Raw genomic sequence first — 70,286 nt, forward strand, 5'->3', positions numbered from 1 at the left:
ACATGAACAGTGCATGAACAGTTGTATCAAAATTGGAATGGGGGAGCAAAACTGTTTAAAAAGAAAATAGGGGGACCAAAATCGTAGAAAACCCAAAACAGAGGGACCAAAACTGTAATTTAGCCTAAATAATTTTATAATTTTCGTGTATATAGAATTTGTTAAATAATTATATAGTAAGAACATGGTATAATATAAAATTAGGGGAGTTTTTCATAACTCTTATTATATTATTTTTAATGAAATATTATATCATTTATTAACTTATATAATTGAATTTTTCGATTTATGTATATTTAACTTATTATTAGTGTTAAAGACAAACATAATGTTATTTAAAGTAAAACATCTAAATTCAACATATTCAAAAACAATAATTAATAGTAGAATAATATATAAAAGTAATTTTTTTTTAAGATAATGCACAGTAATAAAACAATAGACTAATATTACTTTTTAGTATTCCATTTTCTAATTTTCATTTATGAAAATAATAAATAATAGTAAAATATGGGCCCTTTTAATTAGGAGGCCATGTGCTATTGCACAGTTTGCACTCCTTATTCACCGGCCCTGATTAAAGGGTGAGGATTTAAAACTTTGGTCCGATCCGCCTTAATTTGCGGGCAAAACGAGCATGCCTAACGAGCCGGGCCCATTTTGCCACTCATGGTATTATCATATAGATAAAGCCTACCAAATTTAACATCAATCGAAAATCATTTGACATGTCACCAAGATGCATAAAAACTAACGTCTTAGTAAATTTCATGAAAACCGTTAATTTTTATCATTCTCTTAAACATATCAAATGATTTTTTATTGTTGTCAAATTTTATAGGCGTGATCTATATGATAATATTTTTCAAACCAACGGTTAATTTTGTTATACATACATGGGGTGAAGAGTTATTGAATGTGTCATGTTAATAGGTTTGACACCTTGGATCAAATGACACCAAGGTGTCAAACTTAATAACATAACATCTCATATAACTCTTTACTGCATATTCGTAAAATTCACTGTTGAATTGAAAGTTATTATCATATAGATCATGTATATAAAATTTAACATCAATTAAAAATCATTAAACATGTCAACGAGATGCATGAAAGTTAACGTCTTACAAAACTTCATGAAAATCGTTAATTTTTATCATTCTCTTTAACATATAAAATAATTTTTTATTGATATGTAATTTTATAGGCGTGATCTATATGATAATAATTCTCAATCCAATAGTGGATTTTGTTATACGTACATGGAGTGAAGAGTTATCGAATGTGTCATGTTATTAAGTTTGACACGCTGGTTTCATTTGATCCTATATATATATATATATATATATATATATATATATATATATATATATATATATATATATATATATATATATATACTCCATATATATATATATATATATAGGATCAAATGACATCAAGGTGTCAAAGTTTAATTTGACACCAAATCTCAACCGTTAATAGTACTCGATCAAACGATCATATAAATAGCTTATTTTTAGGAGAAAATTAGAGTACATATATTTTTTTATTTTTTTATTTTATTTAGCATCACCGTTTGATCAATTCTTTTAAGGGATATTCTTACTCCAAGAGTAAGTTTAAAACACTTACTCCAAATCTTAACCCTTGATTTTTATAAATTTAACTGCTTTAATTGATCATTGAATCTAATTATTTTGAAAATATATTTTTATATAAATAATTAATTAAAATTGTTAGATTAATAAAAATCAAGGGTTAAGATTTGGAGTAAATGTTTTAAATTTACTCGTGGAGTAAGAATATCTCTCCTTTTTATATATATATATATATATATATATATATATATATATATATATATATATATATATATATATATATATATATATATATATATATATATATATATATATATATATATATATATATATATATATATATATATATATATACAGGGACGGATCTAGACATGATAAATTGGTGAGGCTAAACATAAAAGAAAGTATAAACTAAATTATATTGAAAATAAAAAATAATATTGTTAATACAGTACATTTACAATGAAGATCATCTATTATCCATTTCTACGGCTGACCCGATCAATTCAGAGACTCTGTTCAAATTTAAAAAGTCGGCTATTAATACCGTTAATCACTAGATAAATCGGATTTAGTATAACTTCAAAATGAGTTCATTCTCATGCTTCATATAGCGATTTTCTAAAAAAAACATAAAAATAACACTAATTACTTTTTTAACACTTAATTCATTTTTAAATATTTTATTAAAGAAATAATATTTTAAAATTTAATAATTTGCTTAATAAATATAATAACACATAATATTTGTTTAATAAATAAAATATTATTTATGTATTTATAATTATGTGGATCCATTAGCACTAATAAAATATAAATAATCACAAGCCCTACTTGTTATTATATAAAATAATTTGTGTTTAAGAAATTAAAAGTTAAAATAGCATTTAATATAAGAATTTACAATGACAAAAATACATGATCATAAAATAATACATAATACTTTCATAAAATAATATTAAACTAGACAACTACGTGATGTTGTCATTTCATGAGTATAACATTGTCATTCCTTTTTTTTACCCACAACAATGAATATAGTAGTAATATTTATAATGCAAGAACCATATATCATTCCTTTTTTTACCCACAACAATGAATATAGTAGTAATATTTATAATGCAAGAACCATATATCATTCCTTTTTTTACCCACAACAATGAATATAGTAGTAATATTTATAATGCAAGAACCATATATATATGATAAAAAAAATATTAAAATAACTGGTGTGGCTATAGCCACACTCAGCCTTAACGTGGGTCCGCCCATATATATATATATATATATATATATATATATATATATATATATTATATATATATATATATATATATATATATATATATATATATATATATATAAAAGGGATATTCTTACACCAATAGTAAGTTATCAATATTTACTACACATCTTGACCATTAATTCGTCTCAATCTAATGGCTAAAAATAATAAGTATTAGTTTTCTCTCCATATTTAATTATTTATTATTTTTAGCCATTAGATTGAGAAGGATTAATGGTCAAGATGTGGAGTAAGTGTTGATAACTTACTCTTGGATCAGGATCAGGATCAAATGACACTAAGATGTCAAACTTAGTAACATGACACATCAGATAACTTTTTACCACATATTTGTATAACAAAATTCACCATTGGATTGAAAACTATTATCATATAGATCATATAAAACTTCATAAAACTATTATCATATAGTTTTCTTATCACTAAGTCTTTGTAATGTAGTGATGAAAATGGTGTCGAAGACAATTGCAAACAGAGTAAAAAGGATTTTACCGGATATCATAGATGAAGAATAAAGTGGTTTTGTTAGTAGCATATTGATTACGGATAATGCCTTAGTGGCCATGGAATGCTTTTATTGGCTTAAAAAGAAGAATAAAGAAAAGCGAGGGATGATGGCGCTTAAGCTCGACATGTCTAAGGCTTACGATAGACTGGAGTGGTCCTTTGTGATTTAGGTGCTCTCTTTGATGGGTTTTCCCTAAAATATTGTGAATGTGATCAAGAGCTGCATCTCTACTGTGTCATACAAAATTTTCATAAATGGGCAGCCTAGCAAGGGTTTTTTTCTAGAGAGGGGCCTTCAACAAGGAGACCCGCTCTCTCCTTATCTATTCATAATTTGTGCTGATGTGCTTTCAGGTTTGCTAAAGAAGAGGCATGAAAGATGATTCATGGTCTACAGGTGGAGAGACAAGCTCCAATTATTACTCACTTATTTTTTGCAGATGACAGTCTTTTGTTCGCCAGAGCAACGGGGAAGGAAGCAGACAGAATTATGGCAACTTTGAAAACTTATGAGTTAGCTTCTGGGCAAGTGGTCAATCTTGACAAATCGGAGGTTTCTTTCATTCAAAATGTGCGTGAAGAAGACAAATCTATGATCCGAGACAGGATGGGAGTAAAGATTGTGTCAAACCATTCAAAGTACCTTGGATTGCCTATGATATTTGGTAGATCAAAGAAATAGATTTTTGCAATGGTTGCGGAGAGAGTTTGGAAGAAAATAAAAGGATGGAAAGAGAAATTTCTGTCCAGGACAGGTAAAGAAGTTCTTATCAAAGATGTTGCGCAGGCGATCCCAACATATATAATGAGTTGTTATAAACTGCCAGAGACCATATGCCATGAGATTGAAGCTATGCTAGCCAAGTTCTGGTGGGGATCCAAGAATGGGGAGAGGAAAGTGCATTGGTTGAGTTGGGAGTGTCTGGCTCGATCAAAAAGCATAGGTGGTATGGGCTTCTGGGGGATTAGTGAATTTAACAAAAGGCTTCTAGGAAAGCAGTATTGGCGTTTGATGAATAACGAAAACTCCCTAGTTGGTAAGGTGTTCAAAAGAAGATATTTTCCTAGGGTCTCAATTGACAAAAGCAATAGAGGTTTTGCTCCAAGCTATGTGTGGCGTAGTATCTTAGGCTCAAGGGAACTCATACAACTTGGATCACGCTGGAGGATTGGTAATGGACATACAATGGAGATTTTCAATGACATATGGTTGCCTCTGAATTCTGGTTTTAAAGTCAAAAGTCAGTCCAGGAATCTTGATGTGGAAAGCAAGTTCGTTGAACTTATCGATGGTGAGCTGGGCATATGGAAGCGGGAATTTATCTTCTCCTCTTTTGATCATGATGAAGCGAAACTTGCATGACAAATGGATTTGGCATTTTGAGAAGAGTGGTGTTTATTCTGTTAGATCGGCTTATCATCTTTGTATGCAAGAGAGAGCCTCAAAACTTCCAGGACCCTTAAGACCTCCTTGCAAAAGACTTTGGCAGAAAATTTGGAGTTGTCCAGTCAACAATCGGATTAGAAACTTTTTGTGGAGGACTGCCGGAAACATTTTGCCTACAAAGACAAACCTCCTTTGTATTTGCTACTATAAAGCCCCTGAAACTGTGAACCATCTATTGCTGGATTGTGAGTTTGCGAGACAAACCTTCTTTTCTTCTATGTTAAGCTATCGGATTCCTAGTGGCTTGGATTTTAAGGATTGGCTGTTAAAGACTCTTACTTGTGGTGATGTGTTCAGCACTCAAATGCTTAGTACCTTGGCCTATAAGGTTTGGTTAGCTAGGAATGCAAAGTTGTATCAATCAAAAGACTAATTGGCGGTGAGGATTGCGGAGGAAGCATGTGATTCTGTAGTGGAATTTAATAAATGGCACACTGTTAAAGGTTTGGATCAGGTTGACACTGGAAAGGATGTCCCGAGCTTTCGTGATGTTCATTTTCTACAGGTCGACGCTAGTGTTTTGGAGGGAGGGATCACAGTCCTGGGATGCGTTTTTAAGGATCATAACCAGGTGGTCATTTATGCTGCGTGCAGGAAGGAGATTGTTTCTCTGGATGTTGTTGATGCAGAAATAATGGCTATCCGTTGGGGATTAATGCTAGCTAAAGAACTAAAGATTGAGAGGATTGTGGTTCAGTCGGATGCCAAGACAGTGGTGGACTGTGTTAACCTGAAGCGATACTTTGCAGTGTTGGAACCAATTGTTGTTGATGTTAGATTTCTGCTTAGTAGTTTTAATTTTCTTCTCTTTTGTTTCTCAGCAGAACCTGTAATTTAGATGCTCGTAATTTAGCTAGGCTAGCTTGTTTTGTGAGATCTAGGTCTTGGATAGATGGTTCTCCAAGCTTGGAGGCTCCTATTGAATAAAATTATGTTTCTAAAAAAAATGTAATTTTCAGGGCCGGCCCTGGCCCGGACAAGTAGGCCCACAGCCCAGGGCCTCAAAAAGATAGGGGCCTCAATTGGGAGGTGTATTAAAGAATTTATAATACAGAAATCATAAATTATATATTTCTTAGTGAAATTATTAGGCAATTCTTTACTTGTAGCCCAGCGGCTGTGTCATGTCTTTTGGAGCTTTGTGTTAGTGGTTCGATTCTTTGTGGCCATCAAATTTTTAATAATTAGTTTTCTTACAATTTCTCTTAAAATTTTTAATATTTAGTTTTCTTACAATTTCTCTTAAAATGACAAACTGAGTTAATTAATACCTTATTGCTAAGTTATTCCATGCAATGAATTGGCCATCAAATTTTTAATAATTAGTTTTCTTACAATTTCTCTTAAAATTTTTAATAATTAATTTTCTTACAATTACTCTTAAAATGACAAACTGAGTTAATTAATAGTACCTTAGTGCTAAGTTATTCCATGCAATGAATTCCTATATAATTTTTTGTGACAATTATCAAGTATTAAAGTTTAATTATTTTTAATGAGATTTTAAATTAAAATTTATTTTCGATAATTATTTGTGGTAACTCTTGTAATTTTATTTTTATTTATTTCAGTATAACTTTCAGAAACTATATATGTTAGAATTAAATATTTAAAAGTTTGTCATACAATTAGCTCATTTATTATCGTATTTTTTATGATGAAATCAAATTTATTATCAATTGTATTTTGATTTATTATTTATCTGATCATAGAAATAAAGTTTTTACTAATTAAGCTTAGAAATTAGAGAAATTAAGGCACCTACAAGATTCTCATTCTAAATTCAATTAATTATATTTCGATTTTGAATTCTTTAATGATTGGAGGATGTTAAACACAACCTTATTCGATTTTGAATTCTTTAATTAATTATATTTGCGGTGAAATTCTTTTTATGGTTAAAAACAACTAAGACTTTATATTTTAGATAATGTTTTCGAGATTCTTTTCATTTTGGAGGCGAGTATAACATCATTTTTTTTATAAGGGTCCATTTTTAGGTTTGTCCTGGGCCTCTAAAAAGTCGGGACCGGCCCTGGTAATTTTTAATAGACAATCTCGATATTAAGATAAATGGTATTGATAAATCTGTCATCTGCTGTTGTGCAGGTTATTTTAAATTGTCCTATCTCTCACTACACATTCCTAAATCTTTGTTATTGCGGAGATTAAATTCACTTTTGTTCTACTGATTTTCTTGTAACACACACATAATTCAAATATGAGAAGTGCTAGCAACACTCTCTTTTCAACACTCTCTCCAACACTCACTTTCTTATTGGTTAAAACATGTGTGGGTCCCTCAATTTGGAAATGGATCCCACATAAAGTGGTAGGACCCACATATGTTCCAACCAATAAAAAAGCGAATGCTAGAGAGAGTGTTGAAAAGAGAGTGTTCCTAGCATTTCTCTTCAAATATTTGTACTACTATAATGTAATACTACCATTTCAGTTGGGTATTTGTACTTCTGGAGTATTCAATGTCATTTCTATTAGAGAAATGTATAGTAATTTCAATATGAGGTTACTACTGGTCAAAATCATATATTCTTTATATTCACTTGTTTAAATTTATCTAGCATCCTATTTTGTTAAAGAATGATATACACTTGATAATTACGTATGGATTTTTATTAGTATTTGTTCAATTTTATGATTTTTTTTTTACATAGAATTACTACCTCCTTTCTTTTTTTTTTATAAGAGACAAGTTATTTTTTAGATTCATTTAATTACTAATATAATTGGTTTGTTTATAGACTAGATACATTGATTATTCAATAAATTTAAAAAGTGACTTGTCTCTTATAAAAAAGAACGGAGGTAGTATATTTTTTAGACTTAATGAAAACAGTGGGAGTTAATTTCATGTGCGGGATTACAAAATTAGAAGGACTTTCAAGAACTAATACAATGTGGAAATTAAGAGCTTATAAGAAGAGCAACTAAGGCAGTGTCTTGGGAGGATGAATTCAGTGGAACATGGTTTGAATTAGTTTGGATTTTAGAATGAAATTTGGACATGGTTTTTTCATATACTTTGTTAATTTCATTTGTGAGAAAAGTGCAAAATGTTTATTGACTTGTACCTGTTGTAGAAGAAATTCTACCTTTTTAGTTATTATGTGTTAATTATTGTGTTTGATATCCACATCATAGTTGGCATTTTCATCTATTCTTGTTAGTATTTTTAATTCACTTATGTTCCCTTGGCTCGATCGAGTAAATCTGTTAGCAATATGGCTCTAAAAGGACTACCTACGAATGTCTTAGATGGAAAAGGGGACTTCTTTCATCTATCTATATTGTGTTGATACCATAATCAGAAATTCAAACTTAATGCCAACGTATGTTTGAGATTATCTTTTCTCTATACGTGCTTGTGTAAAGCCTTATTGTAGGAAATTAATATTCTGAATGATATTTAGATGATATGGTTTTTCATACACTTAGGGAGATAGGTTTAATACATTCAAATTTTTTTATTTAGAAGAATACTGATATGGTGTTGTATGCTATACCATTAGTTCAAGCAAGTAAATTTAAGATGGATAAAAGAATGACAAAATCACATTTACTTAGAAGAGAAGTTAAAAATCCAAATCTTAATTCATTTTCTATGCTTCTTCTTCAAATGGTGAGATATACTTGTAAGGCCACTCTAATGTAAAAGTGAGACAAGGTGTGAGTAGTAAATAAATAAAGTGAATTGAATGATGATATTTATGGGAAAAGATAAATAAATAAATAAATAAATAAATAAATAAAGTGAATTGAATGATCATATTTACTGGAAAAAGATATCTCTACACCCATTTTAACAACTACACCTTATAAATATTCATAAAATATACTACTTTCATTTTTTTTTATTAATTTATATTATCTTGTTTTTGTGCAAAACAACAATTTGCTTTGTTGTTAGCTACAGTGTATGAAAAGGGACATTGTAAGAATAGCATAGCTCCATATTTATCTACTGAATCCTTTATTTATAGAATGACTAAACTTGCTCTATAGAGACTATAAGAGGTGTTTTATATAATTATTTTATAATTATATGGAACTAAAAGAGCTTTCTATGTAATAAATAAATGGATAATTATGAAACCATATTATAATTAGAGTTTGAGTTAAGTAATTCATGTAAAATTAACTTGTAAAATGAGAGTATCATTTTATATAAAAAAAATTCAAATTCTATTTATGCTGTTCTTGCTAAAACATTAAAAAATTAGCTTCCCTGTTGTAGGTAAGGGAGAGCCGCAAATGTATAATGCAGAGGGATATTTGAGAGGTGGCAGCCATTGTTGCTATCTCTCCGTCCAGGTCGCCCTTCTCCTTGGTCCCCAGACCCTTTTATAGCTATTAGTTCCATGGTTTTATGATTAACAGCATTTTTGTTAAAACATGGTTCAGTGATAGATGTTGAGTAAGATGTCATGACATCTTGACCAACTGTACAGTAGGTGCTTCTATTATTTTCTTGACAGAGTTGATTTGGTTTTGTGAGATATCTTATGGATATATCTCACCTATTTGCACATGTCAAGAAGTTTTCAAGTCCTAACATGTTAGTCAGACTTCACTGAAGATAGATGTTGTGACAGATGTTGTGACATGTTATACCAGAACTTTATTACAGTTAGGGGTGGTAAACGGGCATGCCCGTCCCGTTTAGGCCCGCCTCGCAAAAGCCCGTCAAAAAACGGGGCGGGGTGGGGTGGGCTTTTCCAGGAGTGCGGGTCTAAAACCTTGCCCCGCCCCGCAAAAAACTGAGGGCGGGGCGGGGAAAGCTCGCGGACATTCGGCTTTTTAGGCCTAAAAATAGTAAAATTCTATGAAAAAACAAATGCCCGCAAAAGCCCACAAAAAAACGGGGCGGGGCGGGGCGGACACATTAAAGAGAGCGGGCCTAAAATCTTGCCCCGCCCTGCGAAAAAGTGCGGGTAAAACGGGCTTTTCCGCGGGCCGGGCCCGTTTTGCCACCCCTAATTACAGTTCAGGTTTCTAAATCCTTGAAGTTTTTTTTTAAAATATGAGATTCTAGATTATTCTAGTTCTCATATGATCGCAACTGAGCAAGGATTTTATTAGGAACGGTGCATATTTGATTGTGTTTCATAAAAAGGATCTTTGAGACTTTTTATGAAACTTTGAAGATTTGTTCCTATTTTTGCAGAGAAGATTCTGCAGGTGATTTATAACTGGAAGATTTTGATTGAAGACTCCAAACTCATACTGCAAGAGTATATATAAATGGACTTACTAAACCTAAAAAACACATGAATTATCATTGAAGGAATTGTGTGTTTAAAATAAGGGTTTAGGGTTTGAGAGTTCTTTTAGTGTGTTATGTTTTTGTATGTCACTCATAAGCTTTTAAGCAAAGAATTGAGTATTGTTTTTGAAGTGTAATATTCTATTTGTTGCTCATAAGCTTTGACCTAATACTATGGTTATTGTCATTGGTTTTATCACTGAGGTGATTGTGGGAAGTGAGGGGTGCATCTCATATCTAAAAGGTTTCTAGGTAAAATTGCATAAGGTAGTGATCAGGTGATAATTTGTAAACAGAGATTGTTTAGGCTTTGACCTAATACTATTATAGTGGATTTTCTTCATGGTTTGGTAGCCCCCAGATGTAAGTGAGTTACACCAAACTGAGTTAACAATTTATTGTGTTCTTTCAACTCTCTCGTTAATAATTAGTAGTTGCATATTGAAGTATAGTTCTCCATATCAAATCAAAGTCAATCTCAATTATATCAATTGATGATTGATTTTTAAAAATTTCTTATCAATGTTTTTGAGAGGACACCGTTTACAATTAATACTTTACCTTTTTATATAAAATGTTATAAAATTCTATAGCGTACACTATTTACCATTTTTATTTTCATTTTTAAAATATCATAAAATTTTTGAAGATATTATTTATCATTTTTAAGACTTTTACTTTTTTTTTTAATTAAAATACTATGTAATTTGGACACTAGTTTTTGTTTGCTTCCTTACGTCTTCAATCATTGTCGCACATTGAAATTTTGTAATATGTTGAGAACTTCTTGAGGAAGTGTGTGTGATGATGATATTGTCTAACTAGTTAGAGACGTATACTGTCGCTCAGGTGCATTATGTGTAGTATTTTTTGAACGAAACGAAAAATTTGAAGTAAAGAAATTTGACCAAATTACATATATAAAATGGAAATTAACCATTTAAAAAACAGTTTTACTAATAAGATATTAGTAGTATGAAAGTTAGATTCTAAAATAAAATAATGATCCACAAAAGGTTTAAGTGTATTAAATAATCTTACTGAAGTAAAAAGTATTTAAAAATAAGAATTTTGTCTCTCAAATTAAGATAATTATTAATTAAATTAAAATAAATATTATGTTAATAGTGACCCGTAAAATAAATAAATTATTTAAACTAAAAACAATGATGTTTTTGACTTTTTTACGAGGCTAATAACAATTTACAGCTTTAGCAATGCAAAAGACACGATAAGTTATACATATAAGTGATATAAATATCCCTTTTTCAAATATTAGCTAAATAGTACATTGACTAATTTAGTTAGAACTACATCAAATTGCGACAATATGTTATACTCTTTACTAATCGACCGTTAAAAAGTTAATTATATAAGCCAGAATTTGTAAATTAATATTCTTTTAATTCTTACAGGTTTTATCTATAAGTGGATTAAAGTGTAGTTTATTGTCCAACCCAGACTTAAATGTTAGCATATATTCAACACCCATTGCCAAATTCTTACAAAAAATAGGGTGTTTGTTTGGTATTTGTTTTATGTTTTCAATAATTTAATACTCCCTTCGTTTTTTATTATAAGTCGTTTTAGACTTTTCACACAGATTAAGAAAAATAATAATTGTTGTATGAAAATGAGAAATTATGAAGGTTTTTACAAAATTATCCTTCATTAATGACAAGTGGAAGATAAATTTATATAATTGAAAGAAGAGAGAACAATAAATATTTAAGGATATAATAGGAAAAACAACATTAATTATTCATTGGAATTGTAAAACGACTTATATTTAAATACAAAATATTTTTCCAAAACGACTTATAATAAAAAACGGAGGGAGTACCTTTTATTCGCAAGAAATGGTTTGAAAACAAAACCAGAAACTAAAAAATGAAAAATATTCATTACAACTACATTATTTTGGAAAACAATCTCAAATTGTGATAATAAATTTGGTACCTGTCACATACAAATAAACATTCAGCTCTATCACACACAAACCTGTTGAATTCACTACTCAGAAAAATGAAAGATATATATGACAAATGACTCAAGCAACCGGTTACGCTTCATGCAGAAAAAATCAGACTACTAAAGAACATCAAATTGAAGTTGAAATTAACACAAGCTAATATAGATGGTTAAGCATACAAGACCTTCAAGAAATATATGAATAAGCAATACTCCAAAAAAGCTCAAGCTTTTATTTTAAAGGATAATGAATGATTTCATAGCATTTAACAGCAACGCCAACTGCAGAAGTTTATTAAAGGATAACTTACTCTGTTGCTTAATAAAATTCAGCCCCACTATGCAATATATAAAGTGACCATGTTGCAGAAAATGTGATATATCAACACATGTACAAAGTGTTGACAACTAACATAAAGTAACTCCAAAGAATCAACTTTATATTCAACATGAATTGCAAACTACTCTTTAATGATACATAGCAGACTTAGTTAAAATAAACAATCAAAGCACTACTTTATCTTCAAAATTCACCAAAAACAAAACAAATCACGATGCAAACTTTATTAACAGTATACATAAGCTAGCATCCATATCTAAGAGAGTTCGAAAGCCAAACACATATCTAAAACATACACTACAGCACAAAACAAAAACTACAGTATTCTCTATAATAACCAATCTAAACACTTCTAGCTTACAAATGAAAATTCCATCAGATACAAAAATTATGGAAGGGAAAAACAAAAGAGTATCACCTTCAGAGCGAGCAAAATCAGAAGCATCTCGACGAAATAAAACCATCTACCAACAAAATAGGTTTCAGTTGATTCAAAATTGAAATGCTAACCCTAAAAATTCAAAATTGAAACACTAACCCTAAAATCAACTATTGATTATTACAGTGTGCCATGGATAAATTGATACTTATTATTAACCTAAGATATTATATATAAAAAAATTGAAAGAGAAAAAGTGACTAACAGTGGCAAGAGCGTCGACCCTTTGCACATTGCTTTCTTTGACATGGATTTCAATGGCTGTGAGGCAGAGAGCTTTCACTTTAGATTATTTCAGAGGCTTCACTTCAAATTCAAATAGAATAAATGAATAAATAGGTTTCAATTTATTTTGATAGCTAGTTAAAGATGAAAACTGAACAATGTAGAGAAAAGCCAAATGGATCAAGATACCTTGTATAAATAGACATGAGAAAGGCAAAAAATGGAGATGATTTAGATGGTGAACAATGTTGAGTGAAGAGAAGGACGGAGCAGAAAATTTTGGGGATTGAGAAGAGTGGAGAGAGAGAGAGAGAGAGAGAGAGAGAGGGGGGAACAGTTGTCGCTTGAAATGAGAAAAGTAGTTCTTTTGGAACACTTATTTTGTTAATTACGTTTTTATCCATCGAGCAGTGCAAATGAAAATGAAGGGAATGGCATTTTGGGATGTTTGATCAATTGATTAGTAAAGGCTTGATAGTAGATAATAGATAGATAGTAGAATAGTAGATAGATAGTAGATAGTAGATAGATAGAATAGTAGAATAGTAGATAGATAGTAGAAGTTCTTATCAGTTTGCTTAACTGATTTCCAACAATAGTCCAGTGAGACGTAGACATTGTGGCACATGCATAATGCAAACACACCTTATTTGCTGCATAGGCAATATATCTTAGTTATGAAAGCATAAGATTTATTACTATTCACTAGGCCATTGTAGACAGAAAAAATAATCACGACGCAGTGGTGACACTCCTTATTATCGCTATGTTACTATCATTATCAAATAGTGCAAGCAATCTGTTAAACCTTTAGGCTTTGTTTGCGAGTTTGGAGAGAAAGAGAGGGGAGGGATCTGAAAAGTAAAAAGGATTTGATGAAAAGAATATAAATATTTTGGCTTAGAGAGTTTGGAGGGTCTGTGTTTCTTCGTAACACAAAAACTCCCCTAATTTGGGAGAAATTAAAATTTGTATTGATGAAGGATTTTGGAGGACTTACATAAATTTTCCAAATATCTTTTACGTTGTTATAGTATTATGAAAATTAAAAATACATGAATAATAAGCATTATTTTATAGTTCTATACAAAATCATTTTTTAAAAAAGATCTTAATGGTAGGGCGCTGTCAGTGTAAAATATTTTAACATCAAAACCCTTTACAAGAAATACTACTTTATATGTAATTTTAAAATAAAAAATCAAATTTCTATAAAAATTAACGGTTATGATTTCAATGACAATGTAAAAATGATTTATATTGTCGGTGTATATCCATTAAATTCTTTAAAAATATATCAAATATTTTTCTCTATTTTTCTAGAGATAGTTATTATATTATGAGGAGCAGTTATGTTAATTAATCGTGACATTTATGGAAGATTTTTTTTAATAACCAAGTTTTTCAAAAAAAATATAAAACAAACTAATATTTCAAAAGAATTGCCCTACTAACCATGTTTGGGGGTGGATTAAACGTAGGCGCCAACCCATATGGAGCCTCTTTTTTTTTTAAAGATTTTCAATTACTTGTGGATTTACCTGCGGATTTACCTGTGAATTTACCTGCAGATCAAACATTAAATATTTTCACAAGTAAATCCGCAGGTAACTGGGAAAATTTTACGTGGAAACATCCCAAACATGATTAGTGGGGTAGTTTTTTTGAAATATATGTTTGTTTTGTAGTATTTTTTTAAAAGAACTTGGTTATTAAAAAAATCTTACATTTATGTTTCACTAGGTGTATGCATTAGTTTGTTATTTGAGTTAAGGCTGAAATATAATAGTAGTATGTAACTCTCAATTTTTTCTGTCGTTGTATCTTGTCAGTCTCTTGTCTATTAATGTCTTTATTCCTCCAAACAAGTTTAGAAAACCAAGGGAACGCTGAACAACATGAGATGTTAGAACTTATAATTGTTTGGGCGAAGAACCAATTTAAAAAAGCTTGATATTGGTAGTATGACTTATTTTTCTGTTGGCAGCAAGGACTCTATAGTTTAGAATGTTTGATTTCTCGGTATTTGTTTAGTGGAATAAGATGGTATAAGGAGAAAGTTAAACAAATATGTTGAAAAATAAGATGATGAAAAGAAGAAAAAAAATCTCAATCCAACCAACAAAATAAGTACAACAAAAACAAACCATGTTGATGATAACACTAAAACACATAGTTCGTTTTAACTTGATTTCCATATGTTTTAGTGTTATATTATCATATTTTGTAGTGTTATACTAGTAGTTACAGAAGAAAGAAAAGAAAAGGTGATTTACAGTTTGATCGAGGAATCATTCTCGAGAGAACCACCATGAATGATTACACTTCTGAGTCGTCGAGCTACCGACGTTAAAAGAAGTGTGGTGTGGGAGGCAAGTCACGACTTTATTTTTCTTTTTTTCCCCTAATAAAATAAAAGCGGTAAATATTGATTAGTACTAACTTAACTTATGTTTGTAAGAATGAGATCTGGTTCTGCATATGGCATTTAGTTTTGATGATAACATTATATGATATCTTAGAGAACAATTTAGTACTCTAACGGTTTTTGTCTAGTGTGTAGTTTTTACTAAACAGATTCTGACTCTGAAGATAAGGCGTGTGACTTCATCAGGTTCTAAACACAACACACTGTGACTCTAGACGAAACCATCAGTGTTTTCATCGTTCAAGTCAAGCTCCATTGTGCTTCTATAAAGATGGTTCTGATGAACGTTAGTAATGGAGCTTCTAAGAAAGACTTCGCGAGAAGAGCTTCTGAAGACTTCATAAGCTATGAGGTTCTGATTGTCTTAGTTCTAAAGATTCTAAGATAAGCTTCTTATGAACGAGTTCTGAAGATTCTGAAGTCAAAGCTTCTGAAGACCAAGTGCTGAAGAATCTGATGACAAGGTTTTGGATGTACAAGTTTTGAAGAATCTGATGACTTAGATTCTGAAGATTCAAAGACCAAGTGCTTTTATTAATATTCCTTTAGTACCTTTCTCATAAAAATTTGTTTGATTAGCCTTAGATTTACATAGCATCAATAAATAACGTTAAGTTTGGTTATTGGTCCATGTGGGTTCAATATCTTTTAAAACTACGGCAGATTTTGTCAATATCGTAACTTCATTGTTGCACCGTATAGACTAAGGCTCTCTTGTTTTAATTACTTCTACAAATACCACTCCTAGTATTTTTAGGAACCATAAGATTCCCATAAATCCAACCTCGAAATGTTATTAGAGAATTCCATTGAGACGCAAACTCTCTCTAGGCTATAATCTATGATGGAGAGATTTGTGGCAACACAAAATCTCGTGAATGAAGAATTTAGAAAGCAAAATCTCAATAACAATAAAACTCATAGGCAGTTGAACATTATGGTCGAGTCCTACAAGACTAGAAACAAGGCAATGGAAACTCAAATCTCCGTGCTTGCACAGACACCTCTATGCCCCTTCCCTGAGAGACATGAGGATGTTGTAGCGGCCAGCAGAGAAAAAGAAATCGAAAATCCTAAGGAGAGTGATAATGAGGTTGAGGAGAGTTCTTGTGAGACAAGAGTAGAGATTGAGAAAAATTCACTGACACCACCCGAAAGGGAGATTATCAAAGACGTAGAGAAGGAAGCACCTTATGTTATTCCACCTCCCTAAAATCCACTAATTCCTTCCCCGTAAATATTTTTGAAAGATAAGGTAGACTCCCAATCCAAAAAAAAAATAGAGGTATTGAAAAATATTCATACAAATGCACCTTTGTCTGAGATCCTGCAAAAAAAGAGAAAATTAGAGGACCATGAAACCAGTGAAATCATTTGTATTAAGAGGGGAAGGATAGTCTTTGAGATGGTGGATTAAATAATCAAACCAAAACTTAAAAAGCTGATACTCAAAATAGAGCCAGAACCACCCCCATAAGTTTAGAAGAATGAATTACCCAATAGAAGGAAGAAAAGAAAAGGTGAGGGATATGAGAGATGGCTCGAGGGCATTTGGCCATGTGTCCTTAGAGGGGAACGGGGGTGAGAAGCTCTACAACGGATATGGAAGTTTGGGCCATTTCGCTGGGCCTTCCCCGTAGTAGCATCGGACTAGGCCCTGCCCGACAGTTGGCCAGCCACAGGCCCAGTCCAAAACAGGAGCCCCCTCAATTCGTTGCTCCTAGTGGAAGGAGCTATGACTTAAAAGTCAGCTCGTGTTTCATGGTGGAAGGATTTTTCATGTGGTCGACTATCACCGGTCGTGCAGTCACGTGAACATGCTTTTCCCGAGTTCAATTCAAATTTCCTTGGGTGTATGCTCGTAGGAAATTCGCGTTGAGGCAGTGATCTTTGTCCAACAATCGGACAAGGTACTACATGTCATTCCTGCCCGACACGGTCAATTTTCCACCAACACCTCAAGACTGTGCTCGCCGGAGAGGTTACTTAAGTTTTTGCAAGTGTGATCGACGACAGGGAGCTGTTGTAACCTGTCGCTTATGCACGACAGTGGGTACATGTAATTTTGGAGTCTCTGGGTTTATGTCTGCACTGGAATGCGGGAAGTCGATGCGTGAGCTCGACATGGGGATATGAAACATTGTCTCAGGATTGCGAAAGTTAGATCCTTTAGTGTGACAGGCGTGATGGCTAATAAATGCATCATTATGGCCTGTGGTAGCCTAGGGGTCTAGGCAGTGATGACCTACCGCGTGTTTCCCCGTATGGTGGGGTTGGCTATAAAAAAGAGTGAGGAGGATCATTTGAATATCTTGTTGCTCCACTTTGCTCTCTTGTCGCTCTTCTTTCGCTCGCGTTCTCTGCGCTAATCTTCTGCCTCTCCCATCGCCTCTAGTTCTCATATGGTTGCAGCTGAGCAAGGATTTTTTTTAGGAACAATGCAGATTTTATTGTGTTTCATAAAAAGGATCTTTGAAACTTTTTAGGAAACTTTAAAAATTTCTTCCTATTTTTGTGGAGAAGATTCTGCAGGTGATTTACAACTGTAATATTGGATTTAATTGAAGAGTCTAAGCCCATATTGCAAGAGTCCAAGCCCATATTGCAAGAGTCTATATAAACGGAGTTACTAAACCTAAAAAGCATGTGAATTATAATTGAAGAAATCGTGTGTTTAAAATAAGGGTTTATAGTTTGAGAGTTCTTTTAGTGTGTTGTATTTTTGCATGTCACTCATGTATCTTCTAATACATTGAGGCAAACTGATTGTTACTTGATTGTATATCAAGTTATTGTTCTCACTCATGAGATTTTAAGCAAAGAGTTGAGTATTGTATTTGAAGTGTAATATTCTATTCGCTGCTTTTGGTTAATATCATGGTTTGTGACTGGTTTTTATCATTGAGGTGATTGTGGGAAGTGAGAGGGGCATCTCATATCTAGAAAGTTTTTAGGTAGAAATTGCATAGGGTAGTGATTAGGTGATAATTTGTAAACTGGGATTGTTTAGGCTTTGAACTAATATTATTATAGTGGATTTCCTTCCTGGATTGGTAGCCCCCATATGTAGGTGAGTTGCACCGAAATGGGTTAACAATTTATTGTGTTATTTTACCTTCTGCAATTTATTTCTGTATTGTTTCTATTTTGGAAAAGTTTCTGTCAGTAGATGATGTTATAACATTTGTCCTGACATTGTGTTCTGGTGTTGAGACATCAGTTTTGACATCTAGAATGCCAGAATTTTAATTTGCATCAGAGTAGGCACCATGTTCTATTTATTGGGTGAGAGCCAGGAAAATAATTTTTGGTACTATGAACACCGAAGGAGGATACAACAACATACCACATTTGTTAGATGATTCAAATTATGACTGGTGGAATGTTAAAATGGTGGCTTTTCTGAAGTCTAAAAGACTAAGTTTTTTAACATGTTATAAAGTTTATTTAAAAAAAAAAACAAGAAAAAAATGAAAAGAGAATGATTAAAAATAGTGAAATTCTTAAAATAAAATGACAATTATGATTTTTTTTTAAATTAGGTTTTTTTTATAAGATTTCTCTTTAGTAAATCCGTCTTTGAACGATTTGGTTATATTTTAGTCGCTAATGTGACAAAAAGGACTAAAATGACACCTTTTGAAGAGTTAAGGGACCAATGTGACACTTTTTGAAGTTAAAGGACCAAAATGAACTTCGAGGTTAACATAAGGGACCAAAAAGGGTATTTTGCCTATTTTTTTATATTTTTTGTTTTCACCATTAATATAGTTCGTTCGGAAATTATTTATGATATCAAGTAGTTTCAACCCCCTCCCATTAGTAATTAGTAGTTGCATTAATATAGTTCGTTCAGAAATTATTTATGATATCAAGTAGTTTCAACCTCCTCCCATTAGTAATTAGTAGTTGCATATCGTGGAATTGTAGTTCTCTTTATCAAATCAATCACAATTGTATCAAGTAACGATTACTTTTTAATTTGTTTTTATCATTTTTATTTTTTGTAAAATATCATAAAATTTTTGAAAAATTATTTACCATTTTTAAGACTTTTACTTTTTTTTAAATTAAAATACTATAAAATTCTTGACTGGACACTGTTTACCATTTTTAGAACTTTTACTTTTTTAAAAAAATACCATAAAATTCTTGACCAAACACTATCTATTATTTTTAGTACTTTTACTTTTTCTTTTAAATAACATAAAATTCTTGAAAAGACACTATTTATCAATTTTTAATACTTTAATTTTTATTTCTTTTCTTATTATAAAAAAACACTTTTTAATACTTTTGACCGGATACTATTTACCATTTTTAATACTTTTTCGTTTTTTTTAATATCATAAAAATTTACATAATCACAAGCTTGTATATATTACCGTATAAAAATAATTTATATTATCACAAAATTGAAGAGGATAGTAGAATATACAGTTATGTCTTCATCATCTGCCCTGTTCATCTCTAACGATCTGATTGCTGAGGTATTATCTCTTCTTAAAGTGAAATTTGTTGTTCGATTCAGATGTGTTAGCAAGAATTGGGATACTCTCATTTCCGATCCCACTTTTGTGAAATTGCATCTCAAGAAATCAGCAAAACTAAATCCTCACTTCTTACTCATCACTAAACATGCGTTGATGTAGGGTTTTGCCACCCGTTTGCTGGATTGTTGTACGCACTCTCGATGGCAGCATGTCTGTCTGAAATCAAGCAAAGTCCAGGTTGGGGGGCAACGTGTGTCCGAAGATTTCTGAGAAAGAAACCCCAACCTCCAGCAGTTTCTCCTTCCACAAGAGCGAAAGCAACAGGAAAGATGTTACTATTTCCGTCTTGAGCCACAGCCATCAACATGGTGCCTTTATATTTTCCGTACAACCAAGTTCCATCTATTTGAAGAATTGGTTTGCAATATGAAAATCCTTGTACACATGGGCGGAAAGCCCAGAAGAGCCTGTGGAATATCACATTTCCTTGAAGTGATGTTCCGTCTGGAGATTGCGCCGGAAGGGTCTCTAAAATAGTAACAGTTCCAGGAGCATAAATTTGAAGCGCATATAAGAAATGTGGGAGTCGTTTATACGAATCCTCCCAATTTCCATACACAACTTCGATCGCCTTGGTCTTCGCCAGCCACGCCTTTCTATAAGACGGAGTGTAGTTGTACGTTGCAACGATATGAGAGATTATCGTTTTCACCTTTAACGATGGATCTTTTTCAACTAGAGGCAAGATTTCTTGACAAATGATGTCATAACTGAGCTTACGGTGATCTTGTGAAACATTTGTGTTAATACATGTGTGATCTTGGGAAATATATCCTATAACCCATGAGTCACTTCTCTTCCTGTATGATGCATGCAACCTAAATCCACAATCAGTGTTACTACAGTAAATTTTGTACCTTTCGACATTGGCGCGATCAACTCTAAAATCAACATTGTTTGCCATATGAAATCTTTTTATGGCCATGATACATGCCTCCTTAGAACGAAATCTGTCTCCTACTTTTAACCGTTGATCTGTTTGGGTGTATGGATCATAGAAAATATCAGTCGATGGTTCGTCATCCCCATCAAAATTCAGGTTCCTCATGTGCACTTGAGGCATATGCACTTGATCTCGTGGTACAACAACTTCCGGTTCATCTTCACTTTCCTCGTTTACCAGGTTATCAACTTCTATTTCCGGTGCTTCTTCTTCTTCATCTACAACGTCGACCTCTGCTTGCTCGTCTCCAAGTGCATCAATGACTTGTGACTCAACCATTTGTGTGGTTTGAACTTCTGGTAGAGTAACATACAGTTCTATGCATTCGTAACCAGAATACTCATGATTGGCAAACATATTCTGCATGTCTTCATCGTCTTTGATCTCAACTTGGATAAACTTGACCGGGTTGTCTCCACGAAGAAATCGATATTGGTAAAAAATCTGGGATACACCATCCATTGCAAGCTTCGTCTCTAATCTCCCTTTGAAGTAACTGAAATTTGCTTTTCTGCTTAAACAAAATCGTTTAACCTCAGTGTTTCTAAACAGAAAACCAACTTCTTCGTCGTCATAGGTCTCGCCAAAAATATGAGCGTTGATAATGTATTGCGGAGGGGCCATTGTTGAGTGGGTAGAGAGTTTTATTTCAAATATGTAATCAGATGTGTAATGTGTTGTGTTAGTTTACACGTTATAGGTTTCCTTTATGTAGACGAACATTGAGTGATGACAATTATGAAGGCGAATACTATACAATCACATGCGTACTGAGTTGATTTGATGAATAAATGACACTGCTGCACACCAGACTGTTTCACAATTGATTTGAGGTGTGCATGACACTGCTGAACTGTTGCACAGTCGACTTGACCAGACACAACCATACTGTACAATCACATGCGAATAAAGTTGACGGAAAATGAATGCCTGAGTTGATTTGAGGTGTGCTTGACACTGGTGAACTACAGTCGACTTGACCAGACACAACCATACTGAACAGTGTACACTGTACAATCACATGCGAAGACTGTATGCTAATTATTTTCGGTGACACAGAAAACCCTAACCAAACCCTAACCCTAAATTTTCAAAAAAAAAACATAGAAAACCCTAACCAAACCCTAACCCTAAATTTTCAAAAAAAAAAAATATCAGTAGCATGTAGGCGCCACCTGGGGTGGCGCATTAGACCAACTTTTTCCAGCATGGCGCCACCTGGGGTGGCGCATTAGTGTACTTTCTTTTTTTTTTTGTTTTTTTTTGCCCTAATTTTGTCTAGTGGTCCCCACTGCCAAAACCCTAATCTGATCCGCCAGCATGTGATCTACCTGCATCGAAATACTGTATGCATGCATGCCTAGACAATTCAGCACCGAACACGGGATGCAGGCCTAGTCTATTCTGCCAGAAACAATTAATGCATGCATGCTTAGACAAAGTCAGCACAAAACACGGGAATGCATGGTCATTTCAACACAGAATGCATGTGAACCCATCTTTATCACTTTGATATCTGTATCACATGCATGCTCACCACTTGGCCCTCATGCACTTAACATCAGCAACCACCAACCCTCTATAAATACTCTCATATACTTGCTTTCTTTTCACCAACATATATTCTTCTTCTTCAAAAAACCACTTTGCATTTTCAATTCCGCAGAAAACTTAAAGAGTTCTTGAAAATGGCTCAACAACTTCTTACCATGGGTGAAACACACAGAGGAACTAGAGCGAATTTGGCGACCTTTGTAAGTTTATACTTATTTATTTCTAAACATCTATGCGTATATGATATCCAGTTTAATCTATTTATTTGTGGTTCTTAGGCTGTTGACCGATTCCGTACACGTTCTCACGCTTACGTTGAACCCGACGAGAGGATTATTCCGAATCTCCAAGCATGTGGCTTCAGACATATCATAAAAGTTAACAACAACACCATAGACAGAAAATTCATCCTTGCCTTACAAGAGCGATGGAGGCCTGAAACCCACACGTTTCATCTTCCAATAGGTGAGTGTACTATTACTCTAGAGGATGTTTATATGTTACTTGGTCTGCCCATTGATGGCAAGGCTGTTAATGGATCTGTTCAACATGCTAATTCAATGTGTGAGAGAGTGTTGGGAAGAGATCTAGTTGTGCCTACTCAAGGTTCAAGAGGCCAGGGTATCAGTCTGGTCTCCCTTAGAGATTACTATGATGAACTCGTCTTGATGGACAACTTTACTGAGGAGCATGTTTGGTTAATGACTAAGGTCTATATAATGTTGATGTTTGGTAAACTTTTATTCCCGGAGTCGACAGGTAACACTGTCAACTTTTTCTATTTAAGTAAATTTGACAGTATTAGCAAGATTAGGAAATATAGTTGGGGGTCCGCCGTTTTGGCGATGTTATACCAGTCTCTTTGTAAGAACGCGGTTGCCGAGAAGTGCACCTTCTATGGATGTGCGTTCCTCCTACAAGTATGGGGTTGGTGGAGAATGCCGACGCTGTCCCCTGTAGGCAGGAACAACTACACGTTCCCTTATGCAACAAGGTACGTCTTTTTCTCTTTTTCAACGCTATTCCTTGAATGCTAACTATCTTTTTCATAAAAATCTGAAATAACATTTTTGCTCTTTTTTTTTAGGTTCTGTGGTCCTAAATTGGATTACAGTAAGAATCCGAGGGGGAGTGTTGTTTTATATCGGGACCTAATTGATCACCTCCGAGCTGAAGATGTATTATCCCTAAACTTTTATATGATCATATAGATGTATTACAATTCATCATGCTTTTTAATAATATGTTATTTTTTCTCCCACGCAGTTTAATTGGAGACCATACTTGTTGCTAGACCATGAGCCAAATGAGAGTGACCGGGAAGTTTGGACTGCAGTAGTACCGATAATAAGGTTCAACATCATTGAGATGCACCAATCTGACCGTGTGAGACTGCAGTTTGGCATGCATCAACCGATCCCGGATCCCCCCACTGATTTGGGTCGCTGGCATATTAAAAGAGTTAACAATCAATGGGACCACGCAGATTATCGTACATTCGCACCTGAATTTTGTGAGATGTGGAGGCAGCGTCGCAGCCGTCTGTTACAATTCCCTGTTGCCCAACTCCCCATGTTTCCAACCGCGGGATACCTTGCTTGGTATAGAACAGTCACAACCCCCGATATGTATGTGTCAGACCCCTACTACCTACACGACCCCCGCCAACAACAACACGCACAACAACCACCCCAACAATACGCACAACAACCACCCCAACAATACGCACAACAACCACCCCAACAACCACCCCAACAACGACAACAACGCCAACAACGCCGACAACGCCAAACATCCGAACAACCTGACCATGAGGAATTTGAAACAACACCAACAACGTCCTACCAAAGTCAACCCTTCCAACAACAATCATGGGGCTTCACCCAACAACTCCGTGACGCCGACCCCTCCACTAGGCTACCCGTCCAACAACAATCGTGGGGCTTCACCCAACAACACTACGACGCCGGCCCCTCCTCCTCCACTAGGCAACCCATCCAGCAACAATCATGGGCCTTCACCCAACAACACGGCGACGCCGGCCCCTCCAGCTACAATAGGCAACCCAGCCCCGACATGGGTCTAGATGACAATTACGACCCAAACGAGCAAATGACCACTCAATCGTCACAGTACGAATTTCCACAACACCAACAATATGGGTACACCACACCCCAGCAAACAATGCCATTTTTTCAAGGTCAATCAAGCGCTGGGTTTTACCGACCATGTGACGCAACTCCACCGCCAAGACAAATCTTTGAGGGCATGGGGACCCGACTATTTGACAGCAACATACAAGAATACATGTCCAATGAGCGCATGGAGGGGCTAATCCGAGGACCGCCTACCCAGACACAACAAGAACAACCAAGGAATAGGGGGGGTCGTGGAGAAGTCGGTCATCGAGATCCTTCCAACCGGATTCGAGTAGTTCCAGATTGCGGAACTGGCGGTGAGAGGGGTCATGGTCCGGCGCCGGGTCGGAGGGGTCATGGTCGGAGGGGTCGTGAATAGCATAATATCCATGTTTTATTATTTATCTTTTTTGTACCGTATTTGTAATGTTTGAACTGTATGACCGTATTTCTAATGTTGTTTCTGCATTTCTTGTATTTGTAATGTTTGGAATGAATGACATGTGGTGTTTCATTATTTATTTAATTGTTAAAACAATTTTGTTAATAAATAAAAAAAATTTAAAAAAAAAATAGTATATAAACAATTAAAAAAAAAACAAAAAAAAAAATATATATATATATATATATATATATATATATATATATATACACATAGGCGCCACCCTAGGTTGCTAAAAAGGGAAAAATATGCATTGATGCCACCCTGGGTGGCGCATAGGTTAAGGAGAATTGCTCAATGGCGCCACCAGAGGTGGCTCCTATGTGGAGACCACCTCTGAAACCTGGTCATATGCGTAATTTTGCCGAAAACATGGTTTTTGGTGTAAATAAATTATTAAACATGGTTATTTGGATTTTTTTTTCCTATTTACCATTTTTAATACTTTAATTTTTATTTCTTTTCTTATTATAAAAAAACACTTTTTAATACTTTTGACCGGATACTATTTACCATTTTTAATACTTTTTCGTTTTTTTTAATATCATAAAAATTTACATAATCACAAGCTTGTATATATTACCGTATAAAAATAATTTATATTATCACAAAATTGAAGAGGATAGTAGAATATACAGTTATGTCTTCATCATCTGCCCTGTTCATCTCTAACGATCTGATTGCTGAGGTATTATCTCTTCTTAAAGTGAAATCTGTTGTTCGATTCAGATGTGTTAGCAAGAATTGGGATACTCTCATTTCCGATCCCACTTTTGTGAAATTGCATCTCAAGAAATCAGCAAAACTAAATCCTCACTTCTTACTCATCACTGAACATAGAACATTTATCCCAGGTGAGTCCCCCTATGGCAGTGATGATGAATGTGAGTATGAATGCTGTGTCATTCCCTACTCTATAAGCAGCCTACTCGAGAATCCCTCGTTCGCACTTTCTGTCGACTCTTACGACATGGTGCAACACAAAGAATGCTCTAAAACGATTGGTTCCTGCAATGGGTTGGTCTGTTTAAGTGGTGAATCTATCATCCGTGCGGATAAAGAGTGCTGGTTCCGGTTATGGAACCCAGCCACTAGGACGACATCGCCAAAATTTGGATTCTTACGCTACTACCCTGCTAATGGCCGTTTCGATTTTACCTTTGGTTATGATAAATCTACAGGCAATTATAAGATATTTGCCTCACGTTACATTATGCGTGAAAGGAGAAGCGAGGTCAGAATTCTATGTTTGGGTGATGATGTTTGGAGAGATATTCAAACTTTCCCTGTTGAGCCCTTGTACTATTCTCACACTGGGGTGTCTTTCAAAAGCACTTTTAACTGGTTAGCCATTCATAATACAACTTCCTATAACCTTGATACTTATAAGGATATTACTATTGATCAATTTTTGATTGTTTCGTTTGATTTGAGCACAGAGACATACAATCAGTACTTATTACCTCCTGAATTTGATGAAGTTCCACCTAATGCTCCAAATATTGGTGTGTTGGGAGACTGTCTTTCTTTTTCTTATTGTTCTAAAGAAACCCATTTTATTATATGGCAGATGAAGAAATTTGGGGTTCAAGATTCTTGGTCTCAATTTCTTAAAATTGGTTATCACAACCTTCAAATTGAATATGACTATAGTCACGAATATTTAAAGTTTCATTTTGAATTGGTTCCGTTGTTTCTTTCTAAGGATGGTGATACACTTGTACTTAAAGAAAGTCCACGATACAAAGAATTTCTCTATAATTGGAGGAATGGTCAAGTAGTGCGAACAAAAATTACTGCAAGTAAAACAACTACTACTACTACCGGTGAAACTTCGAATTTGGTCTTATGCTCAGCCAATGGCTATTTTGAAAGCTTAGTTTCAGTTTTTGGAGTGTAAGTTCCACTTCCATGATTTACATGTTGGTATTAATGTTAAGTTGTATTTGTTGTTTTCACAATTATAGATTGCGTGAATGATCTTTTTATGACTTTTTAGATTGATTGTATTTATTTGAATGGATGTCTTGTAGCTATCAACAAATGATATTAACATATCTAAATATTTGAAGTCACACCTGTAGTCTGAACATTAGGAAAAATAGATACAAGAAAAAGAATAGATCTTATATTATTTTTAGTTAGTAGATGCACTTCTTGTTTATTATAAGTAGTAACAGAGATGATGAGCTTTGTCATATGGGCTTTGTTTATATAATTGAAGTAAATATAATGTAATAATACTACCATATATCAGTTGGGTATTTGTACTTTGGAAGTATTCAATCTCATTTCCATTATATCAAGGTTAAGGAATTTCAATATGAGGTTACTCCTGGTCAAAATCAATAGCAGCAGAAGACGCTATTTCACATCTATTCTTACTAGCTAAATGGTGTGCAAGAAAAAACATATTTGTTTAGTATCCTATTTTTGTGAAAGAATGATATACACTTGATTATTATCGTACGGATTTTTATTAATATTTGTTGTTCAATTTTATAATTTTTTTATATGGAATTATATTTTCCAACTTGATGAAAACACTGGGAGTTAATTTGATCCGTGGAATTGCAGAATTAGGAGGATCACCGAGACCTAATACAATGTGGAAATTAAGAGCTTAGAAGAAGAGCAGTGTCTAGGGAGGATGAATTCAAAGGAACATGGTTTGAATTAGTTTGGATTTTAGAATGAAATTTGTCCAGGTGTTTTGGAACATGATTTTTTCATGTACTTTTTTATAAACCTCATTGGACACTTTCATTTGTTATGTATTTGTTGGATTTTCGTCTTGCTTTTTATATTCAAAAACTTCAGTTAAGGGCTGAAGCTGTTAGGTGCATTCGGTTGTTTATGTTTGAATTAGTTGGGAGAGACTACATAATGTTGGCTTTTCTATTTCAGCAACAATTTGTCTTTCTTGTAACCAACTTTGAAGGCATTTATTATTAGAGTATTGTGATAATAGTAATCCATCAGTGCTATTAAGATAGATGAATCACCAACACCACATGACTCACCACCGTCAACAAAACCGTCAAAGTCAAGTTTGGCTACAGGAAGGAAAGAAAGAGTAGTGAAAATAAAGAGATTGGCATCGGCGTCGAGATCTGGTGGGTGGCATCAAAGATCGATGTATGTAATGCAATGACTCAAATTGATATGGAAGATATTTAAGCTAAGCCTCATAAAATTATAGTTGAAAGCTACTGAGTTATTGGTTGATTTTAATTCATTGTCATGGAAAATCTCAATAGTTTCTAGTCTAATTTGCAGGCATTCAAAGGTTGGTGGAGTGATTGCTGTCATGAGATTAAAAGTTTCAGATTTCATGAATTTAATGATGTTTCTTTAATTATATAGTTACCCAAAGTATGTGTATGTTTCTTAGAGCATGTTTAACGATTCCTTAATTTTGATGTAATTTTCTGTGACACTTGAAGATGCTGTGCCAATTTAAGGTATCAAAACATAGGAGACACCAGGTTAGCAGTTGAACTCGTTGTCAATATGATCTATAGTAGGAAACTTGATGCTTAGAGCATAAGCAAAGTATATGTATATAAAATAGTTGAATTATATTCTTGTGAATCTTGTAGTCACATAGATAGTTCGTTAATTTTATTGAGCCTACGACTTTAGGTTTGATTTTGATACCTCGGGTGTGTGTTCTGTTTTAAATATAGGTGAATAGGTTGGTTAATATTGTCGATTTCGATTGGCTGCCGATTATAAGAATATTGTTGTAGTGACTCCTTTAGCGTTGCACAACTAGTTTTTGTTTGCTTCCTGAGATTACTGACATAAATACGTCTTTCAATCATTGTGGCACATTGAAATTTGGTAATATATTAAGAACTTCTTGTGGAAGTGGGTGATGAGTTGTTGATTGGTTTAAAGTTCTTATCAGTTTGCTTAACAGATTTCCAACAATAGTCCAGTGAGACGGTAGACATTGTGGCACATGGATAATGCAAACACACCTTATTTGCTGCATAGGCAATTTCATATATATCAGATACACCTTATTTAGATCATTCCATTTCTAGTTAAAACTATCAAAAACATGTCTACTTCTCCATTTAATTTGGTAACGAAACCTAAACGGCCCTGTATAAGTAATTTAGCGGTGCAACAAGTGTTTTTACTACCTGTTGTCAAAACAATTTATCGTATTACTTTCCATAGGTTTAAAAGGCTGCATTCATATTTCGCTGAGATAATGTAGATATGTCTTGGCTGAGTCGAAATGACTTGGTGTCTTTAATTTCTTCAATTTTAGGTTGAAGACAGACATCTCTTTCCCTTTTGAAGTATTCATAATTCTAATATTCCTTCATTTTGAAACCTTATTTTACTACGATTATGTTCTGTTTTAAAATGACGATAGTAACCAAATGCTTTGAGGGTCTGACATCCAAGGGAATGTGGTTATTAGGCAGTCTTCTAGATTTCTGAATGTTTACTAATTTTCATTATAATTGTGTAGAACAATATAGGGATCAACATCAAATTATAGGTAGCAAAGTTATTAAAAAATTGTACCCAAATAAATTGGGTTCTGTTGGATTGAACCTTGTAAACATATTTAAGGTCGCCATTATTTGTCAGCCTTTATAATTTTACTAGGTTCTAAACGCAACACATTGTAACTCTAGACGAAACCATCAATGTTTTCATCGTTCAAGTCAAGCTCCAGAGTGCTTCTATAACGATGGTTCTGATGAACGTTAGTAATAGAGCTTCTAAGAAAGACTCCGCGAGAAGAGCTTCTGAAGACTTCATAAGCTCTGAGGTTCTGATTGTCTTAGTTCTAAAGATTCTGAAGATAATGTTCTTATGAACGAGTTCTGAAGATTCTGAAGACCAAGTTCTAAAGAATCTGATGACAAGGTTGAAGGATAGAAAAACACTTAGAAAGAGGGGGGGGGGTTGAATAAGTGTAGCTTTAAAACTTGTAAGATAAAAACTATTTGCACAAAGATTTTTATCCTGGTTCGTTGTTAACTAAACTACTCCAGTCCCCCCCTTGGAGTGATTTACCTCACCTGAGGATTTAATCCACTAATCACACGAGATTACAATGGTTTTCCACTTAGACAACTGCTAAGTCTTCTAGAGTATACTGATCACAACCTGATCACTCTAGGAACAAACTGCTTAGATACCCTCTAAGACTTTCTAGAGTATACTGATCAACAACCTGATCACTCTAGTAACAATCTTCTTAGACACCTTATAAGACTTGCTAGAGTATACTGATCAACAACCTGATCACTCTAGTTCTTACAACTTAATGTAAACAAATTCTTTTAAGAGTTACAATGCTTCTTAAAAAGCTATTATCACAACTGTGATTTTCTCTTAAGTTTAAGCTTAATCTCACTAAGATATTACAACAACAATGTAGTGAGTTTGATGATGAAGTTTGAGAGCTTTTGAATTTGACAGCGTTCCTGTATAATGCGCAAGTGTTCTTTCAGAATTCGTAACATAGCTTCTCATCAGAACTTCATATTTAAAGGCGCTTGAGAAGATGACCGTTGGGAGCATTTAATGCTTTGCGTAATCCGTACTGTATTGCATTTAATGTTTCACTCTTTTGTCAACTACCTCGAGCCTTGTTTTCGCTGTGTCTACTGACGTTACCGTTAATAGCTTCTAACGTTCCTTTTGTCAGTCAGCGTAGCCTGCCAGTCTAGTACTTGCTTCTGATCTGATGTTTGTGTAAACAACGTTTGAATATCATCAGAGTCAAACAGCTCTGTGCAGAGCATCTTCTTGTCTTCTGACCTTGAAGTGCTTCTGAGCGTGATACCATGAGAACTTCAGTGCTTCTACTTCTGATCTCAAGTTCTTCTGATGCTTCCATAGACCCGTGTTCTGATTCTTCTTGACCATCTTCTGATGTCTTGCCAGACCATGTTCTGATGTTGCATGCTGAACCTTCTGAGTCAGTGCTTCTTGCGCTGATTTTGTGCATACTCTTTATATAATTCCTGAAATGTAAATTGCATAGTATTAGAGTACCACATTGTCTCATACAAAATTCATATGCTTGTTATCATCAAAACTAAGAATATTGATCAGAACAAATCTTGTTCTAACAATCTCCCCCTTTTTGATGATGACAAAAACATACATAAATGATATGAATTTGCGATCAGAATAACAGACGGCTAAATACAATTACACAATTATAGCATAAGCATATAGACATTGTGTGTGACTATGTCTCCCCCTGAGATAAATAATCTCCCCCTGAAATAAATACTAGAAGAATTTTATAAATAAAAGACTTTCCTGAGTATTTCAGTTGAGACGTTCACATATGCTTAGATCTTCAGAACATTCACAACTTCTGATTCTTGCTTCCATAGGACAGCTTCAGAACTTGAATTTCTTCGATCTTCAGAATATTCATAGCTTCTGATTCTTGCTTCCATAGGACAACTTCAGAACTTAATTTCTTCGATCTTCAGAATATTCATAGCTTCTGATTCTTGCTTCCATTGGACAGCTTCAGAGCTTGAATTTCTTCTTGAATCATTGCATGCTAGATTGTATCAGAACATTGTTGAATGTACCAGAGCATCATCAGAGCATCTCTACATCCTGAAATGTTATAGAACAAACTAAACGACAAAAGTCAACATGAATGAATCAGAACATAAGATATGTATCATAACATATAATATGTATCAGAACAAATAACAGTAATGTTATAGAGCATATTTTATAACTAGAAACATGCATCAGAATATATAAAGAATAAGAATGAGTTATAGCATATTCTATCATCAGAATAATAGAACATTTTTCCTTCTTGCTTCTGATCCATGAGCTTGTAGCACTCAGCTTGCTTCAATATCCATGAGTTTGTTTCTATACATAATTGCTTTGCTTCTCATGTTGAGCTTTAAAGAGAATCTTCAATTCCTGCAAAACACTCAAAGACATAGAACTTTGCAAGTTCTGTTAGAAATGTGGAGCCTTTCTCCCAGCAACTGATAAAATAAATCAGATCATTTATCACATTTTTCTCCCCCTTTTTGTCATAACATCAAAAACATAAAAGATTTAGATGAAAAACAAGACAAACAATATGAGAGAAGAAAAGGATAATTTTCATTAAGCACAGAGAAAGTTTTCAGAAGTACAAGAGGGCAAGAAAGATGCATAGAAAACAGATGCAGCAAACAAAGAAAACAATCTAAGACTCAATGACTAAGATGACCCTAGCTTGGACATGATCTTGGCCAGCATGTCATGAATCCCATTGTTGCTCTCAGTCTGCCTCTCCATGAAAGCGCAAAACTCAGCATTGATCGTTCTTTGCTCATCCTGGTTCTTCTGAATGACTTCTAGAGTCCTTGCAAGACGAGAAGGTTCATCAGAAGAAGCTTCACAACTTCTGTCCAAAGGGATGGCATTCTGATCCGCAGCTTCCATAGTCAGATCATTTCCAAGATTTTCCTCAACAGGAATAGTTTCAGCAACATGATCTTCAGCATCTGCTTCTTCCATAGAAGCATCTCCATACTCTGCAGCAGGAACCTATGAATCTCCATTCTCAAGAGCCTGAAGAATGACAGCTAGATTCCGTGGAGCAGAAGGACCTTCAACTTCTGGTGGGTCAACAACTTCTGGAATGACCAAGCTTGGGTCTTCCTCATAAGGATTTTCCCTTAGAAAGTCAAAGAGTGACCTAAAGTCTCCAATCAAAACTGGATACTGAGGTTTCCAAACCACAATATCTCTGCAAGGGTTGTCCAACAACTCATCAACAAACGACTTCTCCTCAAGAGCTCTCCTGTTTCTGATGGGGTGACGGTAGACACCATTATCAACTTCCAGAAGATAACCAGCATAACCAGGGGCAGCAGCCACTAGTCTCTTCTGAACAGCCATAGCTCCCACTTGAAAATCCTGGCGAAAGCTTCTCCAGAGGTTTCTTGTAGAAACATCATCAAGGCTATTGAAGAAAGCATCCTTCAAGAGGTTCAGCCTACTTATCACTTCATTTCTGAACAACTCTAGGTAGATATGGGGTTCAGATTCAGGTGGGTTGAAGATGAATTTGTAGTCAGGGTAGAGAAGGCAGTATGGGTTGGATTTTCTGGTGGTTAGAGGATGGGATAGAGAAGGTGGGTGTGTTGTGGTTGAAGAAGATGGGATATCTGTGGGGATGATTGATGTGGATGGAGTATCAGAAAATATTTGGTGTGATGTGGATGGAATATTTATGATGGGGATTGATGAGGAGGGCATATCAGAAGGAGTTGGGGGATGGATATTTAGTGGTGTAGGGTTCAAGACAGAAGTTGAAAGAGATGGAGGAGGTGGATTTGGTGTGGTAAAGGTGTTTTGTGGTTCAGAAGGAGGTGGTTGATATACTTGCCTTGAAGTGTTAACCGATCTTGAAGAGCAGAGAGATTCTCTTATGCGCTGCTGTTGATATTCTGGAGTGTTAACCTTGAGAGGATCATAGGTTACCCTCTGCTTCTTGGCTTTCTTGGCCTCATCTTCTTGAGCCTTTCTTTTTAGCCTTGCTTCTTGCTTCTTCTGATCCTTCTTCTGAAGATCAGCAAGAGAAAGAAGCACTCTACTCCACTACCTATAATAAATAAGGGTACTTTAGTAAATAAAATTAATTTTTTCATTAAAATTAACACATCTAATCATTTTCTTAAGAACCGGGCAAAACTCAAATAAGACACTTATTATAAGACGGAGGGAGTATAAAATTCTATAGCGTACACTATTTACAATTTTTATTTTCATTTTAAAAATATCATAAAAAATTTGAAGATATTATTTATCATTTTTAAGACTTTTACTTTTTTTAAATTAAAATACTATAAAATTCTTGACGGACACTATTTACCATTTTTAAAACTTACTTTTTTTTAAAGACCATAAAATTCGTGACCAAATACTATCTATTATTTTTAGAGAAAACGAGTTGTGCATTGATGTGTAAATTATTTTTACACTGTCAATCAATGACAACTATATATTCCGTCAAGTAAGTATGTAAAATCTAACTTACTTATATAATTTGTCATTTTAAAATAATCTGATAGGATGTTTGTGTAATACTTCTTTAAACTGGTAGTACAGTACCATTAAACTCTTATTTTTAATACTTTTACTTCTTTTTTGTTTTTGTTAAATAGCATAAAATTCTTAAAAGACACTAATTATCAATTTTCAATACTTTAAACTTTTTTTTAAATAACATAAAATTTTTGACCGGACACTATTTACCATTTTTAATACTTTTTTATTTTTTTAAAATACCATAAAATTTACATAATTACAAGCTTTTATATACTACGGTATAACATTCTGATAAAAATAATTTATATTATTACAAAATTGAAGAGGCTAGTAGAATATACAATTATGTCTTCATCTGTGACAATTTGATTGCTGAGGTGTTATTTGTTCTTAATGTGAAATTTGTTCTTCGATTCAGATGTGTTAACAAGCATTTGGGATCGTCTAGTAGTGACTCCTTTAGGGTTGCACAACTAGTTTTTGTTTGCTTCCTTACGTCTTCAATCATTGTCGCACATTCAAATTTTGTAATATGTTGAGAACTTCTTGAGGAAGTGTGTGTGATGATGATATTGTCTAATTAGTTAGAGAGTATATTGTCGCTCAGGTGCAATATTTATGGTGTAGTATTTTTTGAACGAAATGAAAAATATGAAGTAAAGAGGTTTGACCAAATTACATATATAAAATGAAAATTAACCATTTAAAAAACAGTTTTACTAATAAGATATTAGTAGTATGAAAGTTAGGTTCTAAATTAAAATAATGATCCATAAAAAGGTTTAAGTGTATTAAATAATCTTACTGAAGTAAAAAGTATTTAAAAGTAAAAATTTTATCTCTCAAATTAAAATAATTATTAATTAAATTAAATAAACATTATGTTAATAATGACCCGTGAAATAAATAAATTATTTAAACTAAAAACAATGATATTTTTGACTTTTTTACAAGGCTAATAACAATTTACAGCTTTAGCAATGCAAAAGACATGATAGGTTATACATATAAGTGATATAAATATCCTTTTTTTTTCAAATATTAGCTAAATAGTAGTACATTGACTAATTTAGTTAGAACTACATCAAATTGCGACAATATGTACTCTTTACTAATCGACCGTTAAAAAGTTAATTATATAAGCTAGAATTTGTAAATTAATATTCTTTTAATTCCTACGGGTTTTATCTATAAGTGGATTAAAGTGTAGCTTATTGTCCAACCCAGACTTAAATGTTAGCATATATTCAACACCCATTGTCAAATTCTTAAAAAAAATAGGGTGTTTATTTAGTATTTGTTTTATGTTTTAAATAATTTAATACCTTTTATTCGCAAGAAATAATTTGAAAACAAAACCAGAAACTAAAAAATTAAAAAAATTCATTACAACTACATTCTTTTGGAAAACAATCTCAAATTGTGGTAATAAATTTGGTACCCTGTCACATACAAATAAACATTCAGCTCTATCACACACAAACCTGTTGAATTCACTACTCAGAAAAATGAAAGATATGACAAATGACTCAAGCAACCGGTTACGCTTCATGCAGAAAAAATCAGACTACTAAAGAACATCAAATTGAAGTTGAAATTAACACAAGCTAATATAGATGGTTAAGCACACAAGACCTTCAAGAAATATATGAATAAGCAATACTCCGAATAAGTTGAAACGACTTCAACATCCCCTGCAGATTCTCCAAAAGAGCTTTAATAATCTTCAAATTCAAATCCTCAAAGCCAGGCACGATCTTATAGAAGCACAGCTGAATTTGGAAACTAATCTATTTGATGGGAATGTTGTTATGCAGGTGAAAGACCTAACTAATAAAGTGATGGAATTATCACAAATGGAGGAGCATATTCTAAGGCAGAAGTCTAAGGTGGATTGGTTGCGCCTTGGAGATGGTAATAACACGTTCTTCCATTCCACTGTAAAGGAGAAGAATAAACAGAAATTCATGCACTCACTCACTTCACTTACAGGGGAGACTCTTAGTTCTAAAGAGGAAATCACTAAGGAAATTTTAGATTTTTATACGTCTCTAGTGGGTACAGCCTCTACCAACCAGACTGGGATTAACTTACCATGCATTATGAAAGGGCCTGTCTTATCAAGGGAGAATGCCCTCAGTCTGATTGCCCCAGTTACAGAGGTGGAAATATGGAATGCTCTTGATGGCATTGGCAGCACCAAAGCTCCAGGAATAGATGGATTTAATTCATATTTCTTCAAGAGCTCTTGGCAAATTGTGAAGCATGATGTCGTAGCAGCTATACAGGAATTCCTCATGACCAATTACATGCACAAGCCACTTAATTGCTCCCTGATTACCTTAATTCCCAAGTCTGCCCAAGCTCAAACAATTAAGGATTGGCGCCCTATCGCATGCTGCAGTACATTCTACAAAATATTGTCCAAAATTCTGACTGGAAGGCTAAGCAGAGTCATAGATACCATTGTGAATGAGAATCAATCCGCTGTCATTCCGGGAAGAATCATACACGACAATATTATGCTGGCCCAGGAACTTGTTAGGGGCTACGGTAGAAAGAATGTTTCTCCTTGGTGTATGATCCAAATGGATATACAGAAAGCTTACGATACTGTTGAATGGTCATCTTTGAAGCAAATCATGTACGCCCTTTGGATACCTCATAAGTTCGTATCATGGATTATGGCGTGTGTGTCCACGGTGTCCTACAAGTTTTCTATAAATGGTGAGCCTAGTGTAAGTATCGAAGCGAAAAGAGGCCTGAGGCAAGGGGACCCCATCTCCCCGTTGCTCTTTGTTTTAATCATGGAATACTTGCATAGGGTTCTACAGGGGCTGAAAGAGGAACCTGAGTTCAAATTCCACCCAAAGTGTGCAAAAATGTCAATCCTGAATGTGTGTTTTGCTGATGATATTTTGCTTTTTTCTAGGGCAGATGCAAAGTCTATCAGACATATCATGGGTAAAGTCAGAGAATTCTCTCAAACGACAGGTCTACACATGAGTGCTGCCAAGAGCAAAATTTACTTTGGAGGAGTGGACACTATGTGCAAGGACCAATTGCAGCAGGAAACCGGATTTCAACTTGGTGTTATGCCTTTTAAATACCTTGGAGTCCCACTTGATAACAAGAAACTAACCATTCTTAACTGTCAGCCTCTTATTGAGAAAATGATTTGCAGATTCAAGCATTGGAGCACCAGATTGCTATCCTACGCAGGCAGGCTACAACTCATTAAAAGTGTCATTACCTCCATTGCTAGCTATTGGTTGCAAATATTCCCGTTGCCGAAGAAGATATTAAAACATGTTGAGAGTTTATGTCGCAGTTTCTTATGGACTGGACAAGAAAGCATAAGTAACAGAGCTCCTATTTCGTGGGACCAGATATGCGAACCTATTGCTGCAGGGGGCCTAAATGTTACTGAACTAGGAATGTGGAACAGGGCATCGATAGGAAAAATGTTATGGAACCTCCATACAAAGAAGGACAGGATGTGGATTAGCTGGATACACCATTTCTATATGAAGAATCAAGATGTTGCAACATTCATTCCTAAAACGACGGCCTCATGGATTGTTAAAGCAATGTTCAAATATAGAGATGTGTTATGTAATACTGATGCTTGGAAGAATTTTGCAGGTACGGGCATATACAAAACACGTATGATGTATCTTGAGCTGCAAGGTATACGGCAACCGGTACCATGGAAAAATCTCATTCGTGGGAACTTGGCAAGCCTCCGTGCGGTTTTCATCCTATGGATGACGTGCCATAGCCGACTGCATACGAAAGATCGGCTCCAGAGGTTTGGGATAACTACTGATGGGAAATGTCTTTTCTGTGAAGAAATGGAATCCTGTGAACATCTGTTTTTTGGTTGTGATACTACCAAAAACCTATGGCAACATGTGTTAAACTGGATGCAGCTTAACCATACACCACAGGGTTAACACAGTGAACTATAATGGATCAGCGAGCATACAAATGGGACACGGAATTATGCAAAACTTATGAAGCTATGTCTTGCAGAAGTAGTTTATTATGTGTGGATTAAGAGAAATAGAAGGGTTTTTAATGCCCCTATAGTAGAACCGTTACTTGCCCAGGATGTATTGGAGAGGATCAAAGGCAGGGTGCATCAACCCAGCAAATTCAAAGTGTTTATTGATACATTTAGGTAGCCTTAGTTTGCAAATTACTCTTTAATGATACATAGCATACTTAGTTAAAACAAACAATCAAAGCAATACTTTATCTTCAAAATTCACCAAAAACAAAACAAATCACGACGCAAACTTTATTAACAGTACACATAAGCTAGAATCCATATCTAGGAGAGTTTGAAAGCCAAACACATATCTAAAACATACACTACAGCACAAAAACAAAAACTACAGTATTCTCTAAAATAACCAATCTAAACACTTCTAGCTTACAAATGAAAATTCCATCAGATACAAAAATTATGGAAGGGAAAAACAAAAGAGTATCACCTTTAGAGCGAGCAAAATCAGAAGCATCTCGACGAAATAAAACCATCTACCAACAAAATAGGTTTCAGTTGATTCAAAACTAAAACACCAACCCTAAAATCAACTATTGATTATTACCGTGTGCTCTGGATAAATTGATTCTTATTATTAACCTAAGATATTATATATAAAAAAATTGAAAGAGAAAAAGTGACTAATAGTGGCAAGAGCGTCGACCCTTTGCACATTGCTTTCTTTGACATGGATTTCAATGGCTTTGAGGCAGAGAGCTTTCACTTCAGATTATTTCAGAGGCTTCACTTCAAATTCAAATAGAATAAATGAATAAATAGGTTTCAATTTATTTTGATAGCTAGTTAAAGATGAAAACTGACCAATGTAGAGAAAATCCAAATGGATCAAGATACCTTGTATAAATAGACATGAGAAAGGCAAAAAAATGGAGATGATTTAGATGGTGAACAATGTTGAGTGACGAGAAGGATGGAGCAGAAAATTTTGGGGATTGAGAAGAGTGGAGAGAGAGAGAGAGATAGAGAGAGAGAGAGAGAGAGAGAGAGGAAAGTCTCAGAAATGGAAAAGAGGAAAGTTTGAGAAATGAAAAAGAGACCAATCACATTGAAACAATTGTCGCTTGAAATGAGAAAAGTAGTTCTTTTGGAACACTTATTTTGTTAATTAAGTTTTTGTCCATCGAGCAGTGCAAATGAAAATGAAGGGAATGACATTTTGGAATGTTTGATCAATTGATTAGTAAAGGCTTGATAGTAGATAGTAGAAGTTCTTATCAGTTTGCTTAACTGATTTCCAACAATAGTCCAGTGAGATGTAGACATTGTGGCACATGCATAATGCAAACACACCTTATTTGCTGCATATGCAATATTTCTTAGCTATGAAAGCATAAGATTTATTACTATTCACTAGGCCATTGTAGACAGAAAAAATAATCATGGCACAATGGTGACGCTCCTTATTGTCGCTATGTTACTGTCATTATCAAATAGTGCAAGCAATTTGTTAGACCTTTAGGCTTTGTTTCCGAGTTTGGAGAGAAAGAGAGGGGAGGGCTTTGAAAAGTAAAAAGGATCAGATGAAAAGAATATAAATATTTTGGCTGAGAGAGTTTGGAGGGTCTGTGTTTCTTTGTAATGCTCCTTATTGTCGCTATGTTATTGTCATTATCAAATAGTGCAAGCAATTTGTTAGACCTTTATAGGCTTTGTTTGCGAGTTTGGAGAGAAAGAGATGAGAGGGCTCTGAAAAGTAAAAAGGATTTGATGAAAAGAATATAAATATTTTGGCTGAGAGAGTTTGGAGGGTCTGTGTTTCTTCGTAACACCAAAACTTCCCTAATTTGGGAGAAATTAAAATTTGTATTGATGAAGGATTTTGGAGGACTTACATAAAATTTCCAAATATCTTTTACGTTGTTATAGTATTATGAAAATTAAAAATACATGAATAATAAGAATTATTTTGTAGTTTTATACAAAATCATTTTTTAAAAAAGAGCTTAATGGTAGGGCGCTGTCAGTGTAAAATATTTTAACATCAAAACCCTTTAAAAGAAATACTACTTTATATGTAATTTTAAAATTAAAAAATAAATCAAACCTCTATAAAAATTAACGATTATGATTTCAATGACAGTGTAAAAATGATTTACATTGTCGGTGTATATCCATTAAATTCTTTTAAAATATATCAAATATTTTTCTCTATTTTTCTAGAGATAGTTATTATATTATTATGAGCAGTTATGTTAATTAATCGTGACATTTATGAAAGATTTTTTTTAATAACCAAGTTTTTCAAAAAAATTATAAAACAAACTAATATTTCAAAAGAATTATCCTACTAACCATGTTTGGGGGTGGTTTAAACGTAGGCGCCAACCCACATGGAGCCTCTTTTTTTAAAAAAGATTTTCAATTACTTGTGAATTTACCTGCGATTTACCTGTGAATTTACCTGCAGATCAAGTATTAAATATTTTCACAAGTAAATTCGCAGGTAACTGGGAAAGTTTTACGTGGAAAACATCCCAAACATGACTAGTGGGGTAGTTTTTTTGAAATATATGTTTGTTTTGTATTTTTTTTAAAAGAACTTGGTTATTAAAAAAATCTTACATTTATGTTTTACTAGGTGTATGCATCTAACTCTATAAATAGTAGTTTGTTATTTGAGTTAAGGGTGAAATATAATAGTAGTATGTAACTCTCAATTTCCTGTCGCTGTATCTTGTCAGTTAATATCTTTATTCCTCCAAACAAGTTTAGAAAACCAAGGGAATGCTGAAACAACATGAGATGTTAGAACTTATAATTGTTTGGGCGAAGAACCCATTTAAAAAAGCTTGATGTTGGTAGTATGACTTATTTTTCTGTTGGTAGTAAGGACTCTATAGTTTAGAATGTTTGATTTCTCGGTATTTGTTTAGTGGAATAAGATGGTATAAGGAGAAAGTTAAACAAATATGTTGAAAAATAAGATGATGAATAGAAGAAAGAAAATGCTCAATCCAACCAACAAAATAAGTACAACAAAAACAAACCATGTTGATGATAACACTAAAAAATAGTTCGTTTTGACTCGATTTCCATATGTTTTAGTGTTATTTTATCATATTTTGTAGTGTTATGCTAGTAGTTACAGAAGGAAGAAAAGAAAAGGTGATTTACAGTTTGATCAAGGAATCATTCTCGAGAGAACCACCATGAATGATTACACTTCTGAGTCGTCGTGCTACCGACGTTAAAAGAAGTGTGGTGTGGGAGGCAAGTCACGACTTTATTTTTCTTTTTTTCCCCTAATAAAATAAAAGTGGTAAATATTGATTATTACTAACTTAACTTATGTTTGTAAGAACGAGATTTGGTTCTGCATATGGCATTTAGTTTTGATGATAACATTACATGATATCTTAGAGAAAAATTTAGTACTCGAACGGTTTCTGTCTAGTGTGTAGTTTTTACTAAATAGGTTCTGACTCTGAAGATAAGGCATGTGACTTCATCAGGTTCTAAACACAACACACTGTGACTCTAGACGAAACCATCAGTGTTTTCATCGTTCAAGTCAAGCTCCATAGTGCTTCTATAAAGATGGTTGTGATAAACGTTAGTAATGGATCTTTTAAGAAAGACTTCGCGAGAAGAGCTTCTGAAGACTTCATAAGCTATGAGGTTTTTATTGTATTAGTTCTAAAGATTCTGAAGATAAGTTTCTCATGAACGAGTTCTGAAGATTCTGAAGACAAAACTTCTGAAGACCAAGTGTTGAAGAATCTCATGACAAGGTTTTGGATGTACAAGTTCTGAAGAATCTGATGACTTAGATTATGAAGATTCAAAGACCAAGTGCTTTTGTTAATATACCTTTAGTACCCTTCTCATAATTTTTTTTATTAGCCTTAGATTTACATAGCATCAATAGATAATGATAAGTTTGGTTATTGGTCGTTGTGGGTTCAATATCTTTTAAAACTACAGCAGATTTCGTCAATATTGTAACTCTATTGTTGCACCGTATAGACTAAGGCTCTCTTGTTTCAATTACTATAATCCTTGGTGGATGGATCACCCAAATTTTCTCTACAAATACCACTCCTAGTATTTTGAGGAACCATAAGATTCCCATAAATCCAACCTCGAAATGTTATTAGAGAATTCCATTGAGACACAAACTCTCTCTAGGCTATAATATATGATGGAGAGATTTTTGGCAACACAAAATCTCGTGAATAAAGAATTTAGAAAGCAAAATCTCAATAACAATAAACTCATAGGCAGCTGAACATTGTGCTGAAGTCCCACAAGACTAGAAACAATGCAATGGAAACTCAAATCTCCGTGCTTGCACAGACACCTCTATACCCCTTCCCTGAGAGACATGCAGATGTTGTAGCGGCCAGCAGAGAAAAACAAATCGAAAATCCTAAGGAGAGTGATAATGAGGTTGAGGAGAGTTCTTGTGAGAAAAGAGCAGGAATTGAGAAAAATCCACCGACACCACCCAAAAGGGAGGTTATCAATGACGTAGAGAAGGAAGCACCTTATGTTGTTCCACCTCCCTAAAATCCACTAATTCCTTCCCCGTAAATATTTGTGAAAGATAAGGTAGACTCCCAATCCAAAAAAAATATAGAGGTATTGAAAAATATCCATACAAATGCACCTTTGTCTGAGATCCTGCAAAAAAGGAGAAAATTAGAGGACCATGGAACCAGTGAAATCATTCGTATTAAGAGGGGAAGGCTAGTCTTTGAGATGGTGGATTAAAGAATCAAACCAAAACTTAAAAAGTTGATACTCAAAATAGAGCCAGAACCACCCCCATAAGTTTAGAATAATAATGAACCAACAGAAGTAAGAAAAGAAAAGGTGAGGGATATGAGAGATGGCTCGAGGGCAGTTGGCCACGTGTCCTTAAAGGGGAACGGGAGTGAGAAGCTCTACAACAGATATGGAAGTTTGGGCCACTTCGTTGGGCCTTCCCCGTAGTAGCGTCGGACTGGGCCCTGCCCGATGGTTAGCCAGCCACAGGCCCAGTACAAAACAGGAGCCCCTCAATTCGTTGCTCCTAGTGGAAGGAGCTATGACTTAAAAGTCAGCTCATGTTTCATGGTGGAAGGACTTTGCATGTGGTCGACTATCATCGGTCGTTCATTCACGTGAACGTGCTTTGCCTGAGTTCAATTTAAATTTCCTTGGGTGTATGCTCGTAGGAAATTCGCGTCGAGGCAGTGATATTTGTTCAACAATCGGACAAGGTACTACATGTCATTCCTGCCCGACACGGTTAATTTTCCATCAACCCCTCGAGACTGTGCTCGCCGGAGAGGTTACCTGAGTTCTTACGAGTGTGATCGACGACAGGGAGCTGTTGTAACCTGTCGCTTATGCACGACAGTGGGTACACGTAATTTTGGAGTCTCTGAGTTTATGTCCGCGCTGGAATGCGGGAAGTCGACGCGTGAGCTCGACATGGGGATATGAAACAATGTCTCAAGAGTGCGAAAGTTAGATCCTTTAGTGTGACACGCGTGACGGCTAATAAATGCATCATTAAGGCCTATGGTAGCCTAGAGGTCTAGGAAATGATGATCTACCGCGCATTTCCTCGTGTGGTGGGGTTGACTATAAAAAAGAGTGAGGAGGCTCATTTGAATTTGTTGTTGCTCCACTTTGCTCTCTTGTCGCTCTTCTTTCGCTCGCGTTCTCTACGCTGATCTTCTGCCTCTCCCATCGCCTCTAGTTCTCATATGGTTGCAGCTGAGCAAGGATTTTTTTAGGAACAATGCAGATTTTATTGTGCTTCATAAAAAGGATCTTTGATACTTTTTAGGAAACTTTGAAGATTTCTTCCTATTTTTTGGAGAAGATTCTACAGGTGATTTACAATTGTAAGATTGGATTTAATTGAAGAGTCTAAGCCCATATTGCAAGAGTCCAAGCCCATACTGCAAGAGTCTATATAAACGAAGTTACTAAACCTAAAAAGCATGTGAATTATAATTGAAGAAATTGTGTGTTTAAAATAAGGGTTTAGGGTTTGAGAGTTCTTTTAGGCTATGTTTGGGAGTTTGGAGGGGAAGGGAGGGGAGGGCTTTGGAAAATAGGAAGAATTGGGTGAAAATAAGAAAAGGATTTTGGGTAGGAGGGTTTTGGAGGGTTTGGTTTTATTTATAACACCAAAAACCCCATAAAATGGGGGAACTCAAAAATTGTATTGAATGGGGGTTTTGGAGGGCTTACATAAATTATCCCAATATCTTTTAGGTTGTTATACTATTTTGAAAATTAAGAATTTTGTAATGATAATGACTCTTTTATCATTCTAAACAAAATCATTTTTTTAAAAAATGTCAAATATTTTTCTATATTTTTTTAAAAATTCGTTTTCGGAAGCCTCCCCCTCCCCTCCCCTCCAAACTCCCAAACATAGCCTAAGTGTGTTGTATTTTTGCATGTCACTCATGCATCTTCTAATACATTGAGGCAAAATGATTGTTACTTGATTGTATATCAAGTTATTGTTCTCATTCATGAGCTTTTAAGCAAAGAGTTGAGTATTGTATTTGAAGTGTAATCTTCTATTCGCTACTTTTGGTTAATATCATAGTTTGTGACTGGTTTTTTATCACTGAGATGATTGCGGGAAGTGAGATGGGCATCTCATATCTAGAAAGTTTTTAGGTAGAAATTGCATAGGGGTAATGATTAGGTGATAATTTGTAAATTGGGATTGTTTAGGCTTTCAACTAATATTATTATAGTGGATTTGCTTCCTGGATTGGTATCCCCCATATGTAGGTTAGTTGCACCGAACTGGGTTAATAATTTATTGTGTTATTTTACCTTTTGCAATTTATTTCTGAATTGTTTCTATTTTGGAAAAGTTTCTGTCAGCAAATGATGTTATAACATTTGTCCTGACATTGTGTTCTAGTGTTGAGACATCAGTATTGACATCTATATTGCAATGCCAGAATTTTAATTTGCATCAGAGTAGGCACCGTGTTCTATTTATTGGGTGAGAGCCAAGGAAAATGATTTTTGGTACTATGAACACTGAAGGAGGATACTAACATACCACATTTGTTAGATGATTCAAATTATGACTGGTGGAATGTTAGAATGGTAAGTTTTCTGAAATCTAGAAGACTAAGTTTTTTAACATGTTATAAAGTTTATTTTTTAAAAAAAAAAGAAAAAAAATGAAAAGAGAATGATTAAATATTGAAATTCTTAAAATAAAATGACAATTATGATTTTTTATTTATTTTAAAAATTAGGTTATTTTTTTTATAAAATTTCTCTATAGTAAATTTGTCTTTGAACGATTTGGTTATATTTTTTTTATATTTTTTGTTTTCACCATTAATATAGTTCGTTCGGAAATTATTTATGATATCAAGTAGTTTCAACCCCCTCCCATTAGTAATTAGTAGTTGCATATCATGGAATTGTAGTTCTCTTTATCAAATCAATCACAATTGTATCAAGTAACGATTGATTTTTAATTTGTTTTTATCAATTTTCTTGAGAGGACACCGGACACTGTTTACTAGGAGAATTATTAGGCTGACACGAGCATAAGAAATTCTTTTATACACAACAATCCCAAAATTTTAATTAACTAAAAAATAAATAAAATTTTTCTTCTTCTTCATAATCTTAACCACACCATAAATCCAATTTAAAATAAATTAAAAATTTTCTAATTTTTTATTGGTTGTTGTTAAGAATATAAATTTAGGGTTGTTTTCATGTAAAAATTTCTCCCGTTTACCATTACTTAACCTTTTTTTTTAGTAATGCTACTCTTACACTCAATTCCTACACCCAATACTTACACCAAACACTGTTCACCGTATTTACACGATGAACAGTGTTTTTAAAATAAAATAATAATATTTATAAAAAATATTTTTTATTTTTAAAATTACGGACGACACTGTTCATGTACGAACCTGCATTAATCAACTTCATTATTGCGTTAACCAAATTTTTACACTGTATTAACCAAGTTTGATGATTGCTAAAAATTATTTTTAATACCTGGATTTTGCATTAACCTACTTCATTACTGCATTAACCAAGTTTTTACACTGTATTAACCAAGTTTGGTGACTGCTAAAAATTATTTTTAATACATGGATGTTGCATTAACCAACTTCATTATTGTATTTACCAAATTTTTACACTGTATTAACCAAATTTGAATAATGTTATTCTCACACCCATGAACAGTACTTTACAGTAGTCACCAAATTTTGTTAATACAATGTAAATTGTTGGTTAATGAAGTTATAAAGTTGGTTAATGACACAAATTTTAAAAAATAAAAAATTATTTATTATTATAATAATATTTTACTGTTCATAAAATATATATTTTTATTTAAAAAACACTATTCACCGTATAAATACGGTAAATAATATTGGGTGTAAGTATTTGATGTAGAAAGTGGTGTATGAATAGCATTACTCTTTTTTTTTTCATAAAATTCTAGAGTCGTACACTATTTACCATTTTTATTTTTGTAAAATATCATAAAATTTTTGAAAAATTATTTACCATTTTTAAGACTTTTACTTTTTTTAAATTAAAATACTATAAAATTCTTGACTCGACACTGTTTACCATTTTTAGAACTTTTACTTTTTTTTAAAAATACCATAAAATTCTTGACCAAACACTATCTATTATTTTTAGTACTTTTACTTTTTATTTTTTTAAATAACATAAAATTGTTGTAAAGACACTATTTATCAATTTTTAATACTTTAATTTTTATTTTTTTTGTTATTAAAAAAAACACTTTTTAATACTTTTGACCGGATACTATTTTGAAAAAAAAATCCAAATAACCAAGTTTAATAAATAATTTACACCAAAAACCATGTTTTCGGCAAAATTACGCATATGACCAGGTTTCAGAGGTGGCCTCCACATAGGAGCCACCTCATGTGGCGCCATAGGCCAAATTCCCTTAACTCATGCGCCACCCAGGGTGGCTTCAATGAGTATTTTGGCCTTTTTAGCCACCTAGGGTGGCGCCTACTCTCATTTGCTTTTTTTTTTTAATTTTTTTTTTGTTTTTTTTTTGTTGTTTATATACTATTTTTTTTTTAATTTTTTTTTATTTATTAATAAAATGGTTTTTAACATAAATATATAAGTTCAGTGAATCAGCTAAGTCGAGTGTCCACGGAAAAGAGTAGTTCATTGATTAATTAAAAGGTACATAGAAAATAACCAACAGAAAAGATAAAGTAAAACATCTAAGAAATCAGCACGGTTAAAACAATGTCATTAGGTCCATGCATCATTTGAATGGCATCAATGTCGTATTCCACCTTATGCCAGAAACTTATCGTTGCTCCAGTCACAGGATCGGCCCTTGTTTTAAGCCTCTTGATGCTTCTTATCTGTTCGCCGGCCTCGTACTCCCCCTCTAAAAATCTCAGGAGAGTCCTCTTGAGTTGCTCGACGGAAGAGATATTCCAAAACATTACCGGCATGGGAGGTTTGACGGCGGAGAATATGACATGTCCGTTCCTTCTGCGATACTCCGGCTCATGTTCGGCACGCCATGTTGATCTCCGGGGCGGCAACTCTGTTGTCCGGTGACATCCATCTGGCCTAATGGTTGTCCGGCGAGGCATGGTTGTGTTTGTGTGATTGTTTGGTATTTGTGGTTTGTGTATGTGTGTGTAAACTCAACCATAGGAGCCACTAATTTATAATAGTAGTGGGTAGAAAAAAGTAATGATGTTGCGTACTGTTTACAAGCACGCCTAACATGTATGATAAATGCAGACACACTGATCAATGTCTGACTTGATGGGACTAGACGAAAGCATGCGTATTTGACTGACTGTCCAAAATAAAGAGTGGCAGTATGGGCCATGAAGACAATTTCACTACGAGACAAAGACATAACTAGTTGATTTAATAAAGGATAATACAAATACATAACAAATACAAATACGAATACCAATACAAATACAAATACAAATACAAATACAAATACGAATAATAATACAAATACAAAAACATTGTCAATAAAAATACAGATGACATACAACTAATTGTTGGTGGAATTTGATCCACGGTTAGGACAGGTATTTTTATTGTGCCCGACTTCACGACATATGCTACACTTTCGTACCATTTTCTCATGATCCATCTCGGTTGTGATCCGGGTGCTGTTCGGGCGACCTCTTTTCTTTCTCCGCATGTTATCATTATGCCAAACCACGTCCCCTTCATACGTAGGCCAATAATCCTCCTTTGCCATCACTTGAAATGAGTTGTTGTACACCCCGAGCAAGGTATCTGCCTTGTAAATGGGAGATAAAAGTGCTAACGGATCTTGATGCGCATACGAACATGCTGCAATTACATGAGAGCATGGCATCCGAAAGGCTTGAAACTTTCCACAATCGCACCACCCTTCATCTATAAGAACCCGGTATTGTTGTCTCGGAAGGCCCTCGTTATGGTCAATCGTTTCCTTAACACTGAAGGTCCGGTTGAATCGATCGAAAGATGTCACAATGTGGCTGTTGGCTTTGGCAGATTGCTCTTTCATGAATTTGACGCATGTTTCGCTCCATAATTGTCCGGATTCTATAACTGCATTCCAACGCTCACCTCTTCTTGCGAAAAGAGAAGCCATCCTATAGTATGTTGCTTCCACCAAGGCAGTAATCGGAAGGTGTCTGATGCCCTTAAACACCCCGTTCATAGACTCCACAAGATTCGTAGTCATGTACCCCCATCGCTTCCCGTTGTCGTATGATCTGGTCCATTTCTCTCTAGCAAGACTGTCAACCCATCTGCCTGCATCTGGATTTGCCGCTACAATTTCTTGTCGATAATATTGGAACGTCGGTTGCGTCAACGCATATCCGGCATTTACAAGAGTCTTCCGAAGAGCCTTGTCCTTTATCTCCCGCATGAAATTTTGTGCGATGTGTCGAATACAATAAACATGCGTTGATGTAGGGTTTTGCCACCCGTTTGCTGGATTGTTGTACGCACTCTCGATGGCAGCATGTCTGTCTGAAATCAAGCAAAGTCCAGGTTGGGGGGCAACGTGTGTCCGAAGATTTCTGAGAAAGAAACCCCAACCTCCAGCAGTTTCTCCTTCCACAAGAGCGAAAGCAACAGGAAAGATGTTACTATTTCCGTCTTGAGCCACAACCATCAACATGGTGCCTTTATATTTTCCGTACAACCAAGTTCCATCTATTTGAAGAATTGGTTTGCAATATGAAAATCCTTGTACACATGGGCGGAAAGCCCAGAAGAGCCTGTGGAATATCACATTTCCTTGAAGTGATGTTCCGTCTGGAGATTGCGCCGGAAGGGTCTCTAAAATAGTAACAGTTCCAGGAGCATAAATTTGAAGCGCATATAAGAAATGTGGGAGTCGTTTATACGAATCCTCCCAATTTCCATACACAACTTCGATCGCCTTGGTCTTCGCCAGCCACGCCTTTCTATAAGACGGAGTGTAGTTGTACGTTGCAACGATATGAGAGATTATCGTTTTCACCTTTAACGATGGATCTTTTTCAACTAGAGGCAAGATTTCTTGACAAATGATGTCATAACTGAGCTTACGGTGATCTTGTGAAACATTTGTGTTAATACATGTGTGATCTTGGGAAATATATCCTATAACCCATGAGTCACTTCTCTTCCTGTATGATGCATGCAACCTAAATCCACAATCAGTGTTACTACAGTAAATTTTGTACCTTTCGACATTGGCGCGATCAACTCTAAAATCAACATTGTTTGCCATATGAAATCTTTTTATGGCCATGATACATGCCTCCTTAGAACGAAATCTGTCTCCTACTTTTAACCGTTGATCTGTTTGGGTGTATGGATCATAGAAAATATCAGTCGATGGTTCGTCATCCCCATCAAAATTCAGGTTCCTCATGTGCACTTGAGGCATATGCACTTGATCTCGTGGTACAACAACTTCCGGTTCATCTTCACTTTCCTCGTTTACCAGGTTATCAACTTCTATTTCCGGTGCTTCTTCTTCTTCATCTACAACGTCGACCTCTGCTTGCTCGTCTCCAAGTGCATCAATGACTTGTGACTCAACCATTTGTGTGGTTTGAACTTCTGGTAGAGTAACATACAGTTCTATGCATTCGTAACCAGAATACTCATGATTGGCAAACATATTCTGCATGTCTTCATCGTCTTTGATCTCAACTTGGATAAACTTGACCGGGTTGTCTCCACGAAGAAATCGATATTGGTAAAAAATCTGGGATACACCATCCATTGCAAGCTTCGTCTCTAATCTCCCTTTGAAGTAACTGAAATTTGCTTTTCTGCTTAAACAAAATCGTTTAACCTCAGTGTTTCTAAACAGAAAACCAACTTCTTCGTCGTCATAGGTCTCGCCAAAAATATGAGCGTTGATAATGTATTGCGGAGGGGCCATTGTTGAGTGGGTAGAGAGTTTTATTTCAAATATGTAATCAGATGTGTAATGTGTTGTGTTAGTTTACACGTTATAGGTTTCCTTTATGTAGACGAACATTGAGTGATGACAATTATGAAGGCGAATACTATACAATCACATGCGTACTGAGTTGATTTGATGAATAAATGACACTGCTGCACACCAGACTGTTTCACAATTGATTTGAGGTGTGCATGACACTGCTGAACTGTTGCACAGTCGACTTGACCAGACACAACCATACTGTACAATCACATGCGAATAAAGTTGACGGAAAATGAATGCCTGAGTTGATTTGAGGTGTGCTTGACACTGGTGAACTACAGTCGACTTGACCAGACACAACCATACTGAACAGTGTACACTGTACAATCACATGCGAAGACTGTATGCTAATTATTTTCGGTGACACAGAAAACCCTAACCAAACCCTAACCCTAAATTTTCAAAAAAAAAACATAGAAAACCCTAACCAAACCCTAACCCTAAATTTTCAAAAAAAAAAAATATCAGTAGCATGTAGGCGCCACCTGGGGTGGCGCATTAGACCAACTTTTTCCAGCATGGCGCCACCTGGGGTGGCGCATTAGTGTACTTTCTTTTTTTTTTTGTTTTTTTTTGCCCTAATTTTGTCTAGTGGTCCCCACTGCCAAAACCCTAATCTGATCCGCCAGCATGTGATCTACCTGCATCGAAATACTGTATGCATGCATGCCTAGACAATTCAGCACCGAACACGGGATGCAGGCCTAGTCTATTCTGCCAGAAACAATTAATGCATGCATGCTTAGACAAAGTCAACACAAAACACGGGAATGCATGGTCATTTCAACACAGAATGCATGTGAACCCATCTTTATCACTTTGATATCTGTATCACATGCATGCTCACCACTTGGCCCTCATGCACTTAACATCAGCAACCACCAACCCTCTATAAATACTCTCATATACTTGCTTTCTTTTCACCAACATATATTCTTCTTCTTCAAAAAACCACTTTGCATTTTCAATTCCGCAGAAAACTTAAAGAGTTCTTGAAAATGGCTCAACAACTTCTTACCATGGGTGAAACACACAGAGGAACTAGAGCGAATTTGGCGACCTTTGTAAGTTTATACTTATTTATTTCTAAACATCTATGCGTATATGATATCCAGTTTAATCTATTTATTTGTGGTTCTTAGGCTGTTGACCGATTCCGTACACGTTCTCACGCTTACGTTGAACCCGACGAGAGGATTATTCCGAATCTCCAAGCATGTGGCTTCAGACATATCATAAAAGTTAACAACAACACCATAGACAGAAAATTCATCCTTGCCTTACAAGAGCGATGGAGGCCTGAAACCCACACGTTTCATCTTCCAATAGGTGAGTGTACTATTACTCTAGAGGATGTTTATATGTTACTTGGTCTGCCCATTGATGGCAAGGCTGTTAATGGATCTGTTCAACATGCTAATTCAATGTGTGAGAGAGTGTTGGGAAGAGATCTAGTTGTGCCTACTCAAGGTTCAAGAGGCCAGGGTATCAGTCTGGTCTCCCTTAGAGATTACTATGATGAACTCGTCTTGATGGACAACTTTACTGAGGAGCATGTTTGGTTAATGACTAAGGTCTATATAATGTTGATGTTTGGTAAACTTTTATTCCCGGAGTCGACAGGTAACACTGTCAACTTTTTCTATTTAAGTAAATTTGACAGTATTAGCAAGATTAGGAAATATAGTTGGGGGTCCGCCGTTTTGGCGATGTTATACCAGTCTCTTTGTAAGAACGCGGTTGCCGAGAAGTGCACCTTCTATGGATGTGCGTTCCTCCTACAAGTATGGGGTTGGTGGAGAATGCCGACGCTGTCCCCTGTAGGCAGGAACAACTACACGTTCCCTTATGCAACAAGGTACGTCTTTTTCTCTTTTTCAACGATATTCCTTGAATGCTAACTATCTTTTTCATAAAAATCTGAAATAACATTTTTGCTCTTTTTTTTTAGGTTCTGTGGTCCTAAATTGGATTACAGTAAGAATCCGAGGGGGAGTGTTGTTTTATATCGGGACCTAATTGATCACCTCCGAGCTGAAGATGTATTATCCCTAAACTTTTATATGATCATATAGATGTATTACAATTCATCATGCTTTTTAATAATATGTTATTTTTTCTCCCACGCAGTTTAATTGGAGACCATACTTGTTGCTAGACCATGAGCCAAATGAGAGTGACCGGGAAGTTTGGACTGCAGTAGTACCGATAATAAGGTTCAACATCATTGAGATGCACCAATCTGACCGTGTGAGACTGCAGTTTGGCATGCATCAACCGATCCCGGATCCCCCCACTGATTTGGGTCGCTGGCATATTAAAAGAGTTAACAATCAATGGGACCACGCAGATTATCGTACATTCGCACCTGAATTTTGTGAGATGTGGAGGCAGCGTCGCAGCCGTCTGTTACAATTCCCTGTTGCCCAACTCCCCATGTTTCCAACCGCGGGATACCTTGCTTGGTATAGAACAGTCACAACCCCCGATATGTATGTGTCAGACCCCTACTACCTACACGACCCCCGCCAACAACAACACGCACAACAACCACCCCAACAATACGCACAACAACCACCCCAACAATACGCACAACAACCACCCCAACAACCACCCCAACAACGACAACAACGCCAACAACGCCGACAACGCCAAACATCCGAACAACCTGACCATGAGGAATTTGAAACAACACCAACAACGTCCTACCAAAGTCAACCCTTCCAACAACAATCATGGGGCTTCACCCAACAACTCCGTGACGCCGACCCCTCCACTAGGCTACCCGTCCAACAACAATCGTGGGGCTTCACCCAACAACACTACGACGCCGGCCCCTCCTCCTCCACTAGGCAACCCATCCAGCAACAATCATGGGCCTTCACCCAACAACACGGCGACGCCGGCCCCTCCAGCTACAATAGGCAACCCAGCCCCGACATGGGTCTAGATGACAATTACGACCCAAACGAGCAAATGACCACTCAATCGTCACAGTACGAATTTCCACAACACCAACAATATGGGTACACCACACCCCAGCAAACAATGCCATTTTTTCAAGGTCAATCAAGCGCTGGGTTTTACCGACCATGTGACGCAACTCCACCGCCAAGACAAATCTTTGAGGGCATGGGGACCCGACTATTTGACAGCAACATACAAGAATACATGTCCAATGAGCGCATGGAGGGGCTAATCCGAGGACCGCCTACCCAGACACAACAAGAACAACCAAGGAATAGGGGGGGTCGTGGAGAAGTCGGTCATCGAGATCCTTCCAACCGGATTCGAGTAGTTCCAGATTGCGGAACTGGCGGTGAGAGGGGTCATGGTCCGGCGCCGGGTCGGAGGGGTCATGGTCGGAGGGGTCGTGAATAGCATAATATCCATGTTTTATTATTTATCTTTTTTGTACCGTATTTGTAATGTTTGAACTGTATGACCGTATTTCTAATGTTGTTTCTGCATTTCTTGTATTTGTAATGTTTGGAATGAATGACATGTGGTGTTTCATTATTTATTTAATTGTTAAAACAATTTTGTTAATAAATAAAAAAAATTTAAAAAAAAAATAGTATATAAACAATTAAAAAAAAAACAAAAAAAATATATATATATATATATATATATATATATATATATATATATACACATAGGCGCCACCCTAGGTTGCTAAAAAGGGAAAAATATGCATTGATGCCACCCTGGGTGGCGCATAGGTTAAGGAGAATTGCTCAATGGCGCCACCAGAGGTGGCTCCTATGTGGAGACCACCTCTGAAACCTGGTCATATGCGTAATTTTGCCGAAAACATGGTTTTTGGTGTAAATAAATTATTAAACATGGTTATTTGGATTTTTTTTTCCTATTTACCATTTTTAATACTTTAATTTTTATTTCTTTTCTTATTATAAAAAAACACTTTTTAATACTTTTGACCGGATACTATTTACCATTTTTAATACTTTTTCGTTTTTTTTAATATCATAAAAATTTACATAATCACAAGCTTGTATATATTACCGTATAAAAATAATTTATATTATCACAAAATTGAAGAGGATAGTAGAATATACAGTTATGTCTTCATCATCTGCCCTGTTCATCTCTAACGATCTGATTGCTGAGGTATTATCTCTTCTTAAAGTGAAATCTGTTGTTCGATTCAGATGTGTTAGCAAGAATTGGGATACTCTCATTTCCGATCCCACTTTTGTGAAATTGCATCTCAAGAAATCAGCAAAACTAAATCCTCACTTCTTACTCATCACTGAACATAGAACATTTATCCCAGGTGAGTCCCCCTATGGCAGTGATGATGAATGTGAGTATGAATGCTGTGTCATTCCCTACTCTATAAGCAGCCTACTCGAGAATCCCTCGTTCGCACTTTCTGTCGACTCTTACGACATGGTGCAACACAAAGAATGCTCTAAAACGATTGGTTCCTGCAATGGGTTGGTCTGTTTAAGTGGTGAATCTATCATCCGTGCGGATAAAGAGTGCTGGTTCCGGTTATGGAACCCAGCCACTAGGACGACATCGCCAAAATTTGGATTCTTACGCTACTACCCTGCTAATGGCCGTTTCGATTTTACCTTTGGTTATGATAAATCTACAGGCAATTATAAGATATTTGCCTCACGTTACATTATGCGTGAAAGGAGAAGCGAGGTCAGAATTCTATGTTTGGGTGATGATGTTTGGAGAGATATTCAAACTTTCCCTGTTGAGCCCTTGTACTATTCTCACACTGGGGTGTCTTTCAAAAGCACTTTTAACTGGTTAGCCATTCATAATACAACTTCCTATAACCTTGATACTTATAAGGATATTACTATTGATCAATTTTTGATTGTTTCGTTTGATTTGAGCACAGAGACATACAATCAGTACTTATTACCTCCTGAATTTGATGAAGTTCCACCTAATGCTCCAAATATTGGTGTGTTGGGAGACTGTCTTTCTTTTTCTTATTGTTCTAAAGAAACCCATTTTATTATATGGCAGATGAAGAAATTTGGGGTTCAAGATTCTTGGTCTCAATTTCTTAAAATTGGTTATCACAACCTTCAAATTGAATATGACTATAGTCACGAATATTTAAAGTTTCATTTTGAATTGGTTCCGTTGTTTCTTTCTAAGGATGGTGATACACTTGTACTTAAAGAAAGTCCACGATACAAAGAATTTCTCTATAATTGGAGGAATGGTCAAGTAGTGCGAACAAAAATTACTGCAAGTAAAACAACTACTACTACTACCGGTGAAACTTCGAATTTGGTCTTATGCTCAGCCAATGGCTATTTTGAAAGCTTAGTTTCAGTTTTTGGAGTGTAAGTTCCACTTCCATGATTTACATGTTGGTATTAATGTTAAGTTGTATTTGTTGTTTTCACAATTATAGATTGCGTGAATGATCTTTTTATGACTTTTTAGATTGATTGTATTTATTTGAATGGATGTCTTGTAGCTATCAACAAATGATATTAACATATCTAAATATTTGAAGTCACACCTGTAGTCTGAACATTAGGAAAAATAGATACAAGAAAAAGAATAGATCTTATATTATTTTTAGTTAGTAGATGCACTTCTTGTTTATTATAAGTAGTAACAGAGATGATGAGCTTTGTCATATGGGCTTTGTTTATATAATTGAAGTAAATATAATGTAATAATACTACCATATATCAGTTGGGTATTTGTACTTTGGAAGTATTCAATCTCATTTCCATTATATCAAGGTTAAGGAATTTCAATATGAGGTTACTCCTGGTCAAAATCAATAGCAGCAGAAGACGCTATTTCACATCTATTCTTACTAGCTAAATGGTGTGCAAGAAAAAACATATTTGTTTAGTATCCTATTTTTGTGAAAGAATGATATACACTTGATTATTATCGTACGGATTTTTATTAATATTTGTTGTTCAATTTTATAATTTTTTTATATGGAATTATATTTTCCAACTTGATGAAAACACTGGGAGTTAATTTGATCCGTGGAATTGCAGAATTAGGAGGATCACCGAGACCTAATACAATGTGGAAATTAAGAGCTTAGAAGAAGAGCAGTGTCTAGGGAGGATGAATTCAAAGGAACATGGTTTGAATTAGTTTGGATTTTAGAATGAAATTTGTCCAGGTGTTTTGGAACATGATTTTTTCATGTACTTTTTTATAAACCTCATTGGACACTTTCATTTGTTATGTATTTGTTGGATTTTCGTCTTGCTTTTTATATTCAAAAACTTCAGTTAAGGGCTGAAGCTGTTAGGTGCATTCGGTTGTTTATGTTTGAATTAGTTGGGAGAGACTACATAATGTTGGCTTTTCTATTTCAGCAACAATTTGTCTTTCTTGTAACCAACTTTGAAGGCATTTATTATTAGAGTATTGTGATAATAGTAATCCATCAGTGCTATTAAGATAGATGAATCACCAACACCACATGACTCACCACCGTCAACAAAACCGTCAAAGTCAAGTTTGGCTACAGGAAGGAAAGAAAGAGTAGTGAAAATAAAGAGATTGGCATCGGCGTCGAGATCTGGTGGGTGGCATCAAAGATCGATGTATGTAATGCAATGACTCAAATTGATATGGAAGATATTTAAGCTAAGCCTCATAAAATTATAGTTGAAAGCTACTGAGTTATTGGTTGATTTTAATTCATTGTCATGGAAAATCTCAATAGTTTCTAGTCTAATTTGCAGGCATTCAAAGGTTGGTGGAGTGATTGCTGTCATGAGATTAAAAGTTTCAGATTTCATGAATTTAATGATGTTTCTTTAATTATATAGTTACCCAAAGTATGTGTATGTTTCTTAGAGCATGTTTAACGATTCCTTAATTTTGATGTAATTTTCTGTGACACTTGAAGATGCTGTGCCAATTTAAGGTATCAAAACATAGGAGACACCAGGTTAGCAGTTGAACTCGTTGTCAATATGATCTATAGTAGGAAACTTGATGCTTAGAGCATAAGCAAAGTATATGTATATAAAATAGTTGAATTATATTCTTGTGAATCTTGTAGTCACATAGATAGTTCGTTAATTTTATTGAGCCTACGACTTTAGGTTTGATTTTGATACCTCGGGTGTGTGTTCTGTTTTAAATATAGGTGAATAGGTTGGTTAATATTGTCGATTTCGATTGGCTGCCGATTATAAGAATATTGTTGTAGTGACTCCTTTAGCGTTGCACAACTAGTTTTTGTTTGCTTCCTGAGATTACTGACATAAATACGTCTTTCAATCATTGTGGCACATTGAAATTTGGTAATATATTAAGAACTTCTTGTGGAAGTGGGTGATGAGTTGTTGATTGGTTTAAAGTTCTTATCAGTTTGCTTAACAGATTTCCAACAATAGTCCAGTGAGACGGTAGACATTGTGGCACATGGATAATGCAAACACACCTTATTTGCTGCATAGGCAATTTCATATATATCAGATACACCTTACTTAGATCATTCCATTTCTAGTTAAAACTATCAAAAACATGTCTACTTCTCCATTTAATTTGGTAACGAAACCTAAACGGCCCTGTATAAGTAATTTAGCGGTGCAACAAGTGTTTTTACTACCTGTTGTCAAAACAATTTATCGTATTACTTTCCATAGGTATAAAAGGCTGCATTCATATTTCGCTGAGATAATGTAGATATGTCTTGGCTGAGTCGAAATGACTTGGTGTCTTTAATTTCTTCAATTTTAGGTTGAAGACAGACATCTCTTTCCCTTTTGAAGTATTCATAATTCTAATATTCCTTCATTTTGAAACCTTATTTTACTACGATTATGTTCTGTTTTAAAATGACGATGGAAACCAAATGCTTTGAGGGTCTGACATCCAAGGGAATGTGGTTATTAGGCAGTCTTCTAGATTTCTGAATGTTTACTAATTTTCATTATAATTGTGTAGAACAATATAGGGATCAACATCAAATTATAGGTAGCAAAGTTATTAAAAAATTGTACCCAAATAAATTAGGTTATGTTGGATTGAACCTTGTAAACATATTTAAGGTCGCCATTATTTGTCAGCCTTTATAATTTTATTAGGTTCTAAACGCAACACATTGTAACTCTAGACGAAACCATCAATGTTATCATCGTTCAAGTCAAGCTCCAGAGTGCTTCTATAACGATGGTTCTGATGAACGTTAGTAATAGAGCTTCTAAGAAAGACTCCGCGAGAAGAGCTTCTGAAGACTTCATAAGCTCTGAGGTTCTGATTGTCTTAGTTCTAAAGATTCTGAAGATAATGTTCTTATGAACGAGTTCTGAAGATTCTGAAGACCAAATTCTGAAGAATCTGATGACAAGGTTCTGAACAAGTTCTGAAGACTCTGATGACTTAGATTCTGAAGATTCAAAGACCAAGTGCTTTTATTAATATTCCTTTAACCATTTTGTTTTAATTCCCGATTTTAGTTCCCTTCTCATAAAAATTTGTTTGATTAGCCTTAGATTTATATAGCATCAATAGATAACGATAAGTTTTGTTATTGGTCGTTGTGGGTTCAATATCTTTTAAAACTACAGCAGATTTCGTGCACTTGTAGAATAGCTTTCATCAAGTTTTTGGCGTCGTTGTCGGGGACCAATTTAGTCAATATTGTAACTCTGTTGTTGCACCGTATAGACTAAGGCTCTCTTGTTTCAATTACTATAATCCTTGGTGGATGGATCACCTAAATTTTCTCCACAAATACCACTCCGAGTATTTTGAGGAACCATAAGATTCCCATAAATCCAACCTTGAAATGTTATTAGAGAATTTCATTGAGACGCAAACTCTCTCTAGGCTATAATCTATGATGGAGAGATTTGTGGCAACACAAAATCTCATGAATGAAGAATTTAGAAAGCAAAATCTCAATAACAATAAAACTCACATTGTGGTCGAGTCCTTCAAGACTAGAAACAAGGGAATGGAAATTCAAATCTCTCTGCTTGCACAGACACCTCTATGCCCCTTCCCTGAGAGACATGCGGATGTTGTAACGGCCAGCAGAGAAAAACAAATCGAAAATCCTAAGGAGAGTGATAATGATGTTGATCCTCTTTGGACTTGAAATTTGGATGGTAATGCTATGTTTGGCTATTGATTATGGTATGTTGGTCATTGCATTCTGTTGAGAAGGAGTGGTACATACAAACGTCTCTAACAATCAAATTAGTGCTTGTCGAATACGGGAGGTATTAGGTTTAGATGATTCATATATGATCTAAATTATGAGTTATGCTTTTATACAAGGAGTATTAGGGCTCTATGGTACTTAGAAACATTATGCTTGGACAACTGTCATTGGGACAGGTGTAAGCAGATGGTAATTAGTGGAATTTGGCAGTTCGCATATCCCAAAAAGAGAGTGATCAGATGCAACATTTAGGGTAGGTGCACGGTATGGTCTATGCATCGTAAATATGTTTTGGCAACCCGATTTCATTTACGGATGAGCCATGACCCTTTCAATATTAAATTATAATTATTGTCCAAGTTATTTGTAAGGAGGATGTTAAGAATATGACAATTTCTTCTCCCACCCTATCACCTTCCACCAGATCTATTGCGATATTTCTAAAATGTCTTCAATTTTCGAAGTTACATCTCCAAACGTATCATTTCTTAATTTTATCTAAAGGTTAATTCGGAGATGTATCTCTGAATTTTTCTGAAATTAATTCGAATATATATCTTCGAAAATACAGTGATAGCAAAACAATTTGATTGTTTTAAAGAATTTATTTTAATAATTTTTATTTAATTTTAGTTTTTAGAATTTATCATGAATGATTAGTTCGGACCAGGATCCTCTGCAGCATTTACTCTGCTGCACTTTGTCCCGCCTTAATACTAACCATTGGATTATACTCTGTGTATACTAGTCATCTAAAATATTATTGTATATTTCCTATCAACTCATCAGACAATCCATTCACGATTAGTTTAAAAACTAAAAAAATCATATTTTTAACGTTAATGAAAGTATTAGAGTAAAGATGTTTTGGATCAAAATCCAAGGTGTTACAACATCAAAATCCACTATAATTTTGACAATTTCTTTATACATCCATATGAGGTAAAAATCCCTTCAGAAAATTCAAAAATATCCTTCGAAAGTGCACTTTCGAAGGCACTCATTTTACATTTTTTTTTAATATGAGAGATGCATCTCTGAAATCACCATTTTTGGGTTTTTTCGGATATGCATTCCCGAAAACAATATTTTTTTTTCAATTTAAACGCTGAATTTAAAATGTCAGGTTTTTTTTGGATATGCATATCCGAAAAACCCTTTTTCGGATATATATATATATATATATATATATATATATATATATATATATATATATATATATATATATATATATATATATATATATATATATATATATGTTACAAAAATTTTAAAAAATAAAAAAACATATAATAATAATAATAAGATCATTTTATATGTGGTTAAATATGGTTAAGGTAGTTTATTGGAACTTATATGGTTAATGTGGTTTATTAGAATTTAATAGAAATTACTTGGAATTTAATAGTAATTACCTATAATGATTATTTTTTAAATGATATATATTTAATATGCGGTTAAATATTTATGCGATTAAATTATAAAAGTAATTATTATTTTTAAATTATAAAATTAATTTGTCACAATATTAAGCGGTTAAATATTTAATTAATTATATATTTTGATAAAAATGATATATATTTAATTATATATTTTGATTAAAATGATATATATTTAATTATATATCTTGGTTAAAATGGTATATATTTAATTATATATTTTGATTAATACAATTAACTATACTACTGATACAATTGATTCACATTGATTTTAATTTTTTAATAAATATTGAGTTTTTTTTCGGATATGCATATCCGAAAAATCCTAAAACTAAAAATTGGGTTATTTCGGATGTGCATCTCCGAAGACACATTTTTTAATTAAAAAATGTGTTTTCAAAAGTATACATCCGAAATCACTTTTTTAATAAAAAGTGTCTCCGGAAATACACATCTAAAATATAGGGGTATTTTAGAAATTTTACTGCGGGTTTATGATGCGTCCACAAGTGCACGGAAATATCGAAGTAATATAAAAGATTGTCGAACCACAGATACCAATGTCAACTTACTGTAATCTATCGTCGCTTTGTAAAGCTAAAGCTAATTAATAATTAATTAAGGAGAAACTAAAGGGAAAACTAAACTAAACTAGAAAATAATATTAAAAGGAGACCAGGGTATGATTTCCGCGTTTCCGAAGGACTTATAGAAAACAGGTACTAATTACGACAATAACTTAGTTTCGTAGAATATACCAACTTAAAGACTCCGCCTCACGCTCTCGCGGTATTAACTAAAGTCATACTTCCTAATCCCAAGATTTTGCTCTCGCTCGCCCGGTAACTAAGAAATATATTTTGAAAGTCAATCATATCCTAAACGCATCTAAAGCGCTCTCGATGTATTTAGATTTGTTGCCTAATTTCCACTATCTGGTTCGATCCCCATGCTCTCGCAGTGCCGACTCTAACCTTAATCGATTTCTCACTCTTGTGACAAAATCGTGTTAAATAACCTCTCACTTTCGTGACAAAGCTATTTAAATTAAAATGGGAATTAAAACCAAAAGGGAATTTTAATAATAAATTTGCACCTATTATTTTCTACTGAGTCTCGTCGGTAACGACGATCCTCATACACCAGACTCTAAACTATTTAGTTGGACATAGTGACAGAAACAGATAAACAATTTTGGGGTTTTAAATTAGACGAAAATATAGTAAACGATTTAAAATGATTTAAAATAAGGCTAGATATAATTAGGAAATTAATTGAAGACAGTAAAATAAACAATAAAATAGAACCTGTAATTAAATGAGTACTGGAAATAAATGTTGAACTGAACCGTCAGGCTTTGAATCAAAATACAGAAAAAAATGGCAGAAGTAAATCCTAAAACTAGTTTGAGAATAGTCCCCCAATGTGGAGAACTATCCATTTTTACATAATGGAAACTGCTTGCTCTGAAGTGTAAAAACTTCTGACCCTCAAAACATTGTTTCTGCTTCTTTTTATATGTGAGATTCGTAAGCGCATTTGAGAAAATTTAGGAAGAGTGGACATGGTTCCTGAAGAATCGAACTTGCAGAAAATTTGGAGAGGAGAAGTTGAATCGTTGGTGAAGCTGGACGTGTGGAGAAAATCTAGGAATTTGAAGTAAAACGCTTGTGGCGGGGGCCACAAGCTTAGGGACGCATGTCCCTCATTTTAAGCTGGCATTTAGAGGCAGGGGCCACAAAAGGAGAGGTGGGCGCCCCACCCCACTTTTTTTCTTTCTTTCTTCACGTGGGCTTGGCTGGCACTTGAGGTGGGGCCCCTTGGAGCAAGTTGGGCGCCCCACCTTTTTTTTCTTTCCTTCTGATTTTTTTCCTCTCTTTTTCTCTCCTTCTTCTTTCTTTCTTCCTTCTTTCTTCTCATTTTCTTTTGCAGCTATTTTAATAATTGAATACCTGAAACACAACAAAATACCGGCATAATAAAAAATAAATAAATAAAAATTAAATAAAACTCATGCGAATCAAATTAAATATACGATATAATTCTGAGTTATCAGTTTATAAAAAGACATATGAGTGTAAAAAAAATTATCATAATTTTTGAAGATTTATCATAATGATATTCACTAATTTACGATCAGTTTTATGTTCCTCGCCAAAATAATTAATAATAAAAAGAGAAAAAGGATTATGCACTGACAGTGTAAAATATTTTTACACTGTCAACCAATCACAACCATGCATCCAATTAAAACACAATTTTAATTTAAAAAAATTAATATGACATGGCAAGTGTGAAGATTTTGATTAGGTGTATGTGTAAAGTTTGTTTACACTGTCAGTGCACTACCTTTAAACTCTAATAAAAATTATATTCATTTAATTGATCTAGTAGACTAAATATGTTTTTATTCTACGATATCAAAATAGTTAATAATAAAAATTATATTCATTTAATTGATCTAGTAGACTAAATATGTTTTTATTCAATATTGTAGAGTCTTTTTTTTTTTTTTTTTTTTTTTTTACAAATTGGCATCTAAAACAACTTTTTAGACTTTTCTATTTTGTAAAATAAAAATTATTGGAATAAAAATAAAAATTATTGGAATAATGTAAAAATTAAGTTGTTGACATATTTTCACCTCCATTTATCAAAAAAACAAAAAAGAGTAAATAATTTTGAGAAAAATGAGAATTTTAATAAAAGGCAATCACAATGTTTAATATTTTTAGGCAAGTTAATAAATATATTTCTAAGTAATTTTTGTTCTATATTATTAAAAAAAATAATTTTATAAATGAGAATAAGTTACAAATATTTTTATAAGCAAATTTTGTTTACGATTGATACAATTATTTTTACAAATGAGAATGAATCACAAGTAATTTTATAAACAGGAAAAGTCTAATATTAATATAATTATATTTATAAATGAGAATAAGTTACAAATATTTTTATAAACAAGAATAATCTACTAATTATTTTTATAAACATGAATAAGTTAAAAAAATATTTTTATAAACAAAAAAGTCGACACAATTATTTTTATAAACCCACACACACGTTCTAAGTGCTTATATTAGATCAAATAAATGTATTGTTGCTACAAATATTTAAAAATATTACTTATATATATATATATATATATATATATATATTAATAATTTATATTTGTGATTATGTGAATGTTTGTGATCCGTAAAATAAATTTTAAAATTGACAAATGAGATATCGCAACATGTAATATAAATCAAACGGAATTTGTGTGATAGCACGAGTACGAGTATCTTACCGATATATTTTTAAAAATCTTGTTTGCAACACTTTATTTTAATTTTTTGATTAAAAAAATACTTTTTAATTAAAAAGTAATAATTAAAACATTTCATAAAAATAATTTATATATAGATGGATAGAAGAGTTTAATGGTAATGCACGACTAGTTAGTGTAAACAAATATTACACATACATTCAATGAGATTATTTTAAAATGCTAAATTATTCCAATATTTTAAAATTTACAGGCTGATTTTGTAAGATACATGATTGTCATTGGAATTTACACAGTTCACATCTCCTTTTCTCTGGATAGAAACTTCTAGAGTCCTTATGCAATCATGTCTCCATCTCCGCCGTTTTTCCCAGACGATCTCATTTTGAAAGTGTTATCCCTTCTCAATGTAAAACCTATTCTTCGATTCAGATGTGTTAACAAGTATTGGGATACTCTCATTACCGATCCCATCTTTGTGAATTTGCATCTCAAGAAATCAGCAAAACGAAATACTCACTTCTTACTCATCACTCAACACGTAACTAATATCCCTGGCGAGTCATCCGATGGCAGTGATGATAGATATGTGCGTGACTATGGTGTCATTCCCTACTCCGTAAGCACTTTACTCGACAATCCGTCTCTCACCCTTTCTGTCGATGAGAAATACCTGGTGCAATCCAAAGGATGCTCTAATATTGTTGGTTCCTGCAACGGATTGATCTGTTTGGTTGGTAGACCCGTCACCCGTCAGTATTATGAGTACTCTTTCCGACTATGGAATCCAGCCACCAGGATGACATCTCCTAAATTTGGGTTCTTACGCTTATTTCATAATACTTCTGTCTTCCCTTCCTCCTATGACGGCCATTACAATTTCCTCTTTGGTTATGATAATTCAACCGACACTTATAAGGTTGTGGCCTCGCGTTACAATACACGTGAACGGAGCAGTGATGTCAGAATTCTAAGTATGGCTGATAAAGTTTGGAGAGATATTGAAAGTTTCCCGGTTGTTCCTTTGCATTTTGGAGCTGGTTCAGAACTCTCTGTTGATAATTGTGGTGTGTATTTCAAGAGCAGTATTAACTGGCTGGCTATTCAAAATAATCTATGGTATCATCGTATGGATATTAAGAATATTACAGTAAAGCAGTTTGTTATTGTTTCACTTGATTTGGGAACGGAGACGTTCGTCTATACCTACCGCCTAGTGGCTTTGATCAAGTGCCGCCTTATGAACCAAATGTTGGTGTCTTGGGGGACTGTCTTTCTTTTTCTTATTGTTATAACCAAACCCATCTTATCATATGGCAGATGAAGAAGTTTGGGGTTCAAGATTCTTGGATTCAATTTCTTAAAATTAGTTATCACAATCTTCAAATTCGTTATGACTATAGTGACGAATATATGAAGTATCATTTTAATATTGTTCCGTCGTTTCTATCTAAATACGGTGATACACTGATACTTCATTGCAATCAGGAGATATCCCAAGCTATTCTCTATAATTGGAGAAATAACACAGTAGTGCGAGCAAAAATTACTGCAAGAAAAACAATCACGGATGATAGTACTCTCAATGATGCGTTGTGCGCCGCCGACTATTTTGAAAGCTTAGTTTCAGTTTTTTGAAAGTAAGTTCCTCTTTAATTGTTTAGATGTTAGAATATATGTTAATTTGTAGATATTGTTTTCATAATTATCAGTTGTGTGTGAATAATCTGTTTTATGATTGGTTAGATTGATTTTATTTTCAAGATGATTTCAAAACAGCATTATCATAAGCAGTAACAGATCCGATTTACATTGTCATATTGAATTCTCTGAATAGGAATAATTTTATGGAATGTATTGCAATTGGAAGTCAGAATTACAGAATGGTTTTTCCTTAATATTTGTCTTTCAATTTTATAATTTTGTAGATGGAACTATGAGTGAAATTATATTCTTTGATTTAATAAAAACACTGAGAGTACTTTCAATGCGTATTCCTTCTTTTATATCCATTTGTTATTAACATGTACATCGATATTTACATGCGTGCGATTGCAGAATTAGGATGACCACCAAGAGCTAATATAGAGTGGCAATTAAGAGCTCAGAGGAATGGCAGCTAAGACTGTGTCGGAAGACGAAGCATTTAGAGGAACATTGTTTGAATTAGTTAGGATTTTAGAATGAAAATTGTCCAGGTACTTAGGGACATGATTTTTTTTATGTATTGTACTTTGTTATAAACCTCTCCTTTTCAAATAAAACTATGTTAATTACTTATATGTTGGCTTTTCATCTTTGGTTTGCATATTCAAAATCTTCTTTTAAAGGCAGAGGCATATCATAATTACTGCATTGCAATTATCTGTTGTAGAAGGAATTCTAAGTAGTTTGGGGGACATCGTCACCCAAGAGTCCGATGACAATGTCTCAAAGAAAGCCCGATAATACACGTAGGCGTGTGAGAGCGGATCTTTAATTATAAATAGTAGGTAGAAAATAAGTAGAAACTGAATCTTCACCTGCAGGAAGGGTCTGAGTAAAGCATCGTAAAGTGCAGTCGGCAAGACATTGAAACATTAGCAATTGGGAACATGGGAGTAACTTGTGTATTAAGTCTGACATCAAATAGTATGAGATGTTTTTGGAGTATTTTTGTATGATTTTGTGCTTGAACTACATGAGGACCCGACGTTCACCATTTCCATCAATCCTTACTATTTTATGAACGACAAAAAGGCTCCCATATAGTTGGTATTTGGAATAGATTGATCTGTTTGTTGGGTTAGTCTTTCACTAGTGAATAGATTGATCTGTTTGTTGGCATTGTTTATAGATCCTAGCCACAATTACAAGTCCAAAATCGGGTATTTTTGTGATTTTCGCAGCTCTTAATGGCACTTTCAATTTAATGTTCGGTTTGAACAATTCAACAGACACTTATAAGGTGGTGGCCTCCCATTACAATCCATATCAACAAAGAAAAAAAATGCTGGAATTCTCTGCTAGAGTGATATTATTTGGGTAGAAAAAAGGCTTAAAACTCCAACCTCGTAAAATTATAGTTGCAGGCTACTTAGTTATTGATTTGATTTAAATTATGTCATGGAAATTGTCAATGGTTACTATAGTAGCAGACTGCAGATCATAACCTCGACCGGATGAAATCAAATTTGTTTGTTAAATCCGGCAGTGGTTACTATCAGTTTTTCAAGAAATTATGGAAATAACATCACCTAACTACTCAAACCTACAAGGAAATAACATCACCTAACTACTCAAAGCTACAAGAATTTATGATGTGATTTTCTTTAATTTTGAGGATGCAGCCAATTTGATGTATTAAAACGAAGGAGTCACCAGGTTAGAAATATGATTTTTAGTTGCAACTTTATGTTAGAGGATAAGAAACGGTATACATCTAATTAAAAGTAGTTACATTATATTACAAGGGGCTTTATATATTTAACCTCTTTCCACCCTATTATAAAAGTCAGCCTTTATATTTTACAGAAATGGTGTAGATGTGTCTTGGTTGAGTTTTTTTCCTTTTAAAGTATTTATAATACTTATATGTTTTCATACCTTGTATTGCTTCATCTGGTTTGCACATCGGAATAATTAAATAAAATAAATTATATATTATCTATTAGATTCAAAAAGTTTTTTTAATGTAGTATAACCTAAATATTTATTTATTGAAATAGACATTTCTATTTTAAGAATAAAAACTATTACAAAATAATGAAGATTAAGATGTTGACATTTTTTCACCTCTATTAATTAAAGAGAAAACAAAAAAAATAGAAAATTATTTTAAAAAATATATAATTTTAAAAAGTATATAATCATAGTGTTTAATTTTTTTAGGTTTTTTCTTTGGCCACCTCCCTATGGGGGTCACCCCCAGCGAAAATCTCAAAATACTCCTGCTTCGGAAATGAACTTCCGAAGCGCTTTTTTATTTTAAAAAATTTCCTTAATTCGGAAGTCCATCTCCGAAAACACCCCATGGGGGGTGTCTTCGGAGATGAACTTCCAAAAACACCTCATGGGGGGTGTCTTCGGAAATGAACTTCCGAATTATGCAGAAACTGTGTTTTTTTTTATGTTTTTTCATAACCGTCTCGCATTTTAATTAAACGCAAACGCCAAATAAAATAAGCAATAGATAAACTGAAAATACTAATATGATAAATAAACAAAAAAAAATACTAATCCGATAAAAATAATATATACAAACCGAAAAAAATAAAAATAGTGTGCTAAAGATACAATCCCATAACAAAAAATATATAAACCCGACCACTACTGGGTGTGCCTAAACCTCTCGCCCTGAGACCTCCTCTGCCGCGTGTATGTCGCCGCGCGGTCCGCATCAAGGACGATCATCTCCATCACCGCGACTGCCTCTGGACCGCCCCGCTCCACGATACCTCAATCCAACATGTCCCGCCCAATCATCGATATCCGCTGGCAGATCGACATGAGATCAATGGCGTGATCATCCTCGGCCTGCTGGTTCTCCAGGATCTCCTCGTGTGCTGGCCTAGGAGCGCCGGGAATGTCGGGTCTCATAAGAGGATGTGACACCCGGTAGAACCATGTGACGTACCCCTCCTCACTGTGCCAGTCCTGTGTGACCCGAGTGAGACGGTACTCCTGCGGTACCACATGATCCTCCCAATGCTCCCATATGGCAGTGAGCTGCACTCGGGTCACAGTGTCGGGAGCAGCCTCAAAGGGTGACCTGGGTATCCGCTGCACGAATCCGAACTGACGCATGCACCGCTCAGAGAGATATCGAACCATGATGCCGGTCCTGCATGCCAACCAGCCTGAATATAGAGCAATGCCGTCAAAGGGGACAATCTGAGCGTAGTCGACGAACGGCCTCCAGGTGACGTCGTCGTGCATCGTGCGGTCCAAGTACAGACGGTATGATCCCACCGCATCGTTCCCCCTCTGGAGAGCGTATCTGGTGGCCCTAGGCATGGCGTCCACGTACGCAGGATCGATGTGAAAGCCGTGGATGCGGGAGAAGTAGGAGATGATCCAACTCTGAAACAGAAACAAGATAATGTATTAAAATTAAATACGAAACATATATAAATAAATAAATACGATAATGTATTAAAATAAAACGTACCGTAAGCAGTGTGCAGGAAAAATGGTGACAAATAAACGGCTAAGTTAAAAAAAAATACCTCTCCCTCCCAGATCCGCCGAGCGACGTGATCCTGGTAGTGAATCAGCAGGGAAGTGTCAAAAGGCCCTCCCGGATAGCTATCCACCTCCTGCTCCTCCTGCTCCTCATCATCATCCTCCTCCTCTCGCTGGCGGGAAGAAGATACCCGAGCCAGCCTACTCCTATAGCCTGAAGGAGATGAACTCTCCACCAAGTCCTGTGGAACGCGCACACGGCGTCCCCGGCCCCGCCCGCGTGTCGACGCCAGCTGCGCTGCCGCCCGCTCGCGTCTAGCCGACGCAGTCTGGGACTCCCTGCCCTGTCTGATGCGTGCTGGCTGGTTGCCTGACATGTTCCTGTAAACAATCGAAATCGATTAATATGCGAGACAAATGAAAAAACAAAAAAAAAATGCACTTCTGATACAG

General features: G+C 34.6%; 3 protein-coding genes and 1 pseudogene across 3 annotated transcripts; 3 read left to right on the forward strand and 1 right to left on the reverse strand.

The window, feature by feature from the left end:
• The first annotated feature begins 25,799 nt into the window (after window positions 1-25,799).
• LOC131627829 (F-box/kelch-repeat protein At3g23880-like) lies at window positions 25,800-29,240 on the forward strand. The gene is made up of 2 exons (XM_058898693.1): window positions 25,800-27,074; window positions 27,756-29,240. The coding sequence occupies exons 1-2, from the start codon at window positions 25,819-25,821 to the stop codon at window positions 27,778-27,780; spliced, it is 1,281 nt and encodes a 426-aa protein (XP_058754676.1). The 5' UTR covers window positions 25,800-25,818; the 3' UTR covers window positions 27,781-29,240.
• Window positions 29,241-44,178: 14,938 nt separating this feature from the next.
• Window positions 44,179-50,734, reverse strand: LOC131627778 (uncharacterized). The gene is made up of 3 exons (XM_058898634.1): window positions 49,393-50,734; window positions 48,913-49,284; window positions 44,179-44,210 (listed from the first exon to the last, which is right to left on the reverse strand). Exons 1-3 carry the CDS (start codon window positions 50,732-50,734, stop codon window positions 44,179-44,181), a joined length of 1,746 nt encoding a protein of 581 aa, XP_058754617.1.
• Window positions 50,735-54,864: 4,130 nt separating this feature from the next.
• On the forward strand, window positions 54,865-58,271 carry LOC131627804 (F-box/kelch-repeat protein At3g23880-like). Its single transcript, XM_058898665.1, has 2 exons — window positions 54,865-56,139; window positions 56,821-58,271. The coding sequence occupies exons 1-2, from the start codon at window positions 54,884-54,886 to the stop codon at window positions 56,843-56,845; spliced, it is 1,281 nt and encodes a 426-aa protein (XP_058754648.1). The 5' UTR covers window positions 54,865-54,883; the 3' UTR covers window positions 56,846-58,271.
• A 6,745-nt stretch (window positions 58,272-65,016) lies between these two features.
• Window positions 65,017-67,292, forward strand: LOC131627805 (F-box/kelch-repeat protein At3g23880-like; annotated as a pseudogene).
• The last annotated feature ends 2,994 nt before the right edge of the window (window positions 67,293-70,286 follow it).

The sequence above is a fragment of the Vicia villosa genome, unplaced genomic scaffold (assembly GCF_029867415.1).
Source record: "Vicia villosa cultivar HV-30 ecotype Madison, WI unplaced genomic scaffold, Vvil1.0 ctg.000402F_1_1, whole genome shotgun sequence".
Taxonomy (NCBI): Eukaryota; Viridiplantae; Streptophyta; class Magnoliopsida; order Fabales; family Fabaceae; genus Vicia; species Vicia villosa.

Excerpts from the sequence above, each read along its gene's own strand:
- LOC131627829 (XM_058898693.1), top strand. The coding sequence starts at position 25,819 with ATGTCTTCATCATCTGCCCTGTTCATCTCTAACGATCTGATTGCTGAG. Across the intron at positions 27,075-27,755 it reads TTAGTTTCAGTTTTTGGAGT|AATTAGGAGGATCACCGAGA; the intron begins GTAAGTTCCACT and ends GTGGAATTGCAG.
- LOC131627804 (XM_058898665.1), top strand. The coding sequence starts at position 54,884 with ATGTCTTCATCATCTGCCCTGTTCATCTCTAACGATCTGATTGCTGAG. Across the intron at positions 56,140-56,820 it reads TTAGTTTCAGTTTTTGGAGT|AATTAGGAGGATCACCGAGA; the intron begins GTAAGTTCCACT and ends GTGGAATTGCAG.
- LOC131627778 (XM_058898634.1), bottom strand. The coding sequence starts at position 50,734 with ATGGCCCCTCCGCAATACATTATCAACGCTCATATTTTTGGCGAGACC. Across the intron at positions 49,285-49,392 it reads GGAAGGAGAAACTGCTGGAG|CAAACGGGTGGCAAAACCCT; the intron begins GTTGGGGTTTCT and ends ACAACAATCCAG. Across the intron at positions 44,211-48,912 it reads TTCTCTTTTCGCAAGAAGAG|TATGGGCTTGGACTCTTGCA; the intron begins GTGAGCGTTGGA and ends AGACTCTTGCAG.